The sequence below is a fragment of the Lampris incognitus genome, chromosome 17 (assembly GCF_029633865.1).
Source record: "Lampris incognitus isolate fLamInc1 chromosome 17, fLamInc1.hap2, whole genome shotgun sequence".
Classification (NCBI taxonomy): Eukaryota; Metazoa; Chordata; class Actinopteri; order Lampriformes; family Lampridae; genus Lampris; species Lampris incognitus.
In genome coordinates, this window is record NC_079227.1 from 4,565,545 (window position 1) to 4,623,044 (window position 57,500).

General features: G+C 46.5%; 5 protein-coding genes across 7 annotated transcripts; 2 read left to right on the top strand and 3 right to left on the bottom strand.

Moving 5' to 3' along the window:
• Window positions 1–8,063: 8,063 nt before the first annotated feature.
• meiob (meiosis specific with OB-fold) lies at window positions 8,064–18,629 on the top strand. Its single transcript, XM_056297587.1, has 13 exons — window positions 8,064–8,120; window positions 9,258–9,315; window positions 9,527–9,658; window positions 9,788–9,860; window positions 10,249–10,444; window positions 11,224–11,324; window positions 11,887–11,939; window positions 12,136–12,231; window positions 13,151–13,243; window positions 15,768–15,912; window positions 17,102–17,288; window positions 18,349–18,435; window positions 18,522–18,629. Exons 1-13 carry the CDS (start codon window positions 8,064–8,066, stop codon window positions 18,627–18,629), a joined length of 1,386 nt encoding a protein of 461 aa, XP_056153562.1.
• A 1,119-nt stretch (window positions 18,630–19,748) lies between these two features.
• On the top strand, window positions 19,749–33,864 carry mlst8 (MTOR associated protein, LST8 homolog (S. cerevisiae)). Of its 2 annotated transcripts, XM_056296963.1 has the most exons (9): window positions 19,749–19,769; window positions 19,931–20,078; window positions 20,586–20,637; window positions 20,769–20,931; window positions 21,127–21,202; window positions 21,947–22,099; window positions 23,244–23,368; window positions 26,507–26,670; window positions 32,952–33,864. In XM_056296963.1, exons 2-9 carry the CDS (start codon window positions 19,950–19,952, stop codon window positions 33,068–33,070), a joined length of 981 nt encoding a protein of 326 aa, XP_056152938.1. In that variant the 5' UTR covers window positions 19,749–19,769; window positions 19,931–19,949; the 3' UTR covers window positions 33,071–33,864. The 2 variants fall into 2 exon arrangements, with proteins under 2 accessions (XP_056152938.1, XP_056152939.1); XM_056296964.1 differs by lacking the exons at window positions 19,749–19,769; window positions 20,586–20,637 and having other exon boundaries at window positions 20,024–20,147.
• A 119-nt stretch (window positions 33,865–33,983) lies between these two features.
• On the bottom strand, window positions 33,984–41,964 carry bricd5 (BRICHOS domain containing 5). Its single transcript, XM_056296967.1, has 6 exons — window positions 41,793–41,964; window positions 39,935–40,066; window positions 39,125–39,265; window positions 38,854–38,961; window positions 36,548–36,701; window positions 33,984–34,544 (listed from the first exon to the last, which is right to left on the bottom strand). Exons 1-6 carry the CDS (start codon window positions 41,844–41,846, stop codon window positions 34,450–34,452), a joined length of 684 nt encoding a protein of 227 aa, XP_056152942.1. The 5' UTR covers window positions 41,847–41,964; the 3' UTR covers window positions 33,984–34,449.
• Window positions 41,965–42,475: 511 nt separating this feature from the next.
• Window positions 42,476–48,091, bottom strand: pgp (phosphoglycolate phosphatase). The gene is made up of 2 exons (XM_056296965.1): window positions 47,277–48,091; window positions 42,476–44,287 (listed from the first exon to the last, which is right to left on the bottom strand). The coding sequence occupies exons 1-2, from the start codon at window positions 47,869–47,871 to the stop codon at window positions 43,962–43,964; spliced, it is 921 nt and encodes a 306-aa protein (XP_056152940.1). The 5' UTR covers window positions 47,872–48,091; the 3' UTR covers window positions 42,476–43,961.
• A 3,183-nt stretch (window positions 48,092–51,274) lies between these two features.
• Window positions 51,275–55,954, bottom strand: zdhhc4 (zinc finger DHHC-type palmitoyltransferase 4). 2 transcript variants are annotated; one of them, XM_056296961.1, is made up of 7 exons: window positions 55,798–55,954; window positions 55,488–55,617; window positions 55,299–55,372; window positions 55,000–55,178; window positions 53,998–54,123; window positions 53,132–53,376; window positions 51,275–51,675 (listed from the first exon to the last, which is right to left on the bottom strand). In XM_056296961.1, the coding sequence occupies exons 1-7, from the start codon at window positions 55,803–55,805 to the stop codon at window positions 51,376–51,378; spliced, it is 1,062 nt and encodes a 353-aa protein (XP_056152936.1). In that variant the 5' UTR covers window positions 55,806–55,954; the 3' UTR covers window positions 51,275–51,375. The 2 variants fall into 2 exon arrangements, with proteins under 2 accessions (XP_056152936.1, XP_056152937.1); XM_056296962.1 differs by lacking the exon at window positions 53,998–54,123.
• Between the last annotated feature and the right edge of the window lie 1,546 nt (window positions 55,955–57,500).

The following is a 57,500-nucleotide window of genomic DNA, read 5'->3' on the forward strand; positions in this document are numbered from 1 at the left end:
GGTCACCTTGTTTTGCAGTTGGAGTGAGGGATGGATAAAAGACCGAGGTTTGAGGATCGGAGTGGTCGGGAAGTGGGATGAGGAATGAGAAGATCAGAAATGTAACTGAGGGCAAGATCATGCAGCACTTTAAATGTAGTCAATAAGATCTTATAGATTATTCCGAATCTGACGGGAAGCCAATGGAGGGATGCAAGAATAGGAATAATATGGGACCTACGGCTAGTCCTAGTTGGTAGTCTAGCAGCTGCATTCTGAACCAACTGTAGACGATTTAAAGCAGCTTGGTTGAGGCCAGAGTAGAGGGAGTTACAGTAATCTAGACTGGAGAAAATGAAAGTGTGAATTAATTTTTCAATATCCTTAAAAGACAAAATATTTCTGGTTCTTTGCAACATTTCGTAGCTGAAGAAAACAGGATTGGACAAGCTTAGCAACATGGTGATCAAAAGACATTCTGGTCAAAGATGATACCAAGATTTGTAGCGGTAGGTTTGATGTTTAAGTGAAGTGGACCAATAAATTGATCAACTGCAGTGGCAAAGTTCTCAGGGCCAATTAAGAGAACTTCAGTTTTGTTGGGGGACATCCAGTCTTTGGTGGCAGCTAAGCAACCATGGAGGGAGGACAGTTGATTCAGGTTATTGGGTTTGGCAGAGAAAGAGATCTGAGTATCATCAGCATAACTGGTATGACATGTCTTGAAAGTGACTAAACAAATGACCCAGAGGAAGCATGTATAAAGAGAAGAGGATTGGCCCAAGAACAGACCCCTGAGGGACTCCACACAGTAGGGGAGCTGACGAGGATATAAGATTGTTAATACAAACATTAAAATATCTATTAGTCAGATAAGAGCAACACCAATTTAATGCTGTGCCAGAAATGCCAACCCAAGGTTGGACCCCCAAGGTTGGACTACCCCGGGGCTCGAACCGATGCAGGACCTTCTTGCTGTGAGGTGACAGCTGCGCCATCGTGCCGTGGTCTGAATAAGCCGCTAAATGTGTCACTAGTTGCTTTTCAGAAATAAAGTGGCCAATAGTGTAATGTTCTGTTGTGTAATAAATCAAGCTAAACGCAAATCTTGTCTCTGTTTATTTAATGACGTCTTGTCCGCTCAATGGCTGTAACATGTTCTGACCCTAGAACGTTCTGCGCATGAACCTTAACCCTCCGCAATAAACAAGATATGCCAATACTGCCACCTACTGGCCTGGTGGGCACATATCATTACATCCTCCTTCCTTTGACGTTAATACAAAAAAATAGTAAGAATAAGAATACAAGGTAAGTATTCTGAAAGTATGTCTGAAAGGTCTGAAAAGTCGCTAAATCTAGCGAGAAAGTCGCCAACTTGGCAACCCTGCCACAGGAGGGGGGCGTTCGGTAAAACTGACCCCATCGGAGCGTCATTCATGGTGTGCATGTACATGTGAGGCTCTTGTTTGCCTACATGGCGTGTGTTTAGTGTGCAGGTTGCGTCATGTGAGTACACCTGTACAGCCGACTCTAGGCAGCTTCCAATCAGAGCGGGATCAAACTTTTGCCCTGGCATTTTTCTTTTCCAGTTTGCAATGCCCTGTGTTTATCCAGCTGTGGTCTAGTCCATGTTTGAAATTTGCAAAATGATATATTTACAATGTTGTTAATCAAATTTGAGCCAAGCAGGTCAAGTTTAGGTCCACAAAAATATGCTATTGTGCACAGACGTTTTATCTCCTCGCCAAAATGTTTCCAAATCACTCACGTCACTTAACTTTCCGACCAGTTGCAAGGCTGGTCATGGTAGTTCCAATGCCTGTGAATGTTCTCATTCATCCAGGTCGTCATGGTTCTCCAAAGGAGTTGAATCAAGTGCAACTGGACTTGGTATATATCCGTGAAGACGTTTCGCCTCTCATCCAAGAGGCTTCCTCAGTTCCTGCCTTTCTGACTAGTTCCAATCTGCTTCGAATAAATGCATTATGAGAAAATACAAAGAAATAAGTAGCCCATCTGCATTTTGTAGAAAATTTAACCATAAACTTACACTATAAATAGATGTGCGCTTGCGTGATTTTTTTTTAAATTAGTGGACAGTGAATTTGTCCATTTTCTTGTCCCTTTATTCCTTAAGGTGCCAAATCAGTGCTCCGATTTGCAGACAACGTAGATACTACAGCCACTACCATGCACAATACGTACCACTACAATAGGCTGCGTTCTGTGTAGGACCCAATCGACTCTGTGCATAACTGTAGTCCACTGACTTCCGGTTTCTACTGCAGCGGTCATACCGGCTTCCTGTTTGTTGGCGCGTGCTATGACAATGGCACATTTTTGGTGATGCCTGCAAGATTTCCCATGGATAAAAGTCAACGACATGCACACAACTGTCCACACACTTTCACCTGCACCTCCCAGCAAACTTTCACCTGCACCTCCCAGCAAACTTTCACCTGCACCTCCCAGCAAACTTTCACCTGCACCTACCAGCAAACTTTCACCTGCACCTACCAGCAAACTTTCACCTGCACCTTCCAGCAAACTTTCATCTACACCTACCAGCAAACTTTCACCTGCACCTCCTGCACCTCCCAGCAAACTTTCACCTGCACCTCCTGCACCTCCCAGCAAACTTTCACCTGCACCTCCTGCACCTCCCAGCAAACTTTCACCTGCACCTCCTGCACCTCCCAGCAAACTTTCATCTGCACCTCCTGCACCTACCAGCACACTTTCACCTGCACCTCCCAGCAAACTTTCACCTGGACCTCCCAGCAAACTTTCACCTGCACCTCCTGCACCTACCAACAAACTTTCCCCTGCACCTCCTGCACCTACCAGCAAACTTTCACCTGCACCTCCTGCACCTCCCAGCAAACTTTCATCTGCACCTCCTGCACCTACCAGCAAACTTTCACCTGCACCTACCAGCAAACTTTCACCTGCACCTCCTGCACCTACCAGCAAACTTTCACCTGCACCTCCCAGCAAACTTTCACCTGGACCTCCCAGCAAACTTTCACCTGCACCTACCAGCAAACTTTCACCTGCACCTCCTGCACCTACCAGCAAACTTTCATCTGCACCTCCTGCACCTACCAGCAAACTTTCACCTGCACCTACCAGCAAACTTTCACCTGCACCTCCTGCACCTACCAGCAAACTTTCACCTGCACCTCCCAGCAAACTTTCACCTGGACCTCCCAGCAAACTTTCACCTGCACCTCCTGCACCTACCAGTCAACTTTCACCTGCACCTACCAGCAAATTTTCACCTGCACCTCCTGCACCTACCAGCAAACTTTCCCCTGCACCTCCTGCACCTACCAGCAAACTTTCACCTGCACCTCCTGCACCTACCAGCAAACTTTCACCTGCACCTACCAGCAAACTTTCACCTGCACCTACCAGCAAACTTTCACCTGCACCTCCCAGCAAACTTTCACCTGCACCTCCCAGCAAACTTTCACCTGCACCTCCTGCACCTCCCAGCAAACTTTCACCTGCACCTACCAGCAAACTTTCACCTGCACCTCCCAGCAAACGGGTGAAAAGTTTCAAGCTGTACGTGTCAAGTTACGTCCACAATTCCCCTCGGGGATTAATGAGGTAGTTCTGATTCTGATTCTGATTGTAGGTATGAAGGCTTCGTTGAAACGCTGCAGAACCGCCGAGTCTCTCCAGCCCACGTCATGCACCGTGCCACAGCTGGACCGGCGTGTCTCGGGAAACGGGAGCGGAACAGGACGCGGAATCTCTCTCTCCACCACATCCGGAACCACATCTGGTGACTTGTTTGCAGTCCGGACCCTGGTTTATACACCCACTGGGTTTTAGAGGATACCATGCATGGGTGAATTTCAATTTGGATCTTTAAAAACGCATTTTAAAACGTATAATAAAATGTATAATAAAACATTTTAGAAAGGAGGATAAAACATATAAAACCTGTTTTAAAACCTAGTTTAACCCTCCTATTGTGTTAGAAAATGGTCAAATTTGACCCGTGTTTGAATTCCTTAGACTGAAATATAAAATACAATATACATATATAATATATATATATAATGTCAAATATCAACGTGTGTGTGTGTGTGTGTGTGTGTGTGTGTGTGTGTGTGTGTGTGTGTGTGTAAGGGACTGGGCTCTGTGTGTGTGTGTGTGTGTGTGTGTGTGTAAGGGACTGGGCTCAGTGTGTGTGTGTGTGTGTGTGTGTGTGTGTGTGTGTGTGTACACATACACACAGGGTGTTGTGATGCGTCTAGTGCAGCAGTGTGTAGTTGGAGGGAAGGTGCATGGGTTCTTCCAACCCGCTTGTGTCCTTCCTGCCCTTAGCTTGCTGCCGCTGGCTAGCCTCTGTGGCGAATAGGGAAGCATCCTAGCGTGTAAGCCTTCCCTTGCCAGTACATAGCCTCTCCTTCACCAAGACTCCTGCCAGGCCTCCCCGTGGCCACACATGGTAACTGGGGTCTTGCGGCCCCAGGCTAACTTGGCAGGGGATCTCGGAGCAGCAGCGGGCCCCAGAGATATGGTGTGCAGGCCCACCCTGGTGGACACGCCCTGGCACCTATCAACCACTGCCCCGCTGCCTTGTGGGTGAGTCTGGGAGACATAAGGCTAAGGGAGCTCACCCCAACAGAAAAGCAAGCTGTGGCGGCACGCTTCGAGGCGGTTTCCGAAAAACTGGATTTCCGGCAGCCCCCTGCAGTTGTGTGGAGGTGCCGGTCGTCTAGGGATCCCCCTTGCCATCGGAACCAACTCCTCTACAATCAAGTCATGTGGCGTTGGGAGAAGCGCCCCACACCCCCCATGCCACTTTAAAAACCATCTCTGCTGCGCAGGTATCTTCTGCTATCTGAGTCCTCAAAGGACCCACAGATAGAAGAAGATGGTCATCATCGGGCACCATGGACAACCAGCAAGCAAGCATTATAATCATAGTAAAGGAGCTGGGCCTGCGAGTAGGAACTGTGTACGCCGGCCTGGTTAGGACGGCCAGGGAGTCTGTGTAGGCCGGCCTGGTTAGGATGGCCAGGGAGTCTGTGTACGCCGGCCTGATTAGGACGGCCAGGGAGTCTGTGTAGGCCGGCCTGGTTAGGATGGCCAGGGAGTCTGTGTACGCCGGCCTGATTAGGACGGCCAGGGAGTCTGTGTAGGCCGGCCTGGTTAGGACGGCCAGGGAGTCTGTGTAGGCCGGCCTGGTTAGGACGGCCAGGGAGTCTGTGTAGGCCGGCCTGGTTAGGATGGCCAGGGAGTCTGTGTACGCCGGCCTGGTTAGGACGGCCAGGGAGTCTGTGTAGGCCGGCCTGGTTAGGATGGCCAGGGAGTCTGTGTAGGCCGGCCTGGTTAGGGCGGCCAGGGAGTCTGTGTAGGCCGGCCTGGTTAGGACGGCCAGGGAGTCTGTGTACGCCGGCCTGATTAGGGCGGCCAGGGAGTCTGTGTAGGCCGGCCTGGTTAGGACGGCCAGGGAGTCTGTGTAGGCCGGCCTGGTTAGGACGGCCTTGGAGCAGGAACGACACCTGCAAAATAACACGAGGAAAACCTAATCGACAGTGACGAAGGGAAACCAAGAAGAAGAAGATCACGCCTGTCTCTGGAAAAGCACCACGCCTTGTTGTCTTAGTATACTATATCACGATGTGTTCCTGTTATTTGGCAGACGACTCCCGGTTGCACCGAGGGCACGTCTCCAGGGCTGCAGCATCACCTGTGAACTGTTTGTTGTGTGCCAATAAAACGACACGAACCAGCAAGAAGTCGTCCGACTTCTTATTTGCCTATGTCGACCTGAATCAAAGAACCGGGCGAGCCTTCTGCAAAAGATAAGACTCAACACTAGTTGTGTTGTGTTGTGTTGTTGTTTTACATGCTTTGGCAATATGTACACAAACGTATGTCATGCCAATAAAGCACATGCTGAACTGAATTGAATTGAGAGAGGGGGGGAGGAGAGAGGGGAGGAGGGAGAGGGAGGGAGAGGGGGGGAGAGAGGGGGGGAGAGAGAGGGGGGGAGGGAGAGAGAGAGAGATAGAGAGAGAGAGAGGGAGAGAGAGAGAGAGAGGGAGAGAGAGAGAGAGAGAGAGGGAGGGAGAGGAGAGAGATGGGGGAGAGAGAGGGGGGGAGAGAGATGGGGGAGAGAGGGGGGGAGAGAGAGAGGGGGAGAGAGAGGGGGGAGAGAGAGAGAGATGGAGAGAGAGGGGGGAGAGAGAGATGGGGGGAGAGGGGGGAGAGAGATGGGGGGAGAGATGGGGGGAGAGAGGGGGGAGAGAGATGGAGAGAGGGGGGGAGAGAGAGAGATGGAGAGAGAGGGGGAGAGAGAGAGGGGGGGGAGAGAGGGGGGGTTATATGTGCTGCATGCCATACGCTTTCTTCGCATGCAACATAACATCACTATAGTATCGTTGTTGGATTTTACTACCATTGTGTTTGTGTTGTCGTCGTGTTTGCTTGTTCGTGGTGGTTTGGTAAATTCGACAGGATGTCGCGTGCATAAACAGCCCTTAATCACTGCCGGGTCAACTCTGAGCCGGAAGCGCGCGGGGGGGGGGGCGTTTTTAACAGGCGTGTAAACGCGGAAAGGTGAGACGGCGGAACCGCCTCGTGCTGAGGACGCGGTGGCGCGTGGCGTCCGTCACGTAACATCGACACCTGCGTTTCACGCGTCCCAACCGGAAACGGGTCAAACGCCACACGAGCGCAGCAAGACTCGGGTTGATTGACGCCTGCCGGAGAGCGCGCGGAGCCCGGCACTGAGCGGCGCGCGAGAGGCGCTCAGTGCCGCGAAAAGCCCAAGTCGAAGAAAAAAGACGTTAGGTCGTCGTCAGACGTCGGTAAAGGCAGAAAAATGTTAACTTTATTAGTTTTTACTCCAAAATATTAGATAGGAGACGAACTACAAACCAGGGGTCATCAGGAGACTGGCGGGGGTCGTTCATTAGCTGCGCTGCAGTTACGTCGTTAGTTAACCTTTTAGCTAACGTGTTAGCCTGTCATTGCTAACGAGCTAAGTCTACTTTACCACACATAAGTCTACTTTACCGCACATAAGTCTACTTTACCGCACATAAGTCTACTTTACCGCACATAAGTCTACTTTACCGCACGTAAGTCTACTTTACCACACGTAAGTCTACTTTATCGCACATAAGTCTACTTTACCGCACATAAGTCTACTTTACTACACATAAGTCTACTTTACTGCACATAAGTCTACTTTACTACACATAAGTCTACTTTACCACACATAAGTCTACTTTACCACACGTAAGTCTACTTTACTACACATAAGTCTACTTTACCACACATAAGTCTACTTTACTACACATAAGTCTACTTTACTACACATAAGTCTACTTTACTGCATATAAGTCTACTTTACTACACATAAGTCTACTACACATAAGTCTACTGCATATAAGTCTACTTTACTGCATATAAGTCTACTTTACTACACATAAGCCTACTTTACTACATATTAGTCTACTTTACTACATATAAGTCTACTTTACTACATATAAGTCTACTCTACTACATATAAGTCTACTCTACTACATATAAGTCTACTTTACTACACATAAGTCTACTTTACTACATATAAGTCTACTCTACTACATATAAGTCTACTTTACTACACATAAGTCTACTTTACCACACATAAGTCTACTTTACTACATATAAGTCTACTTTACTACATATAAGTCTACTTTACTACACATAAGTCTACTTTACTACACATAAGTCTACTCTACTACATACCTACATAAGACTATACTACACATAAGTTACTTTACCACACATAAGTCTACTTTACTACATATAAGTCTACTACACATAAGTTTACTCTACTACATACCTACATAAGACTACTTTACTACACATAAGTCTACTTTACTGCATATAAGTCTACTTTACTACATATAAGTCTACTTTACTGCATCCATACATAAGTTTACTCTACTACATACCAACATAAGACTACTTTATTACATAGCTGAACAGCTATGTGGGCTCATCTGTAAAGCCGGTCCAGAGACTGTTGTTTAATTCTGTTTTAAAGGTGGAGGCACTGCGGTGAAATGGCCGCTCCGAGCTACGTGGACATTTCTGAAGTGCACCCGAACATCACCCATTCTGTGAGTCTGCCTGTCAGTCAGGCCACGAAACATGAAACCTGTCTAAACCCTGAAACCTGTCTAAACCCTGAAACCTGTCTAAACCATGAAACCTGTCTAAACCCTGAAACCTGTCTAAACCATGAAACCTGTCTAAACCATGAAACATGAAACCTGTGTAAACCCTGAAACCTGTCCAAACCATGAAACCTGTCTAAACCATGAAACCTGTCCAAACCCTGAAACCTGTGTAAACCCTGAAACCTGTCTAAACCATGAAACATGAAACCTGTCCAAACCATGAAACCTGTCTAAACCATGAAACCTGTCCAAATCATGAAACCTGTCTAAACCCTGAAACCTGTCTAAACCATGAAACCTGTCTAAACCCTGAAACCTGTCCAAACCATGAAACCTGTCTAAACCATGAAACCTGTCCAAACCCTGAAACCTGTGTAAACCCTGAAACCTGTCTAAACCATGACACATGAAACCTGTCCAAACCATGAAACCTGTCTAAACCAAGAAACATGAAACCTGTGTAAACCCTGAAACCTGTCCAAACCCTGAAACCTGTTTAAACCCTGAAACCTGTCTAAACCATGAAACATGAAACCAGTCCAAACCATGAAACCTGTGTAAACCCTGAAGCCTGTCCAAACCATGAAAACTGTCTAAACCATGAAACCTGTCCAAACCATGAAACCTGTGTAAACCCTGAAACCTGTTTAAACCATGAAACCTGTGTAAACCCTGAAACCTGTCTAAACCATGAAACCTGTGTAAACCCTGAAACCAGTCTAAATCGTGAAACCTGTCTAAACCATGAAACATGAAACCTGTCTAAACCATGAAACCTGTCCAAACCATGAAACATGAAACCTGTCCAAACCATGAAACCTGTCTAAACCATGAAACATGAAACCTGTCCAAACCATGAATCCTGTCTAAACCGTGAAACCTTTCCAAACCATGAAACCTGTCTAAACCGTGAAACCTGTCCAAACCATGAAACATGAAACCTGTCCAAACCATGAATCCTGTCCAAACCATGAAACATGAAACCTGTAAACCATGAAACAAAGTAATACTAGCACACAGACATAGTATGCGACATGTGTTCATCGTGTTCTTATAGACACCTCACGTGTTTTTCAGAGGGTGGTTGGTGTCATCATTGGAAAAACTGATGTCAGAACCTTCCCCGACAGAAAAAGTTTGTGATTCATTTTTAATTATATCGTTCTTGGCTACTGTTTCTAGACAGAATCCCCACAGTCGCAGTGTCTTGTACAACACTGCTCTCTCCTGGCAGGCCTGTGAACTAAAATCTTCTCTCGTCTTTCTTCTGTTGTTTGTCGCTTGTTGAAAAAAACAACAACATCGCATTGTCCTGTTCACAAACTAAACATACATCTTTACATCAGAAATTGGTTCTGAAAGAGGCACCTTCGGCTTCACAATCAAGGATGCCCCAGAGTCTTTCATCAACGCAGCAGCGTGGGGTAGTGATGGGTATATCAACGTACTCTCCAACAGCTTCAGTATTGGAGACTGTGGTGAGGATTTCAGGAATTTGTACTGACACTTAGAGATTTCGATCAATTTCTTATTCTGATACAGTAGTATCTGATCAGTTTTTGGTTGTCCATGTCTGCATTAACATCATGTGTTACAATTCTTTGCAGTTATTGTTGAAAATTTTTTGGTTGTCAGCAAAGATCCGGAGAAAGATGACAGGTTTTGCCCAGCAACACCAAGGTAATAAGCACAATCAATACAATTCTAAATTATAGTTGAAGTTATTGATATTCCTACATATGCAGATTCTCTGTGATTCTTATTTAGCTACCCTTTTCTAGATATTGTTAAACTCTCTAAATCTTATACTCTTAGCATGCTGTGTTATACCCCTTGGGTTTTTCATGTAAACATTCCACCTTGTGAAATTATTTGCATGGTCAAACTGACTTGATTAAACTTCATTTGACCTGACCTGATTTCAAGTAGTCAGAGGTCTCTTGACTTTATAGGGTTTGTATGTAGCTACAGATTAGCTTGTGTAATGCCTCAAAAGACACTGTGAGGGCCAAGCTGAACTGGGGTTCATAACATGAAACCTTCACCTTACCCCCAACCTCCATCTCAGCTTCTACAAGTTGCTGATGTCGGAGGCCCACTCCCAGGTGTCTCTGTGTGCTGACATGGACACTGTCGACAGAATGCTGCCTCTGCTCCATCACCCCGTGAAGGACCCCAGAGACTTCTACTCCCTGGGGGACATAGAAGCCAATGGACAGAGCCTGGATGGCAGTTTCATAAATATACTGGCTGCAATAAGATCGGTAGGCTATCCCCAACATTGGTCCCCTTACAGTTCATTCAGTATCACAAGTTTATTGTTCGATATTTGCTGGTTTGAATTCCAGTGGGGGGAGTATCTTGGTGGGACAACTAAGCAAGACTTAAACTGCTGAGGTGCCTCTGAGCAAGACATTGAACCATCAGTCACTTCAGTGGAGATAAGAGTAAAGGGTTGTAGTAGTGTTGGTAGTGTTTATAACTGAACATGTGAAAACAGGGAATTTGTGTAAAAGAGCATACGTGTTCAGCAAAATAAATAAAACCAGGATTTGAAAGAGCGAGCACAAGATATTAAGGTTTGGATGACAATTAGGATTTACTCTGCTCATATGCTGTAAATCACTGTAAAAAATTATTTTGGGACTTTTTGTTTAATGTGGTAATTGATTTTCTGTTGGCCTGTATCACAGCACCGAAAAACGCTCTCATAAAAAGAAAGCCAGAAGAAAGCCACTCCATTTTGTCATTGTATTCTTACAATGAATGTGTTCTCTGCATTTCACCCATCCTATTGTATAGGAGCAGTGGGCAGCTGCAGCACCCGGGGACCAACTCCAGTTCTTCTTTCCATTGCCTTGCTCGGGGGCACCGGCAGCAGTATTAACCTAACATGCATGTCTTTTTGAGAAAGGCCCTAAAGATATGCTTCAGGGTTCAGACAGAGGCCAATCCTGCACTTCATATCACTGCAGGAATTTTTTACAGGAAGGAGAGATAGATTTTGATAAGAATGGCAAATAATTCTGAGTTCTATTTTCAGATTGCGGAGCCCAAGTTTTTTACCACCTCAGATAAACGCAAAGGGCAGAGACTAGAAGTTAAGCTGTTTGATGAGACTGTCTCTTTCTTCTCCTTGGTGTGGTGAGAAACGTATTTGAGAATCCGTATTTTCTTTGCCTGGAAAAACATTTTCCACAGTGAGAGAGAGTAAATATAATGAAAGTTTGATATGTGGCCTCATTGCTGATAAAGAACAACTACAATGAAAAGTAGAGCCGAATTTTTATACTTCGGGTACTACTGGGGATGACCCGACAATGAGCCTTTGCCGGAGAGCAAACCTGCGTGTCAGAATCATATTTACCGCCACCCAGACCCCACAACTGTACACCAAATTCTATTAAAAAACTGTCTGGGGTCATCACATGTATAATTAATAAATCTACTGCTTTAATTTGAAAAGAAATAATGACCACAATATTCCTGCTTCCTTACTGTATTTTCTCTGATTGGCATTTGAACCATAATACTTCAAATGTTGGTGTGTATGTGAATACTCTCCTTTTGAGTTTACAATTATTCATATGGCCTGGTTGGTGGCATCAAGTCTAAGGTTGACCCCTGAACCTCTGAACGCCATGTGTGTTTGATTTTTACTATGTTCTCCCCCTGAGTAACTCGCTGAACTCTATATCACTCACAGCTGGGACAGAGAGGCCATTCAGCTTATACAAACTCTGATACCAAAGCAGACGGGTAGGTTAACAGTGGCTGCTCATTTATAGTCACAAAATGGATATTTACGTAACCTTGGGCCCTTTCTGTCGTGTCCGATTAAGATAGTCATCTCTTTTTCAAAAGGAGACAGAATATGAAATGGTAATGTGAGATTGATTTTGTGTTTACATTTAAGATAACTTACAGTTCTTTTTCCTTTCTTCTTCTCTAAAAGTTCTCTTCATAGCAGATGCAAAGATTGGCTTTGACAGTTTTCGCAAATGTATGGCAGCAACGGTGACCTCCAAGACCATTATCACAGTCAACCCCGGTAAGAATGCCACGGTGGAATTTATCAGGGAGCAGGATCTGGTGATGTAACTATCCCCAGGGTTGTTAAACAACGCCAAGAACTCATTCAGAAACCAGACTATTGCCAGAAGAAAATGAAAACATAAGAGCTGGTGTGTTGCACTCCTACCCCAACCCCACCAACACCTTATTAAAATCAGGGTTTCTGTCCAACAGGGGTTAACCCCATCCTCAACCTCCTCTATGTAGCCCCAATATGGTCTGTATCTTGCCCCAAAACTACTCATAGAGTGCATTTAAGTGCCTTTTTATTTAAGATATGTTGTACATAAATCTTTGATCAATTTATTGATTGATTTGGGTCATCAATTGGGCACCTCTCATTACAGATGTTTAAGCCCACAACACGTCCAGAAGGCTCAACTGTACATTCCAACATCCCAAAACCCACACCCTTATACCTGCTGTCATCCACCCATTTGAATGGTGTTTGCAGTTTTGTAACACAATAATTCATGTCCATTTAAACTTGTAGATTCTGATTTTGTGTGTGAGATGACTTGTTTGGCAGAACAACGTGTCAAGTCCAACAGTTTACAACCCTTTGTAATTTGTCTCTGCCTGGAAAAAAAAGAAGTTTGTTTCAAACTAAAAACAAATTAATATGCAAATTTAGCAACAACAAGTAGCCAAATACTGATAAATTTGGACCATGGTCGGTAAGCTTATGTCCTGAAACCTCTACAAAATCATTTCAGTAGAAAATCAACCACAGTGAGGCGTTTCCCTTCTGCTGTAACTTCTTTCTTTTATAAGGTGGATTTTGGAAATCACCTGCCACTGTAACCAGTAGGGGAAAAAACACAAAAACAAAAAGATGAATATTCAGTATGGTGACCACATTGTTATCAATGTCATTCCTGACTTGATCTCATCAGACACTAAAGAGGCTGGTCAGCTGTTCAGCTATGCTAAAGGGCTGTCTGAGTCTGGAGCTCTGGAGGAAGATGATAGACCAGAGGATATGGACGGTAAGGAACAACAAAGACTAAATCATGTCTTTATGCAACAATCACAGAGAGTTGAATCAGTTCACCTGGACTGGATTCAACTTTCATCGATTTCCTTAACTGGATTATTGAGCATGCATAAAGACTGTGCAACCATATTTGATGCAATGATCACCACTGAACCACATTCAGGAAAGACTGGATCAGTCTGCTGTAGCTGAGCTGAGTTTCCTGTTCATGTCACGTATGTCATTGTGTTTTTTCAGTTTGATTCAGTTTTAATAATAATACATTTATTTATATAGCACGTTTCTAAAACAATGTTACAAAGTGCTTCACAAAAAAAGTAAAACCAGACAAGGCAAAAATAAGAGTAAGACCAAATAAGAGTAAGAATAAAAACAGCATTAATAAAAACAAATATCAAACATCACGGTGGTGCAGTGGTTAGCACGGTCACCTCACAGCAAGAAGGTCCTGGGTTTGAGCCTCGGAGTAGTCCAACCTTGGGGGTCATCTCAGGTCGTCCTCTGTGTGGAGTTTGTATGTTCTCCCCACGTCTGCGTGGGTTTCCTCCCACAGTCCTCCCACAGTCAGGTGAATCGGCCCTACTAAATTGTTCCTAGGTGTGTGTGTGTGTGCGTGCGTCTGTGTGTGTGTGTGTGTGTGTGTGTGTGTGTCGGCCCTGTGATGGCCTGGTGGCCTAACCAGGGTGTCTCCCCTCCTGCCACCCAATGACTGCTGGGATAGGCTCCAGCATCCCCACGACCCTAAGTAGGATAAGTGGCTTGGATATTGGAAATATCAAACATTTGTAAAAGCGTTCATAAAAAGAAAAGTTTTAAGACGAGATTTAAAAGCAGTTAGAGACTTGGTTTATCTTGGTTCAACAGGAAGACAGTTCCATAGTGTAGAGCAGTGTTTCTCAACCCTGTCCTCAAGGAACCCCTATCCTTCATATTTTCTTTGCAACCCTGAATAGGTACCTGTTTGTAGTTATTCAACCAATCGGCAATGAATTTTGTCAGATGTTGCACACCTTGCATAATTCAGTGCTGCGAGATGATTGGTCGAGTAAGTCCAAGCAGGGCTACCTATGCAGGGTTACAATGAAAATCTGCAGGATAGGGGTTCCTTGAGGACTGGGTTGAGAAACACTGGTGTAGAGGCTTATATGCAAAGATAAGAACGGGCATCTCTCCCAATCTTATTACGCACCCTCAGCTTGTTTCGCATGACGCACGAAACAAGCTGGGCCCAAACCAGTCTCCAATAATAGTCTGTGGCTTAGACACCTAATGCTATACAAGCAAGCTACCTCAAATATGAGTGAGAGTAACATGAATAGAGTCATGCTGGCTCAGACATCACCTGGCTTAACAAGGTCCATGTCAGGTGTTGGGGAACCAGGACAACCTGATGAGAAATGGACTACTGGAACGAGACATTCACGGACAAGGGCCGAGAACCTGGAACTGGTGGAATGCTACTAGTAACAGTAGCCCCCTGGAGAAGGGCTATATGAAGCGTATATGGGAACTGTGGACCAGTAGGCGACCTACTTCCACATTGACTCAGAAGCAAAGCCTGCTTGGGGATGTGAACACGGCTTACGCAACATCTCAACTGCCACCATAACAGAGACCAATGAGCTTGTATATGCCACTGCAACCATAATCCTGGAGATGCTTGAGTACAGGATTAAGAACACAGGTCACCAAAAGAAGGCTGGAAGCCAAGATCCAAGCAGCATGGAGAGATGTTAGCCAGTTAACAGAGGTGCAGAAAGGAGTGATGAAAGGCCCTGGTTGAAGAAGTACAGCAAGCTGTCCATAAGTGAGGCCCTGGAATCTGCCAAACAAAGGCTCACAGCTCTGGCTGCCAGGCTGAAGAGATACACTAGAGAAGTAGAAGCAAAAAGAGTAAATGGCCTGTTCCTCAAAGAACCATTCAAAGTGTACTGCCAGCTGCAGGGTAACAAGGGAACAACATCAGACCCACACAGAGCAGAGAATGAGCGATACTGGAGGATATATGGGAAAAAGAGGCATCGCACAACACCAATGCCCAGTGGCTGGTGGGCCTAAGAGCAGACCACAGCAATATCCCAGAACAAGAACCAGTTATCATCACAGTGGCCAACATCCAACAATGAGTCTCCAACATGAAGAGCTGCACTGCACCAGGCCCTGACATGACTCACACCTACTGGTTGAAGAAGCTAATGGCACTCCATGAACGCCTGGTGACACAGATGAACTAGCTGCTAACATCAGGGTCTCACCCTGATCGCCTAACACAAGGGAGATTGCTCATGAAAATAAAAACCTTGAACCTTGAACCAATATCTTTATTGTTAATTTGAAGGTCTCACTACATCAAGAAAGTCCAACCTCTGAATGACTCACACTGTCACCTGTCCTGATGTGGTGGTGAGCAGAGCTACACCATGCTCTGTATGTTCCTGACTCCCTCTGTTTGACTAATACAAAGGTTGCAGACATTGATAAGCATTGTTATTCTGTTTGTTTCCACCTCTCTCCAGTGGATTCTATCACTGACGTGTACACAGTGGAGCAGCTGAAGCTTAAAGCACAGGAAAGCTCTGATGTATTTTTTGGCATCACCTACAGCTTCATCTCCAGGCTGGACCTTGATTCATCTTTGTCCAAAGTTATTTGGCTCAACTGGTAAGTTTATCAACCAGTCAAAGAATGGACGCATTAGCAAGTAGTTACTCTGTGTAAAAAAAAAGTTGTATCACTAATTTTCAGATCATCTAATTTAAATGACAGTTTTCTTAAATATAATCCCACATAGACACTTTAATCATTTAAAAGTCATCAGTTAACATTAAGAGGTTTACCGGCAGCTAAACCAGATGAAAGCACGCCATGCGGACTCAGGCCTCAAGTCGAATAAGACCCAGACCCAGAACCTTTGGTCTCCCTCCCTCTCTCCGTCCTTCAACTCCTGTTAAAAAACAGGAAATCTTTGAATTAATGAACATGATATCAGTTCTAGCTAATCTGGGATTCTCATGCCATACCTGGAACAATAGTGAGGATGATATTAGGTAAGAAATAGTAAGATTAAATGCTTTTCCAACAGCTTTGGCTGTGGCAGAGTTCACTGAAGTCACCCGTTGTTGCTGGTTTAAAGTTGTGCTGAAACAACCCAAATGGATTTAATTTAGTGTTGCAAGAGAAAAGGATGAGGGGGTAATATTGATGAAGCATTGGGTAAAGACAGGAGAGGTGGTGAAAGGCAAGCAGACATGATCATTCTAGAATCAGAAGATTGTTGTTAAGGGAACAGTAACTTTAAAACACTTCTTACTGAATGTCCGAGTGGCGTGGTAGTCTATCCCGTTGCCTACCAACACAGGGATCGCTGGTTCGAATCCCCGTGTTACCTCCAGCTTGGTCAGGCGTCCCTACTGGATGTGGGTATGTGTCCCGGTTGCTGCACTAGTGCCTCCTCTGGTTGGTCGGGGCGCCTGTTCAGGGGGAGGGGGAATAGCGTGATCCTGCTATGCGCTACATCCCCTGGTGAAACTCTTCATTCTCAGGTGAAAAGAAGCAGCTGGTGACTCCACATGTATCAGAGGAGGCATGTGGTAGTCTGCAGCCCTCCTCGGATCAGCAGAGGGGGTGGAGCAGTGACCAGGACAGCTTGGTGGGGTGGGGTAATTGGCCAAATTCAACTGGGGAGAAAAAGGGGGAAAAATAAAACAACGTCTTACCTTTAGCTGTTTGTCATGCCGCCAAACTATAAACCAGAGTTCATTTTAACTATTGTCCTCACTGTAACATCAAGAACCGAAGACCTAAAATACACAAGCAAATAATCCTTAAATCATTCCATCTCCTATCTCAGCTCCGAGTGTAAGTTCCAGGTGACTGAGGATCTGCAGAGTTGCACTAACGAGTTGTGTCCAGGGAGAGACCAGGCCCTGTCTTGTACCAAAAGGTTTAATCTGCTAGTGGACATCACAGACCACACTGGTACCCTGCGCCTCTTCTCCCTAAGAAGCCCAGTGGCAGAGAAGACATTCAACTGCACTGTAAGTACACACACCATACCTCAGTCATAACTCTTATCGATGGAAGCACTGAGACAAATTGTTTATGAAGAGGAGTTGATGGGCAAAAGAGATTTGGTTATGTGTAGGTATAATTAGTATATAACAGAGATTTGATTATGTATTGTGTCAGAGGAAGGACCTGGTTGCCCAGTTTCAAAGGTAGATATCTATCAAATGATCCTGGTTTATTATCGTGGAATACAGTGAGATATGTTGCAAGATATGGAGCAAGACAGAATACCTCTGCGTGAATGAGAGGGAGGACAGTGGAATGGTGAGGATGCAAGGAGTAGAGGTGAAGAAAGCATAGGAGTTTAAATACTTGGGGTCATCTGTCCAAAGTAACGGGGAGTGCAGAAGAGTGGTGAAGAAGAGAGTGCAGGCAGGGTGGAGTGGGTGGAGAAGAGTGTCAGGAGTGATGTGTGACAGAAGGGTACCAGCAAGAGTTAAAGGGAGGGTTTACAAGATGGTTGTGAGACCAGCTTTGTTATATGGCTTGAAGACAGTGGCACTGATGAAAAGACAGGAGGTGGAGCTGGAGGTGGCAGAGATGAAGATGATAAGATTTTCATTGGTAGTGATGAAGAAGGACAGGATTAGGAACGAGTATATTAGAGGTACCGCTCAGGTTGGACGGTTTGGAGACAAAGCAAGAGAGACAAGATTGAGATGGTTTGGACATGTGTGGAGGAGAGGTGCTGGGTATATTGGGAGAAGGATGCTGAATATGGAGCTGCCAGGGAAGAGGAGAAGAGGAAGGCCAAAGAGGAGGGTTATGGATGTGGTGAGGGAGGACATGCAGGTGGCTGGTGTGACAGAAGACGATGCAGAGGACAGGAAGTGATGGAAACGGATGAGCCGCTGTGGCGCCCCTAACGGGAGCAACCGAAAGTAGTAGTAGTAATAGTAATAGCAATAGTAGTAGTAGTAGTAGTAATAGTAGAATGGTAGCAGTAGTAGTAGCAGTAGTAGTAGTACTACAGTGAGATATGTTGCACGTGGGCTCCAATCAAAGCAAACATTGTACTGTCTGTTGCAGACAGAGGAGTTTGAAGGTTTGACTGATGCTCAACGGACCACCATGAAATGGAAATTTCTCTTGGAGAGGTGTAAGATATATGTGAAGGTGGGTAAAACAATAATTCAACTTCAACCGCTTATGATTACCACAAACTCAAAGTATCCAATAATATAGCTATACAAAATTTTCAGATCCTGCCGTCTCCCAAGATGAGAGATGGAATCAAAGGGTCCATTCTGTCTTGCTCACTGGCAGATTCAGGGGAAGTGAAACAGTATATGTCTACCCTGTTGTTGTAGGCTATGCTTATTCTGTTTATGTGTTCTGTCTATTTTCCCAGATACCCTTTTACCCCTGCTGCTATAGGAAAAGCCATATGCTGACTGCAGATAGTTTGAAAAGCTTTGTATCCGAACAGCTGTTTTGTTCCAGTTTACATGTACTCTTATCAAAGCCATTACCTTCATTTTGTTCTTTTTTTCTGTAAAAATTATCCTGTGTTCACATTTATGTATTCAATAAAGTTCAACTGTTGTTTTCTCAGCTTTGTTTGGAACTGTGATAAATCAAAGTATATCCGCTTTTTAAAAGACAGTCAAGTCAAGTCGTCAATTTTATTTGTATAGCCCAATATTACAAATTACAAATTTGTCTCAGCGGGCTTAACAGCAACACAACATCCTGTGCTTAGACCCTCTCATCAGATAAGGAAGAACTCCCTAAAAAAAAACTTTAACAGGAGAAACCTCAGGGAGAGCAACAGATGAGGATCTCTCCCCCAAGACGCACAACGTGACACGATGTTGTGTTTACACAGTTTACACAACACAACATTGAAAGAGGATAAACAGAATTATAATGGACTTATAAAATGTATGAAGAATATGATGTGCAGGAGGCCAAGCAGTGTCCAGACGCCACCGGGACAGTCCAGGACCCAAGCCACGTGACCACCGTCACCCTGTTTTCTATACGACATATGGATTTATAAGCTCTATAAAAGAAAATGTGATGAGGGGGATGCCAGGCAGCATCCAGGTGGTGACCACCATCAGCACGGAGACCTGGGAGGAGAACCGACTGCACGTGCCCACAAGGGAGACTCACCTGACAGCATTCACACAACAGAAGAAGAGAAAGGAGAAGACGTCATTCAGAGAGAGGGAAAAGACATGTGAGAGAAGAGAACCGTTTGCATTAGTCATAGTCAGTTAAGTCATCAATTAGTCATAATCTATACGCTATAACCATACTATTTACTTGTTACAAGATGACAGAAGTATAAAGATTTGGACATTTGTCCCTTTTAAAATAAACTGTTATAACGTATCCAGACAGTAGGTGGCAGTAGTGTCTGGTTTATGGAAGCGGAACCGTTAATAGAGCTGTGTTTCACCGGGACGCTCAACAGCGACGCACAACTTCGTCAACAGCTACAGGTGAGAGCAACCTCTAGTTTAACAGGCTGCTGTTTGTTCTAGGTGTTGTTTTATGAAATGGCGTGTGACCTCACGAGTGGTAGCATGTGATATTCTCATGTTTGTACACGTTGTTGGTTTTATTATGCTTTTTTGTTTGTCTTTACGTGTCGTCTGACCAGCGACTGCTAGCATTCAACTATGAATGTGAACCAAGGGACAGTTGGGAGCGACCCGGTCATCCTGGCCACGGCTGGGTATGATCACACTGTCCGGTTCTGGCAGGCCCACAGTGGAATCTGCACCAGGACGGTTCAGCATCAGGACTCTGTATCCTTACCAAATGGCCAAACATTTAAACAGGCTGCACTGACGTCCTTTTGCCACAGCATGTTACGGGTAGGGCACTTGGTGAACAGGTATTGCAGGGGTGTATTCGGCTCTACAACGGAATTGAAGCTATAGGGGCTTGGCAATATTCAGGTTTCACTATAATCCTGATATTTCAATAACGAGCCTGTAATATGTACAAATCATGCCACAATAACGTTGACATAGCAAATAACACTTACGTCATGGAAGATGGTGGGGACATTTTAAGATGAGCTCTCCACTTGTTTTACTCAGAGATTAACTGTCTTCCTCAGTATGGATTCTTCCTCTCTTTCACACAGACAAAAACGCACAACACAAGTCTTCAACAAGATGGGGGGGCAATAAATACCTGAACTGTCATGATTCCCCCCCCCCAAGAACCCACTGAGCTATTGGGCATATTTGGTGGAAATGAGCAGTGACATAATACTACCCAGCCTCTTTCTTAACAGCTGCTCTTAGCAGGTAAACTCACTTGAAGTTACACCTGACAGGAGTATGATTGCAGCTGCAGGTTGGTTCTAAATATGTACCTCCCCCACCTTCTGCTCCTCGTGGTTAACACCAAAATCTCCCGATGAACACAGTTGTGTTTTTAAAACTAATCTGAGGTGCTGCAAGTCTTTCTTTGTCCTCTGTTTTTAGGTTACCAGCACATTCGTATGTACGACCTGAACTCCAACAATCCCAACCCGGTGATCAATTATGATGGCGTTAGCAAGAACATTACATCTGTGGGCTTCCATGAGGATGGACGCTGGATGTACACAGGAGGGGAAGACTGCATGGCCCGCATCTGGGACCTGAGGTAGACAACAGCAGACTCGACTGTATTCTAGTCTGTCTATATTTTCTCCTTTTATGTTTGCTTTAGTTTCTTTTCTTTCTTTCTTTCTTTGTGTGTTTGTTTATTTGGTGGTGGTGGTTTTTGTTTCTGGTGTGATGCCAACACTCAGACATTTTCAAATGCTAATGATCTAAATTTCTTGTTCCCTCCTTTTAGGTCCAGAAACCTACAGTGTCAGAGGATCTTCCAGGTTAATGCTCCCATCAACTGTGTTTGTCTGCATCCCAACCAGGTGAGCTGTTTCCATGGGAAGTTATACGTTGTAGCCCACATAGAGACAACGTGAGGAAGTCATAACTCAAATCAGGGTCAAGAGTGGGTTAATTTTTTTTATTATTGAATTTTCCAGAACAGATAAGTACTAGTGTGTAGGCAGCATTTATCAATACTCAGGATATGATGCAACATTTCTTGTGCCATACTCCAGAGTTAGCATTCACACTGAAGGCCAGGTCAGACAGAAGCTAATGTGTCAGTCCGTGTTCTGACCATTTTAGTTAGGTAATTATTGCAGCTGACATCAGACAACAATGTTGTGAATGTAGTTGTTTGTCTCAAGTTGGTATCATCTACAAAACTGTCTAAATCAGCTATTTATGGTCTACGTGTGAGAGTGTTACCCTTTCATTTGGATTATGAAATGTTAACCAAGGCCTTTATGGAATAAACTAATCTGTACTATTTTGCACCTGCACTTAAAGTTAAATCTAGCACTAAATATGACATGATAGTATATCTTAATATTAAAGAACAGTCTCCTGTTGGCTTGACATTGTCGATAGCATTGTACGAAGTTGTAACAAGAAAAGACAAATGTAATGCTGAATATTTGACTATTCAGCATTACATGTATCTTAAAGAGCAAGATGTTTTGTGACTAACAGAATCTGGGTTTTTTTGCTGTCAGCATGCCTTCTGTCTCCACTACTGACATCCATTTGTGAATGTAAATGTAAATGCTTTGTATTATTTTCAGGCAGAACTAATTGTGGGAGACCAGAGTGGAGTTATTCATATCTGGGATCTAAAGACGGACCACAATGAACAGCTGATTCCTGAACCAGATGTCTCTGTCAACTCTGTCCATATTGACCCAGACGCCAGTTACATGGCAGCAGTCAATAGCTCGGTCAGTACCAAGAAAACATATTTGGCAGGGAAGGAGGGTCCAAAAAGCAGAGTTTTGGCAGAAAATGAAAGGTCTTTTCATACATTTTATTCATCCATTTGTTACAATGGTATTGCTAGGTTGCTGCCTACTGTGTATTGCCCAGACTAGGGGCAACTCACTGTCACCTACAGGGCTGAGTTATCTGTCATTTACACCATACCTCTTCATCACTGTGCATGTCTTTGGACTGTGGGAGGATCCCAGAGTATCCTGAAGAAAGTCACCTGAAAACAACTCTACACGGAAGGGCTCAGATTTAAAGACAGGACCCTCTTGCTGTGATGCGATGGTTTAGACTACTAAGCCACTAAATTAACAACATCTAGTTTTCGCAACAGTTTCCTATGCAAGAGTTTACCAGGCCAACTCCTTAATAGTATCTGAGATCAGGTGTGCAAGTATAGCCTTGAACTATGTTTCTTGCACAGTGAAAACATACACGAATGCAAATTAATTTTGAGTGATGGCACAAATTAGTGAGAAAAATACATTAATGGTAACATTTACATTTTGGCTATGACATAGAGATTACAGAACTATTTGGGGTTTTGCGTTACTTGGTCACAAGGGGTCTAAAGGTTTCAAACCAGACTATGCATCATATTTCCCATGTCACACATCTTTGATCAAACCAGAAAATAAGTGTCAAAACTAAGTGGCCCAAGGACTTGTATAAAATGAACTCGGGTACAGTTGAGGAAAGCTGAGGAGTGTGTTTCAGCGTCAGAAAGATGTTGCACATTAGGGTGTTGAACTGGTCAGCATTGACTCAACAGTTCATTCATTACTTCTGACTTGTGGAGGTGGTTATGGGCTCTTTAGACTTGCATACACTAAGTACAAACAATGAGGGATTAAAAACAAGACACATTTTAATGGCTGTGTGAATGTGGAGGCAAAGGTGAAAACCATCGTGTGGAAACAGAACTCTAAACAAATGGTTTTGGACTTGAATCATTTCCTGGCAGATCTTTTGTGTCATTGTTTTTCCTGTATTTGAGGCTACCATGAAGTCTCATTTGTAATAGCTTTGTTTATATGTAACCTAAGCCTGTCATCTCTAAACGCCAAATTGTCTCCTTGTTGTCCTGCCTCCTCCCAGGGGAACTGCTACGTGTGGAACCTGGCAGGAGGCATTGGAGATGAGGTGACCCAGCTCATTCCCAAGACAAAGATCCCGGCTCACAAACGTTACTCTCTCCGCTGCAGGTTTAGCCCTGACTCCACGTGAGTGCCTCCATCCCTTCTGTAAATGGTCTCCATCTCCACTGAAAACACTGCAGTTTTACATGCCCTTAACTCCATCACTTTACCAGAACTTCATCATATCACCTCATCTATGGAGACCTCCACCTGTTCCCTCGACGTTATTCCAGATAACCTATTGGCACTATTGGCCCCAGCATTTTTTCAATTATCAATAGCTCCCTGAATCTGCATTACTGATAGGGCTGCACGATATTAGGAGAATATGCGGTATGCGATAACATTGTCGAATATTGCAATGACGATATGGCTCGCGATAAACAAATATTGAAGTATAGAGTTTTAATGTCTTTCTGCTGTAGGTTTGCTGCTAACACAGAGCCCAGACAATGAACAGCCTGTGCACACTGAATAAACACATGAAAAGCAGTATTTCCATTCCAGCAACATGGTTTTGTTGGGGGGAAAAATGCACCTGGCTACAGCCGCTATGCTGACAATGAACAAATACCACCAACCTGGTTTGCATGGCAACAGTTTCTTCATCACTTTAACACAACATCTGGGTCTATTTAAATACAGCTGCTACTAGCAGTTTATATTATTCATGATGACATAACGGTCTCAGTTTAAAACTGATGTCTTACCAGTTTTGCAGAGTGAGTAACTAATGTTAGAATTTTATTTTTTATATGTTTTGTTGTTCCCGAGGCGGAATCGGCCAAGTGACACTACCGACTTTTTTTTCCAGAAGGGGGCACCAAAGTCACACAAACTGCATATCCCGTTTATCGCAGTTCAAGCAGTCTTTTGCGATATGTATATCGTACATGTTGATACCGCGATGAAGGTAAAGTTTCAATATATTGTGCAGCCTTAATTACTGCGATAACTTATGACCTCCTTCTAGTTGCTGACCCGGGTAACCGCTCTGTCCTCTGGCTCCTAAAACTAACCGCAGCCTTTGACACAGTAGATCTTGCTATTCTCAATCACGGATTATACCAATAGGCGGGGGTCTGGTTCTGCTTTAAACTAGTTTTCCTCATATTTATCCAACAGCTCTTTCAGTATCTCTATTAGCAACTCATCTTCTTCCTCAGCTCCCATCTCCTGTGGTGTCCCCCCAGGTTCCATACTTGGTCCAATCCTCGTCTCCATCTATTTGCTTCCGCTAGACTACTACTGCTTTCGGCTGCTCCCATTAGGGGTCGCCACAGCGGATCATCCGTTTCCATTTCTTCCTGTCTTCTGCGTCTTTCTCTGTCACACCAGCCACCTGCATGTCCTCCCTCACCACATCCATAAACCTCATTCCGCTAGACTACATTATTCAAAAATACAACATATCTTTTCACTGTTATGTGAATGACACACAGATCTACCTCCCCCTAGAGCCTAATAACTACAACTAACTGACATCAATAACTGTCTTCAAGACATCAAATCCTGGATGGCTGCAAACTTTTTCGGCTCCGTGAGAATAAAACTGAAGTTATTTTATTTGGACTACAGCATTTATCCAACATTATTTCCCCTCATCTTGGCCCACTGGCTCCCTCTGTTAAATCACGTGTAAAAATCTTGGAGTCATATTTGATTCAGGATTAAAGTTTTAAAAAAAATCAGGCAGTTAAATGAAGCTTCATGCAGCTCCGCTTCCATCTCCAAACTCAGATCAATTATCTGTACTTCTGACCTGGAGAAAGTCATCCATGCCTTCATATCCTCCCACCTTGATTACTGCAATTAGTTATTTAAATGTTCCAGGTGGCCAACATCAGGGCAAACTTGTCATCCTGCAGACGTACACACCGGGTCTCTTTTTTTGTCAAATCGCTGGAACCGCATGATCTCCTTGAAGCAGTTCCTGGACATGGGGACACCCCATTGTTCAGACCACAGCTTGGCCAGCTCCATGCCTTTAGACAGTGCATCCCGGATGAAAAGCATGGCGAGAAAAGCTTTTAGTTCAGCCACTGTCAGGTCCCATGAGCCATCACCAAGCTGCCGATGTGCCTCAGCTACAGTGCATGCCACGATGTGAGCCCGCATGTCACTGTCAACTAGACACACGAAGGACGCAAGCGCACCATCAATGATGCGCCTAGCGTGCGCCGTGGGCCCGACAACTTTGGTGATCACATTGTGGGTCTTCCTTTTCCCAGGAAGATCAGCTGGCAGGAAGAACTTCCACACCGTACGGTCTTTCCCCTTTTCCGTACCCGGATCGGGAAGACTGGCTCCGTCAGCCGTGGGCAGGACAGCTTTGTCTGTAGTCTCTGGTGGAAGCACAATCCTCTTTTTCCTCAGTGGAGACTTGCATTCACCCTCGGATGAGGGTGAGGATGACCTGTTTTCATCCACCCAGGAATGGTCGCCATCACTCTCAACCTCAGAGAGACTCAGACTTTATCCTCTTGGAGTCGACTCCAAGAGGATAAATTCTGAGTCTCATCACCAGCCAGTCAGACTAGCTTGGTGTAGTCAGAAAGGCAGGAACTGAGGAAGCCTCTTGGATGAGAGGCGAAACGTTTTCACGGATATATACCAAGTCCAGTTGCACTTGATTCAACTCCTTTGGATGACTAAATACAAGCATCACAGTTCCAACCATTTTTTTTGTTTACATAAGAACAGACTCAAAAATGGAACTTGTTTGTAACCCAGGGACTACGTGTTTAAATAAAGCTGAGTTCTATGTTGTCAACTCATCCTATGGCTGTAATAGATGAGTGAAATACATTTCCTGGAGAAAGTGTATGGGCTAGTTGGAAGCAGCTGTTCTTCCTTCAGCTTTAGAGGTTAAAAAGTTGGATCCCTGAGAAACTGAGCTACTCCTCTAAAAGCTGTTCATAATTTGCCTACAAGATCTCACTATCCACTCTCTACATTCAGTACAATACTGATGAATTTTGACCACAGGTTTGTCAGCCCTGCCATCCAATTTGGGTGCATTCTATTCTATTGTCTATTGTAGTCAGTAATAAGAAGGTAGATGGCTAGTAAAATGGGGAAAGGAGGTGAACCTTATTAAGGGTATACTAACCACTGTGGGTAGCCAATGGTCAATAAAAAATACAAGTCTCTGCCTCGATGATGGTAGTCGGGACTTTGCTCATACCCTGGTTTTGATTCTTTGTGTCTTTTCTGGTCTAGTCTATTGGCCACCTGCTCAGCAGACCAGACCTGTAAAATCTGGAGGACATCCAACTTCTCCCTGATGACTGAACTGAGCATCAAGAGCAACAACCCCGGGGAGACCTCTAGAGGTTGGATGTGGGACTGTGCGTTCTCCGGTGACTCTCAGTACATCGTCACTGGTCAGTATTTTATCAAGTAATAATGGGGAATGCATAATAATGGGAAACTCAAACCTGCAAACTCGCTATTTTTAGTGTCAAGCAGGGAGTTTTTAAAAATGGGGGGTGGGGGGGGACTGAGTGAGTGAGGAGAGAATGACTGCAATGGCGCATTATCAGTCTTTGCAATCAAATTGTCCTTCCTGCCAATCCAGGCTAGCGTCAACCTTATTGGATTGTCCAGTATTGTAGTTTTAGTACTTTCTGTGGCATTTCTATGGGCCAAACAGAACTTTGATCGTGTCTGGTATGTGACGTCCACTTGAAGACACCCTCTACTCTCGACCTTGGTGAATGTGTCTACCAAAACTTGAGGTAAGCTTTTTATTTTCGTAGCGAACACTAACATGCATTGTTACTCTTGTCATGTTTGGACTTAACGTGTTACATACATGAGGCTACAGTGCGGCACTTTATTTGCTCAGGCTGAAATTAATTATGCCAGAATGATTGTCCATGGCATGAGAGAGTTTGCCATCAGTCAAGTTTGATTATCTGCAGCTTGAGAAAGTATGGGACCATCCATGTTTTTTTATGGCAATTAGATGTAAGAAACCCATATTTCGGATTAAAATATTTGAAAACGGGTCAAATTTAACCCATGGAAAAGGCAAAACGAGGCAAAGCTGATCAGGGAAAGCTGACAAGAAGGTATGCCGTGAAGCAGTGCAAATGTGAATGCGAAAAGTTTGTACAGGCAAAGAGACTTAAACAAGCATGACACTGTCCAGACCCACGGCGCACCTGCACTGCACGTGTAGATGCAGCAAGGTAGTTTTCAGTGAAAAAGGGGGCAATGTCCCTCTCAGGTCATCCATGAGTGAGTGAGTGACCACAATTTGACATGCATAGCCCATGGCGGCAGTTGCACGGGTGCCATGGAAAATATTTAAGAAAGAAAAGCATGATGTATGTTCTCTCCCTCTTCCCCTCTCTCACCTGTAGTTAGACACTGTGGTTAAAATAATCAAAATTCAACAAAACTTATCAGAATCAACTTTATTGGCCAAGTGTGCTTATGCATACAAGGGATTTGACTCTGGTGTACAGTAGCTTCTAGTACTTGCTTACACTGATCAGCCAAAATATTAAAACCACCTGTCTAATTATTGTTTAGGTCCCCCTCGCGCCGCCAAAACAGCTCTGAGCTGTTGAGGCATGGACTCCACAAGACCTCTGAAGGGGTCTTCTGGTATATGGCACCAGGACGTTAGCAGCAGATCCTTTAAGCCCTGTAAGTTACGAGGTGGGGCCTCCATGGATCAGACTTGTTTTTCCAGCACATTCCACAGATGCTCGATCAGATTGAGATCTGGGGAATTTTGAGACCAAGGCAGCACCTTGAACTCTTTGTCATGTTCGTCAAACCATTCCTGAACAAGTTTTGCATTGTGGCAGGGAGCATTATCCTGCTGAAAGAGGCCACTGCCACCAGGGAATGCCGCTGGCATGAAGGAGTGTACCTGGTCTGCAACAATGTGTAGGTAGGTGATACGTGTCTCAATAACATCCACATGAATGCCAGGACCCAAGGTTTCCCAGCAGAACATTGCCCAGGGCATCAAACTGTCTCTGCCAGCTTGCCTTCTTCCCATAGTGCATGCTAGTGCCATCGCTTCCCCAGGTAAATGACACGTATGCACCCAGCAGTCCACATGATGTAAAAGAAAACCTGATTCATCAGACCAGGCCACCTTCTTCTGTTGCTCCATGGTTCAGTTCTGACACTCACATGCCCATTGTAGGTGCTTTCAATGATGGGCAGGGGTCAGCATGAGCACTCTGACCGGTCTGCAGTTATGCAGCCCCATACACAGGAAGCTGGGATGCACTGTGTGTTCTGACACCCGTCTATCACAGCCAGTATTAACTTTTTCAGCAATGTGAGCTACAGTAGCTCTTCTGTGGGATCGGACCAGACGGGCTAGCCTTCGATCCCCACGAGCATCAATGAGCCTTGGGTGCCCCTGACCCTGTCACTTGTTCAGCAGTTGTCCGTTCTTGGACCACTTTTGGTAGGTACTGACCGCTGCATACCGTTAACAACCCACAAGACCTGTCGTTTTGTAGATGTTCTGACCCAGTCGTCGAGCCATCACAATTTGGCCCTTGTCAAAGTCACTCAGATCCTTACGCGTGCCCATTTTTCCTGCTTCCAACACAACAACTTCAACAGCTGACTGTTCACTTGCTGCCCAATATGTCCCACCCCCTGACGGGTGCCATGATAACGAGATAATCAGTGTTACTCACTTACCTGTCAGTGGTTTTAATGTTTTGGCTGATCGGTGTGTATCATTTAAAAACAAAAAAAGAAAGGCAACAAAAAAGAATAACAAAAGAAATAGATAGAAATAATAAATAGGATACTGGAGGTAAGTATGTATGCAGGCCCGCTGCAGGTAATTTGGGTGCCCTAAGCATAATACACACACACACACAAATCTTAGTATAAATGCATTAATCAAACAATTATGCATGCTTATTATTATTATTTGGACCTGATTGATTAGCAGAACTTTATATTTTACCTTTACATTCACACAGGAAATGAAAATGTGATTAATAGCCTACAACTTAACCAAGACCTTAAATTCCATGATAGATCACTTTGAAATGCATACAAACCTTTACAGAAAATAGTTGGGAAAAGACATTTCAGTTGTCGCCTAAATACTACTACCATAGAATGAAATCAGAGAAACAGAAACCAGATGTGCAGTTGCATTCAGCAACAGCTGTGTACACGGATAGATGGCTGTAATAGAGCAGAAGCTTCTGTAGTAACGCAGTCTTTTGTGCAACTCTGCTACTACTACGACTACTATTACTACTACTGCAGTAACGAGAGGAACAGGAACAGTACCAGTACATTTGTGGCTACCGCTAGGCTACAGGATGTAATTGTTGTGATGTGCTACACAGATACGTCTCTAGAAGGAGTTCACACGTTTCTAAAGCCTACAGAGCAGCATTGTCTAGTCACCTAACCCATAAAAGGATTGTAAGAAGATGCAGATGAAAGGAAAGTTGGGTTTTTATACATCTGCATGAATAACGTTCCTCTCGGCACTGCAGCAGCCGGTTCATGACCACTGCAGCTCGCTCGCTATCATACAGGGCCGCACGGCTTTCTTTCTTTTTCTTGCTGCGTGCTATTCTTACTGAAGTCGTTGCAGCAGAGTTGATGTCAGGGCAGGCGCAGACCACAGGGAGATGGGAGGCGCCATAATTAATTTTTTATTTTGAGCAATTATGTATATCTTTAATTTCCTGTGATGGTCTAATGGTGCCTACTGTAGTTGTGCGTCATCGTGAATTCAAATGATTCATCATTATGATTATGATGATGACCATTAGGCTGTTTTGGTGCCCAACCGGAGGTTTCTTCCTACTCGTTCTCCCTGTTGAAGGTTTTTTTTTTTTTAGGGAGTTGTTCCTTATCTGATGCAAGGGTCTGAGGACAGGATGCTGTGTTGCTGTAAAGCCCCTTGAGGCTAAAATGTGTCATTTGTGATATTGGGCTATACAAATAAAACTGACTTGACTTGGTCCCCTACACACAGCGTGTGGTGTGTGTTTACGTGGCAGCAGGGCTGTCTGTGTGCACAAGATATGTCAGCACCATACAGAGTGTTGTTACGGCTGAATAATTCATAACGTGTACTTATCTGTTATACACTATATTACATAGTTATGTCATGACATACTATGTTACACATGTTGCTGTTTTATAGATAATAATTTATAACGTATCTGTTATACACTATATTATGTAGTTATGTCATGACATACTATGTTACACATGTTATGTTACTGTTTTATAGATAATAATTTATAACGTATCTATTATACACTATATTATATAGTTATGTCATTATATACTATGTTACCCATGTTATGTTACTGTTTTATATATAATCATTTGTAACGTGTACTTATCCGTTATATACTATATTACATAGTTATGTCATGACATACTATGTTACACATGTTATGTTGCTGGTTTATATATAATGATTTGTAACCAGTGTACAGCAGTTGTGTGTGTATGTACAGCTGTACATCTGTATTGCACATGTGGTTTAAAAAAAGGTGGTGTGCGTGGTGGACATGTAAGTGAGACAACTTAATCAGAGGTGCTACTTACAGTGTCATGGTTATCTAACAGGTGTCCATTACTGCACCATGCTGGTCAGTGTTCATGAGGGAAAGATGGCCTGTGGGGAAAAACATGTTCCTGTGGTTTTGGTGCACATTTTGGATGTGGGGGGGGGGGGGTCTGTGCTGGTTCTGCCCTCCCATCTCCACGCTCTAGAGGTGTACAAATCCTGCAGGGTGTGCTGACCTTACTGTGCGCTGCAGTCTTTGCCTATCCTGTTTTGTGGCTGCTGCTAACCAGACCGTGGCGGGTGAGCACAGGACAGTCGATGACTGTGGTGTAGAGCTGACGTAGAACTGACTGCTCCTGTGGCAGACCAAACTGGCGGTGGTGTTGGTCTCCCACTTCAGGTCTTGAAACGGTAGTTCCCAGAAACTTGAAGGTCTCCACAGTTGACACAGGGCTGTTGGATGTTGTGAGGGGGAGCGGTGCTGAGGGGGTGTCTTCCTGAAGTCCACTCTCATCACCACAGCCTTGAGCATGTTGTTCTGACGGCGCCAGAGCACCACCCACTCAACCTGTGTGTTTATGTGTTCATTAAAACAAGATGTTGCCTTCTCATTGTATTCTCATCTCAGAATGCTACAGAAGGCTTCATTTGCATATTAAAATCAGTGAATTTTTCTTATGGGGGAGAATGCCCCCGGATCCCCCGACCTGGTTTTAGTTTCTTTTCTTGACACCGTCTTTACTCCGGGAGAGTTTGCAGGTGTGGAGACCAGTGGAGTGCATTTTCCACACACCTTCAGTAAATACTGTCCGACAGCAGGGTAGCACGCCAGCAAGCTGTCGTGTATCAGTACTGTCCTACCAAGACCATAGAGCAGTACGCAACCGTGTGTCGATACCGGAAGTTAATGATTTAAGATGAGGCAGCTATTTCCCACGAGGTACAAAAAAACAGACTTATGAGTAAGACCACTGGTTCGATTCCCAGTCAATTTTGGGAACTCCAAATTTGATTTTGATTTTGATATACTTTAATGATCCCCGTGGAGAAATTCTGCTCTGCATTTAACCCATCCTAGCTGTGTCGCTAGGAGCAGTGGGCAGCCGCTGTGCAGCGCCCAGGGACCAACTCCAGTTCGTCTTGCCATGCCTTGCTCAGGGGCACAGACAGGAACATTAGCCCTAACATGCATGTCTTTTTGATGGTGGGGGAAACCGGAGCACCCAGAAGAAACCCACCGCAGACACGGGGAGAACATGCAAACTCCACACAGAGGACAACCTGGGACGACCCCCAAGGTTAGACAACCCTGGGGTTCGAACCCAGGACCTTTTTGCTGTGAGGCGACAGCGCTAACCACCATGACACCATGCTGCCCTGGTGATTGTCGATAGAAAACAATCTCTTCCCTTAACAAACACATCTTAGATGGCCTTGAGAAATGCACGTGAGCCTCATGCATCAGTAGACCTCGAACTTCTCAGTATCTACACACACACACACATATATATATATATATATATATATATGTGTGTCTGTGTGTGTGTGTGTGTGTATATATGTGTGTGTATGTATGTAACTGATACATGTAACTGTTGAGTCTGAAGCAGTGTGTTGTGGGAAGTGGATGCATTCTTGTTCATATGTGCTTGCACAGATATGAAATGGTGATAAGTGTGTGCTCAAACAGCTGGAGTACAGGCGCTACCTTGATTTTAAAATTCATTGACAGAAGACAGAAGACGTTCACTTCACAGAAGCATCGTTCGTAGATTAAGAGTGGTATTTCAGTCAGTGGGACCTTCAAACCTTCTCCAACACATAAACATCAAACAAATGAAAGTGAGTTGTACAGTCATCTTGGTACCACTTACAAAAAAACAAGTAAAAAGGTCTGATATCATCTATGTGTGTGTTAAATCCTTTTTTCTCCCTGTTAAAGTTTTAGGGACTGGTTCCTTGTGCGGTGCGAGGGTCTGAGGACAGGATGATGTGTTGCTGTAAAGCCCCCTGAGGCACATTTATGATTTGTGATATTGAGCTACACCAATAAAAATTGACTGGACTTAAAATGAATTCAGACCCCAGATGAAGTCAACTATGTGATTCTTGTTGTGTGTCTCTCCTTAGCCTCCTCCGACAACCTGGCCCGCCTGTGGTGTGTGGAGACGGGGGAGATCAAGCGGGAGTACAGCGGACACCAGAAAGCCGTGGTGTGTTTGGCCTTCAACGACAGCGTGCTCAACTGAAAAGGAGGAAGAGGTGAAGACAAGAGGAGGACAAGCAGGGAGGAGATGGTAGAGAGTTCTATAAACGAATATGGAGAAGAAGAAAACAATATGAAGGCCGGTTGGCACCGAAGAACTGCTGAAAGTGCTGTGTCTTTCCATGTGAGTTGGAACAGTCCAAATTCTTAAGAAAGTGATTATCCACTGAATACTGACTCTGCATACCTGACGGCTTGCTTTAGGCTATTGAGTCCTCTACATCTACATCTCACTTTGCAGAGTAGGATGCTCACTGTGGTAGCACGGCTGTAATGTGTGATCTAAGCCACGGTGGGGTCAACCTGGAAAAGCCCATAACTCTTTTGTAAGCTGCACCACACAGGATCAACCTGTGTCTGTAGCGTAGAGTCACAGCTCCCCGTTGCTACTGTAAAAACGAAGAGGAGTACGGGACGATGATGATTTAGATTCAGCAGTGTCACTGGTTCAGTAAAGCACCCTTCCTTCTAAGTCTCCTCATGACCATGTCTTGTCACTTTTCCCACTCATACCAAAAGTTCTCACTGACGGTCACAAAGAAACCGAGGGAAGAGCCTTGTTTTTAATCAGCACCGTGTTTATCAAGATGACCGTGTCATCTGCAGTAGCCTCGGGATGCATCTGGTGTGTTAGATTCATTTCTGTAATTACACAAGATTCAGTTTGATACTATATCCTGTAAAACCTCGTTGTTGTGAGGAATATTAACTCTGGCTGAATACGTGTTAAGTGGACTGCGTAGAAAATGACTCCCCAGTAAAAACAGTAAAATAAGACTGTGTGTACATCCTACTTTCATTCAGTTTTCACCTCAGTACACTTCTTTCAAGTCCTGCGTATTCAGGTTGACATTATAATTCTTCTTTCCCTCCGCTGAAGAGCAACCAGCCCCAAATACACAACCGTCCTTTATTGGAGAGATCACAAAACTCCAGCACAGCAGGAAAGGTTACAAGTAATGACTCTGGAGTGGTAGGTTACAAGACATACAAAAAGAAAAGAATCTTTCTTTCATAATCTCTGGACTCTGCTGCCAGAGAGAGAGAGAGGGTATTACAGATGAAGAGAGTGACGAAGGGGCTCGGGAGATAACCATGACAGCCTGTCTCCATCTCGTCTCAGAGGGAAGGGAGGAAGGGGGGGTTTGGCTGGTTCACTGGCTGGCAGCAGGGGTGGCTCCATGGCACAGGGGAAATGGTCAAACCTGGCTTCTCTTCTCCTTCCTCCCTCCGTCCCCCTAAGCTGTGCTTTGGAAGCTGGCGCGGGGTTGCCTTGGCTCGGTCAGGAGGTGAGAAGGGTGAGTTTGTTTCTGCCGTGTTGGGTACGGGGGCCGGGAGGAGAGGGAGGGCAGGTCTGTGTGGTCACTCGGGCAGGTAGTAGAAGCACACGGACACACAGATGTTGGTGGGAAAGCAGATGTCGATGCAGAAGTAGACCAGTCGCTGTTTCCCCGGGCCTGGAGACAGACGGAGACAGAGAAGTACAGGTCATTTGTCAAACAGAATGTTGGATAAATTACTGAAACATTCTGCTTAACGTGCAGCATCCCTCACACATAACGCAGCAGTTTAGCCGCTCGTTCTCCTTCAGCTTGCAGCAGCAGAATGATCTTTAAATACTTGATCACTGCCATCAGAGAAACTGACAGTAATGAGTGTAACTGACGAAGCAGAAGTGTCAAAGTATGGAAGTGTTGCAAGGGCAGGGAAGAGGGTGGAGGAGAGGGCTAGGTGGATTTTTTTAACATAATTCAAAATGTGTGAAAGGAAGTAGAGGAAGAGAAAACGAGGAAGTGAGCTGCTGGTACTTGTACAGCTGCCCTCTCTGCTCCTGTGTAGGTCAGTGTGGGAAGTGCACATCGCTCTCTGCTACTGTGTCTTGGTGGTATTCTCCCCCACTACCATGTGCAGCCCCCACCGAGCTGGCGCTGCACCAATGCTGTTGTGTAAATTAGATTTTCCTTTAGCCGGTGGATAGCAGTATTACATTCTATTCTGCTGAAAACCTGCAAGAAATGGACGAGCGGCTTGTGTGAGACGCTCAGCACGCAAGTTACTGTAAGAGTGGAAAGGTCATTTCTCCTCATGGTCCAGGGTTAGGTTTCACTCTCACATGCTGCTTCTTCTCGGGGCTGCCAACAGACCACTTTCCAGAAGTCTCTCTCGGCCTTCAGGGGGACTAGATATCATATGGCAGTATCTCTCCGGGTATTTCCGACATCACATATACAGTGTGTTCTCAATTTATAATATGACACCTCGTAGTTTGAATGTTTAATCCAAAGTGTGTGACGGTACAGTAAATGCATTCAGTTTAATTGATTTCCTCAGTGTGAAATGCACCTCGTATCCCAACACCAAAACCTCTGCGGTTTCCTCTTTCTTTTAGAATTAATCATTAAAAACAGATCAAACCACTGAACTAGAAGGATAGATATAGATAGATTTAGTCTTTGTGGTCACACAGGAAATGTGTTCTCGCAGCCAGTACATGCACAGAAACATACGGATAACCTCACTGTGACGTACAGACATACATACATACATGCATACACATAAACACACAACATTCACTCACACTCACAGATAAAGCCGGCTCTATGCTAGGTCAGCGAGGCCGTGTGTTCAGTGCCGCTTTGGCAGAAGGGACAAAACTTCTGCCAAAGCGAGCTCGTCTCCATTTCAGAGTTCTGCGTCTGCGGCCTGTAGGCAGTATTGTGAGATGTGGATTGAGGGGTGATGGGTGTCCTTCTCTGTTGTGGGGGGTGGAGGATCTTGGAGGCAGCATGTGTAGTCCTTGTTGGTGTGTTTTTGTTGGGAGTGGTCAGCATCGTGTAGAAACAGGGGGAACGGTACAGCAGGATGAGTTGGATTATGCTTTTGTAAAGTAGCAACAGGAGGTGGGGGCAACAGGAAGTGCTCTGAGCTTGTGGATGGCTTGTAGTCTGCTGGGATCGTTGATGGATATCAGTGATGTGTTGATCAAAGCTGAGTTTACTGTCTAAAGTGAGTCCAAGCTATCTGAAGTTGTTAAGCTGTTCTACTGTAGTTGTCTGTGCGCCATTGTGTAAAATGAGAAATGGAGTGTTTATAGGCTGTGATGGCGTGTATGGCAGTATCATCGGGGTATTTGTAGTAAGTGGTGATGGGTGAAGACTACCGCTGTACTAGCAAATCGTTTATAAAGTACCTCCGTCAGAAAGTCGTGACTATTTAATTGAGCTTCATACTGTCTCTGCTACAGTGGGCCCTGCTGTAAGGTTGTGGGAGCACTGGTGGATCATAAGGAAGCAGACGTACACTCTCTGACCAAACAGCAACATCCAGTGTTGGAATCCTACCCCCTCTCTCGACCTTGTTCCTTGTCACGTCCCTCTACATGAACCAGAAAATGTCAACAGAAAACCTTTAAAAACAGAATCAAAGGCTGGCAGAAGTGACTACAGATGTCTGTTCTCACCGTCGACCCTCCTGGTCCAGTGGACGGAGCCGTCCTGACACAGAGTTCGAAAAGGCTCTTCCAGGGTGGATGAATCCACCTGACTGTCAGCGAGCACCCCGAGGAACTCCGTCTGCCACAGGGTCTCGTTCCCGGACAACAGGAACTGACTCCTCTGAGAAGAGAGAGAGAGAGGGAGACGATTGTTTTGTTATTCACCCTCTTCGTGCACATTCTGTCTCATTTAATGGATAACTGCAGGAGAGTACTTGTATTTACCAGTTCATGGAATGGATAACTGCAGGAGAGTACTTGTATTTACCAGTTCATGGAATGGATAACTGCAGGAGAGTACTTGTATTTACCAGTTCATGGAATGGATAACTGCAGGAGAGTACTTGTATTTACCAGTTCATGGAATGGATAACTGCAGTAGAGTACTTGTATTTACCAGTTCATGGAATGGATAACTGCAGTGGAGTACTTGTATTTACCAGTTCATGGAATGGATAACTGCAGGAGAGTACTTGTATTTACCAGTTCATGGAATGGATAACTGCAGGAGAGTACTTGTATTTACCAGTTCATGGAATGGATAACTGCAGGAGAGTACTTGTATTTACCAGTTCATGGAATGGATAACTGCAGGAGAGTACTTGTATTTACCAGTTCATGGAATGGATAACTGCAGTAGAGTACTTGTATTTACCAGTTCATGGAGCAAGACAAGCAGAAGTGTCCCAGTGAGAATCACATCAAGACAAGTTCTCGCTTTGGGAAAATGTACTTGTCAAACAAAATAAATGCTAATTTTTTCTTCCACCTCACTTTTATACTGTTCTCATGTGAAGCACATTGCATTGATGTACAAATGTGCTACATAAATAAAGCTTGATTGGCTGATTGATCGCTTGCTTGATTGACTGCATGATTGACTGCAGTGTGTCCGGGTTTCTCAGCAGAGGCTCGTGATGAGGAGCCTTGTTTTCAGTGGATGCCTGAAACATGAAAGAAGGAAACTGAAGCTCCGCAGCGGTGTTATTCAGGAAGCGTGAGAAATCATATTCCAGTCAAGGTGACGACAAGGACTTATGACGAGGGACGATTTGGGGAACGTGATGCCTGACAGTTAAAATGAAAGGGAGAATTGTGATTGACTGGAAACTTAAACTGCTATTAGGTTAATAATGCCACCCACCAGGTCAACAAGGTTGTCCATTCGCTGTCTCGTTTGGCACAAGGGCTGTGTGTAATTACACCACTTTCACCGGTGATGGGCCCTGATAGGGGACCACTTAACGTGCTGTTCTGCTCGAGTGGGTCCTCTAATGATATGCTTCTCCTCCACTCTCAAAGACCATTCTTCTGATGGACAGAGAAACAGACCCCCCCCCCCCGCTAATAAGGGCCCTTATCCCAGCTAACAGAGATTATATGTGCACAATCGACAGCCAGGTATGAATACTGAGGACGTGTCTCTATTAGTTATGTGACACCATGAGAGGCAGGACTCTCATGCATAGCTCGAACCCTTGAGACAGCTGGGCATTTGTCTCATCACTTGTCTTCACAGGGTAAAACGGAAAATCTGCTGTGGCGACCCCTAACGGGAGCAGCCAAGAGAAGGAGAAACAGGGTAAAATGTATGCGGTAGAGGAACACATCGCTCAGTTTGACTCCCATGATTTCACTGCATCTATGGTCTTCCCCATTTTGACCATGGCCCTCGTTACTCATCTGATCACAAACCGCAAGCAAGCCTTGAGAAATTCTAAATTACTCAATCTCATCCGAGTAACCACGTTCCATTTCAGAACCAAACGTGAACCAGCACCAAGCATAAATTGTCAGGATGCAAATGCTCAATACACGCATAGAACCGCGATAGTGTGGACCAAGCTGTGTTTCAGACCAACAGAAGAGCTCTAAAAGCTAAAAAGCTCCTCAGACAGAGTGTTCATTGTGCAAGGTCCAGGGCTCAGACTCCGGGCTGTACCCTCCTGTAAGGAGATCTGGGGCAGGGAGAGGGGGTTGGAAGGATCGGATGTGCTGAGGAATTCAGCCAGGAAGAGAGAGAGTGGCTCTTCAAAGCCCCGTCTGCTTCAGTCAGCACCAGTCTGTACAGACCGGCAAAGGAGCGAAGATGCCATGTGAGGCCTGTAAGGTTGGATGCAGGCAGTGCTATGAGGCTAAACGAGTGTCAAAATCCACCAGTGCCAGTTCACACACTGGTTGGTCTGTGACAACATGGGGTGGTAGAAGACACGCCTGGCAAGGCTAACGGGCAGCTGCAACTTCCTCTTTCCCAATTTAAGTTGCATTGTTACCTTGGGTGTTGGCTGGTGAAGGAGGGAGTACACATTTTCATAGTCGGACTTCTCCATCTTCTGCAGGAAGCAGCTGTCTTGGTCAACAGGCTTGTAACATATCAAACCCTGTGTAGAAATACAAAGCAGATCTCGCCACTGCTCTCTTGTTGGCATCAACCACATCATTTGTGAACAAAACTACAGAGTGACAGGGAATCCAGTCCAGCCCAGTTCGCTGTGGATAAAAGTTGGAACATTTGTCGAGACAGAAATGGCAGTATGTCCTTACCTTGTTATTGTCAAAGACCACTGTGGCTGTGTGGTTGGCCTGTGAGGTCACTGAGAAGGTCACCAGGTTGTTCTCCTTGTCCACCAGAGCTGACTGGTTGACCAGAGCTCCGGTTTGATCCGGTACTGTGGTTCGGACAATCTGTAATGACGGCCAAAACCAGTTTAGATTTAGAAAGATGTTTTGTTTTCTGACTAAGGCTTAATTTTGGTAAAAATAAATGAATAATCTCTATGAAAACGTATATATATATATATATATATATATATATATATATATATATATATATATATATATATTCTATTGATCCCCGTGGGCAAATTATGCTCTGCATTTAACCCATCCTAGCTGTGTAGCTAGGAGCAGTGGACAGCCGCCCGCCGTGCAGCACCCGGGGACCACCTCCAGTTGGTCTTGCCATGCCTCGGGTCAGGGGCACAGACAGGAGTATTAACCATCACATGCATGGCTTTTTGATGGTGGGGGAAACCGGAGCACCCGGAGAAAACCCACCACAAACATGGGGAGAACATGCAAACTCCACACAGGATGACCTGGGACGACCCCCAAGGTTGGACAACCCTGGGGTTCGAACCCAGGACCTTCTTGCTGTAAGGTGACAGCGCTGACCACTGCGCCACTGTGCCACCAATGCTGCCGTCATGTAATCTGTAAGATGCTGGTAGTTAATAAGGTATTTACTGTGTGAAGCATCCTGAAGCTGTTTTCCACAGATGACCATCAGAATATCTGGTGAGATAGTTTTACGATTGTACCAGAGAGACGGGTGTGATGTGAGGTGTCTCTTACCGGAAACTCAGTTTTTGGTAGCCCAAGATGTCCCGTCACACCGAGGACTACAATGACCAGGAGCAGAGAGGCGGACAGAATCACCCAGAATGCCTTGTGTGGGAACTTGGGGGACGCTGCCGAACCCCCATCCTGACAGAGCATGGTCATGCACAAGTCAGAGCCGTCAATCAAAAAACATCAGTGAATATTTTATATTCAAGTACAACGTGTAAACATTAACCTGTTGCAGGATGAGGAATCAGCAGCAACCTCACAAACCAAATGTTGGTCAATTCTGGCTAGTTGGTAAGTTTGTTTTTACTCGTACCAACTGGTTTGGCAGGTTCTGAACTACCGTAACAACTCCTGCGTCTGTAGCTGGAAATCAAGGTGTGGTTTTGGACTCTGACTGTTACATTGATAAGGTAACACGTCTTTCTCCCTCGGTTTGAGAAATGTCTTGAAGACAAGGTGCCCTGAGGCTGGGAACGCTGCAGCCGGTGCAGAACGCATCGGTGCAGAACGCATCGGTGAGGCTCTGGAACAGGTCTTGGAAACAGGATGGTGTCATCCTCAGTTTGGCCGCTGTTGGTTTTCAGAGTTGACGTTGAGGTTTTACTGATATGGGTCGGCCTTCACAGTAGGGCTAAACACTTGAAAAAAAATCAACTTTATGTGTTTGTTTTTCGCCACATGTAGTACACGTTTAAAGAAGGACAAGGAGATGTGTAAGTTCTGCAGGTCTCTGCAGCTTTTGTCTTTCAAAGCTCCGGTTTTTTTTAGATACTATATTAATCCCTGCTGGGAAGCTCCTCTCTGTATTTAACCTATCCTAGCTGTGTAGCGAGTAGCAGTGTGCAGCCGCCATGCAGCGCCCGGGGACCAACTCCAGGTCATCTTGCCATGCCTTGCTCAGGGGCACAGACAGGAGTATTAACCCTAACATGCATGTCTTTTTGATGGTGGTGGAAACCGGAGCACCCGGAGAAAACTCACCGCAGATACGGGGAGAACATGCAAACTGCAGACAGAGGACGACCTGGGATGACCCCCCCCCCCCCCCCCCAAGGTTGGACAACACTGGGGTTCGAACCCAGGACCTTCTTGCTGTGAGGCGACAGCGCTAGTCCCGGGCCACCATGCCGTCCAAAGAATTTATCAATCTAGCAAGGATTAGGATGATGCTTTGCTGAGTCACACTAAATCACAGGCTACAACATGTTTCTTTAAGAGGAACTGTCAGGAAGCAGAACTTGCGAGATTTTGTTTTCAGTTAAGCGATAAGAGTTGACGCCTAACGTGACTGACGGGCCCAGTTTTCCCTACATTGCACTCTAGACTGTGTGACCACTGCACATGTGCATGTTGCAGTGTTCATTCTTATACAATAGGCCTACTCCACAGTGGACCTTTTACCTTCACGTGTGGTCTAGCATCACCAGGGTTCCTGTCAGAACCTTTTCAGGGGTTCTAGGAACCTGAAGTGGAACCAGAGGTGACTGAACCTCTGTGGTTTTGGAACGTCCTGCAGCAGTGATTCAGGCGAGTCACACAAGCGTCTTCAACACCCTCACAGGGAAACCATTTGTGATGGCTTGTGTCCTTCGTCCCATTCTGTATTACTCTGTATTATTCTCGTTCGACTCTTCTGATTATTTGTCCATCTTAGTTTTCTGAAGCACTTGGAAGTGTCTTGCAAAATGAATGTATCACTGTTAGTATTGTCATTTCCCTAAATGTGTTTAGCACATTTCAACTTCCTGGTCACTGCAGAAAGTGAGCTCATCGTTCTGTCCCGTCACCAGCTCATCAGCTGTCCCACCGCGAAGTAACGACTCGTTTGACTGGACAGAACCATTAAAAGACGGGTTCTTACCTTGCACTGAACTTCCTCCGAAGCGCTTTGTGAAGGTCTCCAACACCTCACCATCCTGTGTCCCGTGGTGGCTCCTCAGTCGCTCTGCTCCCGTGTGCCGGCTGGCGTCATGGAGCGCTGCTCATGACCAGCTTCAGGTGAGCTGCTCCGCAATACACCTGGCCGGCTTCTCTTTCTCCTCTGTGGACCTCGTACACCCCCCTCCCCCGCCCCCCCTCTCTTTCTCCTCCTCCCACCCACCTCTCCTGATGGTGCCACCTCTCCTGTTTCTCCCAAAGACCCCCACCCCCCACCCCCCCCACACACACACACACACACCTTTACAAAGCTCGCCAAAATCAATTTGTGAACTTTGGTCTCACTGCTGTTTCCTCCTGTTCTGTCCTTCCCCACCTAATGAGACGGGTGCCTTACTTACCCTCTGCCTCATTTAGTTGACCCTGATTCCACACATACACACACACACACAGGTGTGCGTACACATGACACCAGTTGGCTGGCTAAGCCTGCCCAGACAATGGACAAAGGGGGTGAGACAGGGGTTCTTGGACCCGTCTCTCTCATCATGCAGGAGGGGATATGAGGTCTGGGCTGCTGCTGCTTCCAGCTGACGATAGACAGCCCAAGGTGACTTTTACTGGATGGCTTTGAAGGAAACAGTCCCGTGTCCGCGTTAGACTTCATAGCAATGAGTAGAGACTTGTGTAGTAAAAGTACATGTTTTATTGTATATCTGACCAGTGGTCATCATGTGGGTTCAGGCAGAATACATGTGCAGATTACAGCTCAGAGTAACAGAACAAAGGCCAGCGGATGAAAAGAAGACACATGGTTGTCACTTTGCTCGTCACCGGTGAAATAACAGTAACAGACGTTACACAGTGTACACGACACATCTGGATAACACGGCACCTACCGTTTAATTCCCAATTTAAAACGTGAGTTATACTACCCTGAAGGCTGAACGTAAACCGTGTCAAGACACTTCCATACAGAGGACGCCGCTGTATAAGAACTGCACTCAAATGTACTTTTATTTCCTGATGAAGTAAGCTCAGTGAATTTTATCCCAATGTTGGCGTGCACATGTACACAACAGAACAGTGAAAGTGAACACAACCGTTACGAAACCCTGCGTGTTTGTCTACGTGCTGCAGCGGCTCTGTGTTTCAGGCCGCTGGTTGAGAAAGGACGATTGCTTCACCTGCAGGTTACGAGCCACCCAACAACATGTTCTTCCTTTCACAAGGACAGAAACGGCGACATAGATCCAGCCCTTAAATTAACAAAGACTTCTAAAAATTACATTTACTCGGTACTGGACATTACGGTTACACACAGGAAAGCCAGTCATCCAGTGCAAACACAGTGACTACACAATGGAAGGTTTTAGTTTGGTACTGACTGTACCAAAGTAAATACAGGGGATGATGATGGATGACAGAACCTTCCTCGTGTCTGAGTTCTGACTCACACGGCCCGGCGTCGCTCACACCAGCCCATTAAAACCCAGCGCCATATAGAGAAGACATTACTGGTACTCTCTATGTGACTCACCACCGTGTGAGAACAACAGAGGAGGATGGGGACCCCAGCCTGCAGTAGGCTAGCTAAGCCACAAAACCCTTACAGCCAGTCCCCAGTCCACAACCACTCTAAGACTTAAAATCACAATCCGGACTATACAAATAAAAGGGACTTGACTTGACAATAATCATTTTTGTTTAATTTCCCGTGTCCTATGTAGGTGTTGGTAAGGTGAGTGTGACCTGAGCTCCATTCAGAATGGAGGAGGGTCGGCAGGCTGTCGTGTCGGCACCTTTGCCACCACATCGTAAGACCCGGCTGAACCTGAGTTTTACTTGTCGATGTTGTACGCTGTTGGCAAAGGTCTTCTACCACCAGCTTGCTGTGTCATATCTGCTGGTTAGACACAACATCTTCACGTCTTCTAACTCAACACTACCTGCCTTCCCCTTCCTCACCTGGCTGCTATGGAGATGGAAACACTATGCACCCGAGCATTTTTACCAGCGGTAACCATTAAAACGAGCGAGTACAAAAGCATTCGTGATTAGGATAGACATAGATTAGCGGTTGTCTGAAATATATAGTAAAAAATAGTGAAAAAGGACATTTGTTTGCATGTACAGCTTCAGGGTTGTAGCTTTAACCCTGCAGGGCAGGAAGGAGATCTGCAATGCTTTCCACGTAGTAATCCGGCACCATCCTCTGCTTCTCCGGACAGCCGCTCTTTAAGTGGGCCTCGGCGTCCGCCACGGTGCTGACCCCCGTGAGGGTGAGCACCGTCCGCAGGCCACAGTTGGAGCCCAGCAGGATGTCTGTGTCCAGACGGTCACCCACCATCAGGCAGCGGGCGCCGTCCAGCCCGAACTGGGAGGCCACGCAGTCGAACATGAAGCGGTTCGGTTTGCCCACCGTCTGAGCTTGGCGCTGGGCGGCCGTCTCCACTGCTCTAACCAGGCAGCCTGTGCCTGGGAGGAAGATGAGAAAGAGGGATGAAGAGATTTCAACTCATCTGTTAACTTGACATGATATCAGTCACATTTTCGTCACCCTTTGAAACTATGGTTTTAATCAGCAATCTGTACTCTGCAGTAGTTTGCAGTGTTTTGCGGTATCCTGTGTGGTTATTTAACGCTTCACCGGGCGGTTGTTATACATCAGTCACTGCTTGTCTACTCCGTCCACTCAGCACCCGTTACGTTTCTGTCCTTCCCAGGAGAGGAATCCCTCTAATGCTCCTCCTGAGGGTCATCGCTTTCTTTTCTTGGCCAGGTTTTTTCTGCGGCACTTTCCCCTCATCCGAACTGAGAGTCTCAGGATGTGTGTTGTTCACTGGCAACTTTCCATTTCACCTGTTGTACTGAGATTTGTGATTTTTCGGGTGACTTGAACTCAGAGATGTAAAACAACACCTGGAGAGGAAGTTCAAGGACCACTGACTGCACCAACAACCACTAATGTGTGTACACAATGGCTGTATTGTATAGTAATCTCTCCTGAACATTATTACTGATTGAAAATAGACGTGTTCAAATAACTCTTCCCTGCACCCGTGATGGGCAAAAATAGAAAAAGTAACATTCCTGGAATAAAAAGAGATAGTAGGGGAGCTGCATCCTGATACTGTACTAGTTTGTAATATTGTATTGTTGGTGGTCAGCACGACACTTAGATTTTAAAGTAGTGCTGTATACTTGTATTGTGAATATGTAAAAACAACTTGGCCGTAAGTACAAAGAGGACAGTGGATGCTAACGTGGGTTTCGGTATTTTTCCGAGCCCGGGTTTAAGTGTGCAAGGCGCTGATCTGTATTTACACATTTTGATCGTCTGGAATTCATTCCAGGATAATTCCTTTTTTTTTTAAAATCTGGGATTCATTTTCATGTTGCTTATCTAATTTTACTCACTGGCTTCATTCAGTAGATGTTGGACATGAACCACCGCTGGACTCAGCTTTACAGCGGTGTCTTACGGGACAACGACAAACTCCCCTAGTGTGTCAGTCAGACTGTGTCCACGACTGTCCATGATCTATGACTTCTCCATGGTGCTGGCCGGCTAGTTTATAGATGGGTGGCCTATGGAGAGATATGTCATGTGACCTCTCTCTCATGGTGCTGGCCGGCTAGTTTATAGATGGGTGGCCTATGGAGAGATATGTCATGTGACCTCTCTCTCCATGGTGCTGGCCGGCTAGTTTATAGATGGGTGGCCTATGGAGAGATGTGTCATGTGACCTCTCTCTCCATGGTGCTGGCCAGCTAGTTTATGGATGGGTGGCCTATGGAGAGATATGTCATGTGACCTCTCTCTCCATGGTGCTGGCCAGCTAGTTTATAGATGGGTGGCCTATGGAGAGATGTGTCATGTGACCTCTCTCTCATGGTGCTGGCCGGCTAGTTTATAGATGGGTGGCCTATGGAGAGATATGTCATGTGACCTCTCTCTCTCATGGTGCTGGCCGGCTAGTTTATAGATGGGTGGCCTATGGAGAGATGTGTCATGTGACCTCTCTCTCCATGGTGCTGGCCAGCTAGTTTATGGATGGGTGGCCTATGGAGAGATATGTCATGTGACCTCTCTCTCATGGTACTGGCCAGCTAGTTTATGGATGGGTGGCCTATGGAGAGATGTGTCATGTGACCTCTCTCTCCATGGTGCTGGCCGGCTCGTTTATGGATGGGTGGCCTATGGAGAGATGTGTCATGTGACCTCTCTCTCCATGGTGCTGGCCAGCTCGTTTATGGATGGGTGGCCTATGGAGAGATGTGTCATGTGACCTCTCTCTCCATGGTGCTGGCCGGCTCGTTCATGGATAGGTGGCCTATGGAGCGATGTGTCATGTGACCTCTCTCTCCATGGTGCTGGCCGGCTCGTTCATGGATAGGTGGCCTATGGAGAGACGTGTCATGTGACCTCTCTCTCCATGGTGCTGGCCGGCTAGTTTATGGATGGGTGGCCTATGGAGAGATGTGTCATGTGACCTCTCTCTCCATGGTGCTGGCCAGCTAGTTTATGGATGGGTGGCCTATGGAGAGACGTGTCATGTGACCTCTCTCTCCATGGTGCTGGCCGGCTCGTTTATGGATCGGTGGCCTATGGAGAGATGTGTCATGTGACCTCTCTCTCCATGGTGCTGGCCGGCTAGTTTATGGATGGGTGGCCTATGGAGAGATGTGTCATGTGACCTCTCTCTCCATGGTGCTGGCCGGCTAGTTTATGGATGGGTGGCCTATGGAGAGATGTGTCATGTGACCTCTCTCTCCATGGTGCTGGCCGGCTAGTTTATGGATGGGTGGCCTATGGAGAGATGTGTCATGTGACCTCCCTCTCCATGGTGCTGGCCGGCTAGTTTATGGATGGGTGGCCTATGGAGCGATGTGTCATGTGACCTCCCTCTCCATGGTACTGGCCAGCTAGTTTATGGATGGGTGGCCTATGGAGCGATGTGTCATGTGACCTCTCTCTCCATGGTACTGGCCAGCTAGTTTATGGATGGGTAGCCTATGGAGAGATGTGTCATGTGACCTCTCTCTCCATGGTGCTGGCCGGTTCGTTCATGGATAGGTGGCCCATGGCGAGATGTGTCATGTGACCTCTCTCTCCATGGTGCTGGCCGGCTCGTTTATGGATGGGTGGCCTGTGGAGAGACTCTACTACTACTCTTACTTTGAAGCTATGTGTGTGTGGCCTCATAAGATACCGTTGTCCAGCAGAGGTCCCACGTTCAAATTCTCCACAGTGAAGCTGGTGAGTAACATGAGATCATAACTGATGTGCACGATGGCAGAAACAAGTAAAATGAGACCCAGGTAGTAAAATTTAATTTGTGGAGTCGGCCACCCCACACCGGCTCTCTGTCCAACCTTGGCCACCCCCTTTTCAAAACGCCCCCGGACAGGCCACTGGCCGTATTAGTGGGTGAAAGTGATGGTCGGGTTGTGGCGTTCCTACCTGGGACGGTCCTGCCCTCCTCCAGGGGCAGTCTGGTGTCGGTGTTGGTTCCCACGAACAGACATTCGGGGTTGGTCAGGTACTGCAGAGCCCGATTCAGCTTCATGTAACTGAAGTGTTCGTCAAACCCGACGACCACAGCCTTCACCTCGGGATCCAGCGACACGCTGGCCCAGTCCAGCTGGACACCTGATATGTGGTCTGGTCCCACACCGGTCTGCTGGATCCCCACCTCCTCCAGCTCCAGCTTCAGAGCGTTGGTCCCTATCAGGTAGACCTTGCCGTCCAGCCCGCAGATGTTCCTCAGGTACATGGCTGCACAGTACGCCGCCCCGAACACTTCCTGCTCCGTCACCTCAAAGCCCAGGCGGCCCATCTTCTCCGCGTACATCCTTCTGGTTTTGCTGCTGTTGTTGGTGACGAAAAACACCTTCTTGCCGCTCTTCTTGAGCAGGTTTATGACCTGGGGCGCCCCCGGGATGGCCTGGTCTCCTCGCCAGATGACCCCGTCACAGTCGAACAGGACGCAGTCTACGGAGTCCAGCACCTCCTTCACCAAGCCGCCGGCCAGCTTTCTGCATTTCGACCCAGCCATCGGTGCCCAGATAGGAAGTCTCAATGCCCGCGATGGTGTCTCGTCCTGTGGAGGCGGTGCGCAGTCGAGTGTCGGTTCGGGAGTAACCACGGCGCTACCGCAACCTTCTGATCCGCCCGGGCGGGAGACCGGCGTGCTTCCACTCACGTAGTCGCTCGACTGACTGTGCGCCGAGTCGAAACTCAACCTGACCTTCCGAGTCTTGCGCCGAGCCCGCCGCCACTTCCGCACCGGCTTAAAGGCGCAGCGCACCAATTAAAGGGGCGCCGCGCCGCTATGCCGACCCAGCGCCAGCTCTGACCCGCGCGTCACTCACACGCGCGTCTAATGACCGGGGCCGGTACACAGAGCACCGCCCCGGCTGCAGCTATTAATATACATATATATATATATTAATAGCTGCAGCTATTAATATAGGTATACATTTACACATATATACATATATATACTCTACAAGGGGCTGGTCTCAGACATCATCTCCCCACACAACCTACTCTCTCTCTCTCTCTCTCTCTCTCTCTCTCTCTCTATATATATATATATATGTGTGTATATATATATATATATATATATATATATATATATACTCTACAAGGGGCTGGTCTCAGACATCTCCCCACACAACCTACTCTCTCTCTCTCTCTCTCTCTATATATATATATATGTGTGTGTATATATATATATATATATATATACTCTACAAGGGGCTGGTCTCAGACGTCATCTCCCCACATAACCTACTCTCTCTCTCTCTCCCCATATATATGTGTGTATATATATATATATATACATATATATACTCTAGAAGGGGCTGGTCTCAGACATCATCTCCCCACATAACTTACTCTCTCTCTCTCTCTCTCTCTCTCTCTCTCTCTCTCTCTCTATATATATATATATATATATACAGTGGTGTGAAAAAGTGTTTGCCCCCTTCCTGATTTCTTATTTTTTTGCACGTTTGTCACACTTAAATGTTTCAGATCATCAAACAAATTTAAATATTAGACAAAGATAACACAAGTCAACACAAAATACAGTTTTTAAATGAAGGTTTTTATTATTAAGGGGAAAAAAATCCAAAGCTACATGGCCCTGTGTGAAAAAGTGATTGCCCCCTAAACCTAATAACTGGTTGGGCCACCCTTAGCAGCAACAACTGCAATCAAGCGTTTGCGATAACTGGCAATGAGTCTTTCACAGCGCTGTGGAGGAGTTTTGGCCCACTCATCTTTGCAGAATTGTTGTAATTCAGCCACATTGGAGGGTTTTCGAGCATGAACCGCCTTTTTAAGGTCATGCCACAGCATCTCAATTGGATTCAGGTCAGGACTTTGACTAGGCCACTCCAAAGTCTTTATTTTGTTTTTCTTAAGCCATTCAGAGGTGGACTTGCTGGTGTGTTTTGGATCATTGTCCTGCTGCAGAACCCAAGTGCGCTTCAGCTTGAGGTCACGAGCAGATGGCCGGACATTCTCCTTCAGGATTTTTTGGTAGACAGCAGAATTCATGGTTCCATTTACCACAGCAAGTCTTCCAGGTCCTGAAGCAGCAAAACAGCCCCAGACCATTACACTACCACCACCATATTTTACTGTTGGTATGATGTTCCTTTTCTGAAATGTTGTGTTACTTTTACGCCAGATGTAATGGGACACACACCTTCCAAAAAGTTCAACTTTTGTCTCGTCAGTCCACAGAGTATTTTCCCAAAAGTCTTGGGGATCATCAAGATGTTTTCTGGCAAAACTGAGATGAGTCTTTATGTTCTTTTTGCTCAGCAGTGGTTTTCGTCTTGGAACTCTGCCATGCAGGCCATTTTTGCCCAGTCTCTTTCTTATGGTGGAGTCATGAACACTGACCTTAACTAAGGCAAGTGAGGCCTGCAGTTCTTCGGATGTTGTTGTGGGGTCTTTTCTGACCTCTTGGATGAGTCGTCGCTGCGCTCTTGGGGTAATTTTGTCGGCCAGCCACTGCTGGGAAGGTTCACCACTGTTCCATGTTTTCGCCATTTGTGGATAATGGCTCTCACTGTGGTTCGCTGGAGTCCCAAAGCTTTAGAAATGGCTTTATGACCTTTTCCAGACTGATAGATTTCAGTTACTTTGTTTCTCATTTGGTCCTGAATGTCTTTGGATCGCAGCATGATGTCTAGCTTTTGAGGATCTTTTAGTCTACTTCACTTTGTCAGGCAGGTCCTATTTAAGTGGTTTCTTGATTGAGAAGAGATGTGGTAGTAATCAGGCCTGGGTATGGCTAGAGAAATTGAACTCAGCTTTCCAAAGATGTGATAAACCACACTTAATTTATGTTTTAACAGGGGGGGGGGCAATCACTTTTTCACACAGGGCCATGTAGGTTTGGATTTTTCTTTTCCCTTAATAATAAAAACCTTCATGAAGAAACTGCATTTTGTGTTTACTTGTGTTATCTTTGTCTAATATTTAAATTAGTTTGATGATCTGAAGACAAACATGCAAAAAAATAAGAAATCAGGAAGGGGGCAAACACTTTTTCACACCTCTGTACATATACACATACTATATATACTCTACAAGGGGCTGGTCTCAGACATCATCTCCCCACATAACCTACTCTCTCTCTCTCTCTCTCTCTCTCTCTCTCTCTCTCTCTCTCTCTCTCTCTCTCTCTCTCTCTCTCTCTCTCTCTCTCTCTCTATATATATATATATACTGTACAAGGAGCTGTTTCCAGACATCATCTCCCCACACAAGCTACTGTAAAGGAGCCGTTACATTTCCGCCTTTCTAGCGACATAAAAAGGGACTTGAGCTCGTTTTCAGAGCTGATAAGGCGGAGAAATCTGCGGAAACCTGCTTTTGTATATATGAAATCTGGCTGTTATTACAATACGTTGACACAAGTGTCCAAGTGTGTCCCAAAATAACTTTTTGACTTGTATTACGCATGTACGAGTGCAACCCGCGGCACCAAAACAACATTTTTGATAGAGTTATTTTTTGAGGGGGTTCAGATAATGGATGGATGGGTTTTTGTCCTGTTTGGAGTCTTGTGAAAATATTCTGCTTCCTCCGTTTTTGCGTGGTGGTAATGCTGGCAGTTGCAGAGTTCTGTTTGGGAATAATGAAATATGTAAATACACAGCAATGAGAACCCTAACCGTGTGATATAAGCTGTGTAAGAACTGTAGGAGTGCTGATCTGAGACCAGTAACGTGACCTAACCACTGAAGACAAACTCTCCCCCTTTGTCCCTGGCTGTGTTAGGAGCCAGGGTGGCGGCAGCAGCAGGGCCCAGGTATTTACTGAGGGTGGCATCAGCCATCACCAGCCACCCCTTAGAGCTGCCCTTGAGCGCAACCATCCAGCCATTAAATGACACTTGGAAGTCCAGCTAAAGAAAGAAAATCATCCAAAAGAATGACATTTATTCAGGCGCTCGCCTTTACAAAAACTAGAAAATGCAACACGGTCAACACAACGGTCCAACAACAACACGGCCGGCGGTTCCGTTCGCCATCCTTCAGTTGCTTTTCTTCAGAGCAGGCTGCAGGGGCAAGAAGATTTCCGCCAGGTTTTTCAGAAGTCCTCTGCTGTAGTAGTGTCTCTGGGAACGGTCCGGCGCCGGGCCCCGCTGGTGGTGTGCGGCGGCCCCCGGGCGGCAGTGCCGGCAGACGAGGCCTCGGCTTTTGTACCACTCGTTGGAGGTCTGGTTCACCAGCGCCAGGTAGCAGTGGAAGAGGGCGTACCCAGCCAGCAAGAAGAAGACGAAGACCAAGAAGCCCAACATGAAGACGATGCGGGGGAACGTCAGAAACAGATGCTGTGGGAAGGACGGCGGGGAGGTCGGATGAAGGACAGGAAGTCAGAAACGGTAAACACAGAATAATAAAACTCACTGAACAGAACTTAGTCATGAAATGAGGTTCTTGAGAAAATCTGGCGTGTGTTCCAACAGGAAGTTTGCTGCTGTGGACCAGTGATTACTCATTACTCATGTTTTCTACCAACTTGATCTTGAACATGTTTCTGTTACAACATGGGGACGTTCAAGAGCAGCGGTGTGTGATAATGTCCTGCTGACGTCTGACAGAATGCAGGTCGCCATTCTGACCAGACACCGCGGCTGAGCAGCGGTTCTGCCCGGCAGACTTGAGTCGGACGGGAATAAACACCCAGCGTGACGTGGGGATTTGCTGGCACGAGGCCGAGAGCCTCTGATTCAGAGGGTGCGGGCATCTGTAGCGTTCACTGTTGAGCAACAGGAAGTGAACTGTTTTCTTTCTCGGAATGCAGGAGAGTTTTGTCATCACCCGCTTTGGTGAGAAGAACAGCCAGCGCTCCGGGGAGCCCAGGGAGCCCAGGGAGCTGGGTGTCTGCTTCAGCATCATCTTTGACTTGTACTCTTCATCACTTAAACAGACCATTTTCTTATACGTCACCCTTGTAATTATTAGTACTGTGTTTGTAAGTGTTAGTACTGTGTTTGTAAGTGTTAGTACTGTGTTTGTAATTATTAGTACTGTGTTTGTAAGTGTTAGTACTGTGTTTGTAAGTGTTAGTACTGTGTTTGTAATTATTAGTACTGTGTTTGTAAGTATTAGTACTGTGTTTGGCCTAAAACTTCAGAGAGGAGGAAGGTTTTGTAGATGTGTAGCTCCTCTTACATCCTTCCATGTTGTCTTCTAGTTATTCTTTTGTTTCTTTGCATTTTCCCCCCCTTTTTCTTTTTATACTTGGCCAATTACCCCCCTCCTCCGAGCCGTCCCGGTCTCTGCTCCACCCCCTCTGCTGATCCAGGAGGGCTGCAGACTACCACATGCCTCCTCCCATACATGTGGAGTCACCAGCCGCTTCTTTTCACCTGACAGTGAGGAGTTTCACCAGGGGGGTGGAGCGCACGGGAGGATCACGCTATTCCCTCCAGTTCCCCCTACCCCCCGAACAGGCGCCCCGACCGACCAGAAGAGGCGCTACTGAAGAGACTAGGACACATACCCACATCCGGCTTCCCACCCGACCAAGCCGGAGGTAACACGGGGATTTGAACCCCCGTGAATAGACCGCCACACCACCCGAACGACCATCTTCTGGGTATTCTTAAAACACTAAGTCTTCCTTCTTTTACAAAGTTTTACCATGTGCCGTGAGGTTTTGAATGTAAGCATCCCATCGAGTCAAACACCTCGGCTGTACCGACTTGTGAGGTGATAAAGAAACGACTCGTGCTGTAAAGAATTACAACTACGCAGCCGACGTCTTGTCCCACCCTGTCTCACCTGCATGACAAACAGGGGCCCCGCTGTCTGCCGAGTCCCGTCGTCGTCTATGTAGCTGGCCCTCAGGAGCCCCGACCGCAGCACGGCGTGGAGCAACATGTCCGCCGTCAGCAAGGCCACGTCCCCCGCCATGGCACACACGCTGAGCAGGTACAGCAGGAAGTACCGGGTGTTCTGGGCCCCGATGCAGTTATTCACCCAGACACAGTGGTGGTCAAAACGCTGAACGCACCTGTTGCATGTTCCTGTGGGAGTACGCACGAGGTGTTTAGTGTTGCTATGACGACGGGTGAGACACGTTTACGTCCTGTGGGGGACACTGTTTAAAGGGACAATTCACTGATTTTCAACCTTATCTTCTCTGTCTCTCTGCAACAGGGACAGCACATGAAACACAACGGCAGTTGTTCCCGATCGGTTCTGCATCCGAGTCTTCTGACTTGCAAAGGGGGCGCTAAAACACTTGACTTATGAATCCTTTATCCACAGTATTGATCTGACGCACGGAGCAAAATGAACATGAGAGAAAAAACCAGCACACCGGTCTGACTGTATGGCCCACTGCTAATGTACCACTTCCCTGTGTACTTCAAATCACATGTCCAACCTTGACTGTTCTAGTGAGGCAGCCAACCAAGAACTAGTTAAATATATACATCCAAACAAATCCCAGACTACAGAGAACCACTGGCGTAACCGCCGAGGTTCAGCAGTGCTCTCTTGTTCAGGGACGAGGCAGGTCTGAACACAACAGCGCCGGTGACTCGGTTTAATCTGGTGACTAGATCTCTGGGATTTACAGTTCAAATTCCAACGGGTTTCACAACTGCAGCTTCAACACAACAGATAACGGCTTGAATACTGACTGCAGTGTTTGGACCGAGCCGGTTTAAGCAGCAGGCAGGTTGGACAGGAGATGCCGGGATGGAACATCCTCTTGTCGTATGGGTAGACCTGCAGCTGGCCGGCCACGCTCTGCTTCGTTACCGAGCCTGGAAGAGGGAGGAAGGGGAGAGCAGCGGGTTGACAGGACAGACTGCGTGGTACTCATGTCACACTACCACAAACACACACACACCATCAGGGATGGGCTTTAACCACCGGTGATGTAGTTGAGTAACCGTGGTTGCCTGTGTAAGTTACCTGTTAACATGATGGGATAACACTTCAGATGAAAGCGTTAAGTTTCAATATTTGATTTTTAAGAAATAGAGTCGCTCTCTCACTATTCAGTAAGAGAATAAAACGGTCTAGACTGCATAAAACCCCCGCACGATCCCCCTGGGAACATGGAATTGTTGCTGCAGCAATTATCTAAATATCCATCCGTCCATCATCCAAACTGCCTGCTCTCAGGGTCACGGGAGCCTATCCCAGCAGTCACTGGGCGGCAGGCGGGGAGACACCCTGGACAGGTCGCCAGGCCATCACAGGGCCCACACACACACATTCACACCTAGGGACAATGTAGTACGGCCGATCCACCTGACCTACATGTCTCTTTGGACTGTGGGAGGAGACATGGGGCGAACATGTAAACTCCACACAGGGGATGACCCGGGACGACCCCCAAGGTTGGACTACCCCGGGGCTCGAACCCAGGACCTTCTTGCTGTGAGGCGGCCGTGCTAACCACTGGGCCACCGTGCCGCCATATCTAAATATAGATATTGAAATATAAAGCGAAAACATAAAACTACAATTCCATAGGGTGCCAGGGGTCAGGTCGGGGTTAAAGGAGGGGTTAGGAGAACTGCTGACGAATGTGGACTTGCCCATCTAAACATGAGTGATAACGAAGGTGTATATGACCCATCCATTTGTGCAATGCCGTCACATGAGTTTATCCAACATTCCACAAGTCCAACCTGGATCTGTTGTGATGCAGAGGTAGAAGAGGAAGGACTTGACGGCCAGCAGGACGTAAGGCACAGACAGGCTGGTCAGCGTGGTGTCCATTTCCCTGCAGTAGCCGACCACCTCGCAGGTAAACTCTGCATACACCGCCCCCTCCAGCAGCAAATGCAGATAAATGAACATGGTGTTCCTGCAGAGAAAACCGATTAACGGAAGGGGTTATTCGGCACATGGCAACACCTGGCTGACAAGAACAAGGGGGGACATCGGGCACATGGGCGACTTTCCTGACGAGGCTTCATCTACACACCTTTGGTGAAACAGCTTGTGAACGGCCCCGTGTGAGCACCTCCGGAGCCATTCTGGAGTAACCGGCGCAATTACCTGGACAGAGAAACAGTCGGAGCTCGCTGCAGAATCACTCATCAAATGGCAGCGCTAGAGCGCCACCCAGTGTCAGTGTGTAAAGTTACAGTCAGGCGCTGCTCTTCCTGCTTACCCTCCATACGCAGTCCAAGAGTAAAGTGAAGGGGGTTTGTTGTCGACCCGAGTACCTGCAGACGAGGGCGATGCACGTCAGCACCGCCACTACATAGACCGCGAAGAGGGTGAGGAAATCCATGGCCCACCTGCGGGAGGTCAGACAACAGGCGTTCATGAGACCAGTCCGCCCCCAGCGAGCCCGGGGGCGTTTAAAACGCCGAAGTATCACACAGTACCACAAGCCCATCTTCCTTTAGCCAGGCTACTCATCCTGCCAGACCCCGGTCCACTGAGCTAGCCCGGTGGCTCGTCCACTCGCCCCTTACCTTCTCATGAGTGAGTCATGCTCTCGTCTAATCTGGCTTTTTTTATGGGTGACTCATGGCTTATTTTACAGTTTTAATCTTTTTATGGATAAATCAGATCTTGCTTTAATCGTTAGTTGTCATCGCTGTCCGGGCTAGGCAGCTGGTACAACAACACACGTCGTGTTCGGAGTGGAAATTCTACTTCCTTAGCATGGACGTGGCTAACGGCCGAGCTAACAGCTGGGGAAGGAGGGGAGGCGGTGGGAACTTAGCATGAACGTGGCTAACAACTGAGCTAACAGCTGGGGAAGGAGGGGAGGCGGTGGGAACTTAGCATAGCCGTGGCTAACAACTGAGCTAACAGCTGGGGAAGGAGGGGAGGCGGTGGGAACTTAGCATTGACGTGGCTAACAACTTAGCTAACAGCTGAGGAAGGAGGGGAGGTGGTGGGAACTTAGCATGGACGTGGCTAACGGCTGAGCTAACAGCTGGGGAAGGAGGGGAGGCGGTGGGAACTTAGCATGGCAGGGGAAGGAGGGGAGGCGGTGGGAACTTAGCATGGCAGGGGAAGGAGGGGAGGCGGTGGGAACTTATCATGGCAGGGGCTAACGGCCGAGCTAACAGCTGAGGAAGGAGGGGAGGCGGTGGGAACTTAGCATGGCAGAGGCTAACGGCCGAGCTAACAGCCGGGGAAGGAGGGGAGGCGGTGGGAAATTAGCATGGCCGTGGCTAACGGTCGAGCTAACAGCCGGTGAAGGAGGGGAGGCGGTGGGAACTTAACATGGCTTAGCATGGCAGAGGCTAACTGCTGAGCTAACAGCCGGGGAAGGAGGGGAGGCGGTGTGAACTTAGCATGGCCGTGGCTAACGGCCGAGCTAACAGCCGGTGAAGGAGGGGAGGCGGTGGGAACTTAGCATGGACGTGGCTAACGGCCGAGCTAACAGCCGGTGAAGGAGGGGAGGCGGTGGGAACTTAGCATGGCTTAGCATGGCAGAGGCTAACGGCCGAGCTAACAGCTGGGGAAGGAGGGGAGGCGGTGGGAACTTAGCATGGCAGTGGCTAACGGCTGAGCTAACAGCCGGTGAAGGAGGGGAGGCGGTGGGAACTTAGCATGGCAGTGGCTAACGGCCGAGCTAACAGCCGGGGAAGGAGGGGAGGCGGTGGGAACTTAGCATGGCTTAGCATGGCAGAGGCTAACGGCTAAGCTAACAGCCGGGGAGGGAGGGGAGGCGGTGGGAACTTAGCATGGCAGTGGTTAACGGCTAAGCTAACAGCCGGTGAGGGAGGGGAGGCGGTGGGAACTTAGCATGGCAGGGGCTAACAACTGAGCTAACAGCCGGGGAAGGAGGGGAGGCGGTGGGAACTTAGCATGGACGTGGCTAACGCTGAGCTAACAGCCGGTGAGGGAGGGGAGGCGTTGGGAACTTAGCATGGCTTAGCATGGCAGAGGCTAACGGCTAAGCTAACAGCTGGTGAAGGAGGGGAGGCGGTGGGAACTTAGCATGGCAGTGGCTAACGGCTAAGCTAACAGCCGGTGAGGGAGGGGAGGCGGTGGGAACTTAGCATGGCAGTGGCTAACGGCTAAGCTAACAGCCGGTGAGGGAGGGGAGGCGGTGGGAAGTTAAACCAGCCGAGCCACACCACGGTGGGGCAGGTGAACACCAAGCCTAATACGCAGTCACGAAACCCCGACCAGGACCCTGCTGATAAGGACTCTCGTC

Bases quoted from the DNA above. Each gene is read 5' to 3' on its own strand.
- meiob (XM_056297587.1), top strand. From the start codon at position 8,064: ATGGCCGCTCCGAGCTACGTGGACATTTCTGAAGTGCACCCGAACATC. The intron at 9,861-10,248 runs GTAATAAGCACA...CCTCCATCTCAG, and splicing joins TTTTGCCCAGCAACACCAAG to CTTCTACAAGTTGCTGATGT. The intron at 15,913-17,101 runs GTAAGTTTATCA...CTCCTATCTCAG, and splicing joins AAAGTTATTTGGCTCAACTG to CTCCGAGTGTAAGTTCCAGG.
- mlst8 (XM_056296963.1), top strand. From the start codon at position 19,950: ATGAATGTGAACCAAGGGACAGTTGGGAGCGACCCGGTCATCCTGGCC. The intron at 20,932-21,126 runs GTAGACAACAGC...CCCTCCTTTTAG, and splicing joins GCCCGCATCTGGGACCTGAG to GTCCAGAAACCTACAGTGTC. The intron at 21,203-21,946 runs GTGAGCTGTTTC...TATTATTTTCAG, and splicing joins TTTGTCTGCATCCCAACCAG to GCAGAACTAATTGTGGGAGA.
- bricd5 (XM_056296967.1), bottom strand. From the start codon at position 41,846: ATGGTGAGGTGTTGGAGACCTTCACAAAGCGCTTCGGAGGAAGTTCAG. The intron at 39,266-39,934 runs GTAAGAGACACC...CCGTCATTACAG, and splicing joins TACCAAAAACTGAGTTTCCG to ATTGTCCGAACCACAGTACC. The intron at 38,962-39,124 runs GTAAGGACATAC...ATTTCTACACAG, and splicing joins TGGTCTTTGACAATAACAAG to GGTTTGATATGTTACAAGCC.
- pgp (XM_056296965.1), bottom strand. From the start codon at position 47,871: ATGGCTGGGTCGAAATGCAGAAAGCTGGCCGGCGGCTTGGTGAAGGAG. The intron at 44,288-47,276 runs GTAGGAACGCCA...TCTTCCTCCCAG, and splicing joins GGAGGGCAGGACCGTCCCAG to GCACAGGCTGCCTGGTTAGA.
- zdhhc4 (XM_056296961.1), bottom strand. The intron at 54,124-54,999 runs GTTGGACTTGTG...TCCCTCTTCCAG, and splicing joins CTGCATCACAACAGATCCAG to GCTCGGTAACGAAGCAGAGC. The intron at 51,676-53,131 runs GTGAGACAGGGT...TCCTTCCCACAG, and splicing joins GGCCCCTGTTTGTCATGCAG to CATCTGTTTCTGACGTTCCC.